The sequence below is a fragment of the Oncorhynchus kisutch genome, unplaced genomic scaffold (genome assembly GCF_002021735.2).
Source record: "Oncorhynchus kisutch isolate 150728-3 unplaced genomic scaffold, Okis_V2 scaffold3856, whole genome shotgun sequence".
NCBI lineage: Eukaryota > Metazoa > Chordata > Actinopteri > Salmoniformes > Salmonidae > Oncorhynchus > Oncorhynchus kisutch.
The window spans coordinates 1-67,142 of record NW_022265801.1 but is presented as its reverse complement, the minus strand read 5'-3'; the positions used below and the strand labels follow the sequence as shown (position 1 = coordinate 67,142).

Genomic DNA, 67,142 nt, shown 5'->3' with positions numbered 1-67,142 from the left:
CTCTCCTCTGCTCTCCTCTCATGTCTTCTCCTCTCCTCTGCTCTCCTCTCATGTCTTCCTCCTCCCTCTGCTCTCCTCTCTGTCTTCTCCCTCTCCTCTGCTCTCCTCTCATGTCTTCTCCTCTCCTCTGCTCTCCTCTCATGTCTTCTCCTCTCCTCTCCTCTCCTCTCCTGTATCTCTCCTCTCCTCTCCTCTCTTGTATCTCTCCTCTCCTCTCCTCTCTTGTATCTCTCCTCTCCTCTCTTGTATCTCCTCTCCTCTCTGTATTCTCCTCTCCTCCGCTTGGTATCTCCTCTCCTCTCTGGTATCTCCTCTCCTCTCCTCTCCTCTCCTCTCCTCTCCTCTCCTCTCCTCTCCTCTCTCTCCTCTCCTCTCCTCTCCTCTCCTCTCCTGTATCTCCTCTCCTCTCCTGTATCTCTCCTCTCCTCTCTTGTATCTCCTCTCCTCTCCTCTCCTGTATCTCTCCTCTCCTCTCTTGTATCTCCTCTGCTCTCCTCTCATGTCCTCTCCTCTCCTCTTCTCTCATGTCTTCTCCTCTCCTCTGCTCTCCTCTCATGTCTTCTCCTCTCCTCTGCTCTCCTCTCATGTCTTCTCCTCTCCTCTGCTCTCCTCTCATGTCTTCTCCTCTCCTCTGCTCTCCTCTCATGTCTTCTCCTCTCCTCTGCTCTCCTCTCATGTCTTCTCCTCTCCTCTCTTCCCCTCCTCCTCTCCTCTCTTCCCCTCCTCCTCTCCTCTCTTCCCCTCCTCTCCTCTCTTCCCCTCTCCTCTCCTCTCCTCTCCTCTCCTCTCCTCTCCTCTCCTCTCCTCTCCTCTCCTCTCCTCTCCTCTCCTCTCCTCCTCAATAACCAGTAGAGTAGTGCTTGTCAGTGTTGACAGAGGTGTTCTGTACCATAGAGAGGAAAGGGGCTGGCCACCCTGACATGACTCACCCACACCGTACCTTTGTGTTCATGTCCTGTTCTGCGTAAAGCCCTGTGTGTACAGACAGTCACATTACACACTCCACAGCCACATGAGAGCGTGGCTAAAAGGACAGCTTTTCAACACGACACATGGCCTTAGGGGAAGTGTTGAGTACGCAAGAGGAACGGCAGGGCGTATCACTATTAAAACACTGTCTTGGTGCGAGGATGTCTGTCTGTGGGGTCAGAAAATACAAGAGCTGCTGATTGTATGAGCTGTGTTTGGCTGTTGAACAACAGAAGACACTATAATACTGTATTACATTCTGCCTCCATAGAGACACTATAATACTGTATTACATTCTGCCTCCATAGAGACACTATAATACTGTATTACATTCTGCCTCCATAGAGACACTATACTACTGTATTACATTCTGCCTCCATAGAGACACTATAATACTGTATTACATTCTGCCTCCATAGAGACACTATACTACTGTATTACATTCTGCCTCCATAGAGACACTATAATACTACTGTATTACATTCTGCCTCCATAGAGACACTATAATACTGTATTACATTCTGCCTCCATAGAGACACTATAATACTGTATTACATTCTGCCTCCATAGAGACACTATAATACTGTATTACATTCTGCCTCCATAGAGACACTATAATACTGTATTACATTCTGCCTCCATAGAGACACTATAATACTGTATTACATTCTGCCTCCATAGAGACACTATACTACTGTATTACATTCTGCCTCCATAGAGACACTATAATACTGTATTACATTCTGCCTCCATAGAGACACTATACTACTGTATTACATTCTGCCTCCATAGAGACACTATAATACTACTGTATTACATTCTGCCTCCATAGAGACACTATAATACTGTATTACATTCTGCCTCCATAGAGACACTATAATACTGTATTACATTCTGCCTCCATAGAGACACTATAATACTGTATTACATTCTGCCTCCATAGAGACACTATACTACTGTATTACATTCTGCCTCCATAGAGACACTATACTACTGTATTACATTCTGCCTCCATAGAGACACTATAATACTGTATTACATTCTGCCTCCATAGAGACACTATAATACTGTATTACATTCTGCCTCCATAGAGACACTATAATACTGTATTACATTCTGCCTCCATAGAGACACTATACTACTGTATTACATTCTGCCTCCATAGAGACACTATAATACTGTATTACATTCTGCCTCCATAGAGACACTATACTACTGTATTACATTCTGCCTCCATAGAGACACTATACTACTGTATTACATTCTGCCTCCATAGAGACACTATAATACTGTATTACATTCTGCCTCCATAGAGACACTATACTACTGTATTACATTCTGCCTCCATAGAGACACTATACTACTGTATTACATTCTGCCTCCATAGAGAGACTATACTACTGTATTACATTCTGCCTCCATAGAGACACTATACTACTGTATTACATTCTGCCTCCATAGAGACACTATACTACTGTATTACATTCTGCCTCCATAGAGACACTATAATACTGTATTACATTCTGCCTCCATAGAGACACTATACTACTGTATTACATTCTGCCTCCATAGAGACACTATACTACTGTATTACATTCTGCCTCCATAGAGACACTATACTACTGTATTACATTCTGCCTCCATAGAGACACTATACTACTGTATTACATTCTGCCTCCATAGAGACACTATAATACTGTATTACATTCTGCCTCCATAGAGACACTATACTACTGTATTACATTCTGCCTCCATAGAGACACTATAATACTGTATTACATTCTGCCTCCATAGAGACACTATAATACTGTATTACATTCTGCCTCCATAGAGACACTATAATACTGTATTACATTCTGCCTCCATAGAGACACTATAATACTGTATTACATTCTGCCTCCATAGAGACACTATAATACTGTATTACATTCTGCCTCCATAGAGACACTATAATACTGTTGTATTACATTCTGCCTCCATAGAGACACTATAATACTGTATTACATTCTGCCTCCATAGAGACACTATACTACTGTATTACATTCTGCCTCCATAGAGACACTATACTACTGTATTACATTCTGCCTCCATAGAGACACTATACTACTGTATTACATTCTGCCTCCATAGAGACACTATAATACTGTATTACATTCTGCCTCCATAGAGACACTATAATACTGTATTACATTCTGCCTCCATAGAGACACTATAATACTGTATTACATTCTGCCTCCATAGAGACACTATAATACTGTATTACATTCTGCCTCCATAGAGATACTATAATACTGTATTACATTCTGCCTCCATAGAGACACTATAATACTACTGTATTACATTCTGCCTCCATAGAGACACTATACTACTGTATTACATTCTGCCTCCATAGAGACACTATACTACTGTATTACATTCTGCCTCCATAGAGACACTATACTACTGTATTACATTCTGCCTCCATAGAGACACTATACTACTGTATTACATTCTGCCTCCATAGAGACACTATAATACTGTATTACATTCTGCCTCCATAGAGACACTATAATACTGTATTACATTCTGCCTCCATAGAGACACTATAATACTGTATTACATTCTGCCTCCATAGAGACACTATAATACTGTATTACATTCTGCCTCCATAGAGACACTATAATACTGTATTACATTCTGCCTCCATAGAGACACTATAATACTGTATTACATTCTGCCTCCATAGAGACACTATAATACTGTATTACATTCTGCCTCCATAGAGACACTATACTACTGTATTACATTCTGCCTCCATAGAGACACTATACTACTGTTGTATTACATTCTGCCTCCATAGAGACACTATACTACTGTTGTATTACATTCTGCCTCCATAGAGACACTATAATACTGTATTACATTCTGCCTCCATAGAGACACTATACTACTGTTGTATTACATTCTGCCTCCATAGAGACACTATACTACTGTTGTATTACATTCTGCCTCCATAGAGACACTATACTACTGTTATTACATTCTGCCTCCATAGAGACACTATACTACTGTATTACATTCTGCCTCCATAGAGACACTATACTACTGTATTACATTCTGCCTCCATAGAGACACTATACTACTGTATTACATTCTGCCTCCATAGAGACACTATAATACTGTATTACATTCTGCCTCCATAGAGACACTATAATACTGTATTACATTCTGCCTCCATAGAGACACTATAATACTGTATTACATTCTGCCTCCATAGAGACACTATAATACTGTTGTATTACATTCTGCCTCCATAGAGACACTATAATACTGTATTACATTCTGCCTCCATAGAGACACTATAATACTGTTGTATTACATTCTGCCTCCATAGAGACACTATAATACTGTATTACATTCTGCCTCCATAGAGACACTATAATACTGTATTACATTCTGCCTCCATAGAGACACTATAATACTGTATTACATTCTGCCTCCATAGAGACACTATAATACTGTATTACATTCTGCCTCCATAGAGACACTATAATACTGTATTACATTCTGCCTCCATAGAGACACTATAATACTGTATTACATTCTGCCTCCATAGAGACACTATAATACTGTATTACATTCTGCCTCCATAGAGACACTATAATACTGTATTACATTCTGCCTCCATAGAGACACTATACTACTGTATTACATTCTGCCTCCATAGAGACACTATAATACTGTATTACATTCTGCCTCCATAGAGACACTATACTACTGTATTACATTCTGCCTCCATAGAGACACTATACTACTGTATTACATTCTGCCTCCATAGAGACACTATAATACTGTATTACATTCTGCCTCCATAGAGACACTATACTACTGTATTACATTCTGCCTCCATAGAGACACTATACTACTGTATTACATTCTGCCTCCATAGAGACACTATACTACTGTATTACATTCTGCCTCCATAGAGACACTATAATACTGTATTACATTCTGCCTCCATAGAGACACTATACTACTGTATTACATTCTGCCTCCATAGAGACACTATAATACTGTATTACATTCTGCCTCCATAGAGACACTATACTACTGTATTACATTCTGCCTCCATAGAGACACTATACTACTGTATTACATTCTGCCTCCATAGAGACACTATACTACTGTATTACATTCTGCCTCCATAGAGACACTATACTACTGTATTACATTCTGCCTCCATAGAGACACTATAATACTGTATTACATTCTGCCTCCATAGAGACACTATACTACTGTATTACATTCTGCCTCCATAGAGACACTATAATACTGTATTACATTCTGCCTCCATAGAGACACTATAATACTGTATTACATTCTGCCTCCATAGAGACACTATAATACTGTATTACATTCTGCCTCCATAGAGACACTATAATACTGTATTACATTCTGCCTCCATAGAGACACTATAATACTGTATTACATTCTGCCTCCATAGAGACACTATAATACTGTTGTATTACATTCTGCCTCCATAGAGACACTATAATACTGTATTAAATTGACATTCTGCCTCCATAGAGACACTATACTACTGTATTACAATTCTGGCCTCCATAGAGACACTATACGACTGTATGACATTCTGCCTCCATAGAGACACTATACTACTGTATTAATTCTGCCTCCATAGAGACACTATAATACTGTATTACATTCTGCCTCCATAGAGACAACGTATAATCTGTATTACATTCTGCCTCCATAGAGAACACTATAATACTGTATTACTGTATTACATTCTGCCTCCATAGAGACACTATAATACTGTATTACATTCTGCCTCCATAGAGATACTATAATACTGTATTACATTCTGCCTCCATAGAGACACTATAATACTACTGTATTACATTCTGCCTCCATAGAGACACTATACTACTGTATTACATTCTGCCTCCATAGAGACACTATACTACTGTATTACATTCTGCCTCCATAGAGACACTATACTACTGTATTACATTCTGCCTCCATAGAGACACTATACTACTGTATTACATTCTGCCTCCATAGAGACACTATAATACTGTATTACATTCTGCCTCCATAGAGACACTATAATACTGTATTACATTCTGCCTCCATAGAGACACTATAATACTGTATTACATTCTGCCTCCATAGAGACCACTATAATACTGTATTACATTCTGCCTCCATAGAGACACTATAATACTGTATTACATTCGCCTCCAGAGGACACTATAATACTGTATTACATTCTGCCTCCATAGAGACACTATAATACTGTATTACATTCTGCCTCCATAGAGACACTATACTACTGTATTACATTCTGCCTCCATAGAGACACTATACTACTGTGTATTACATTCTGCCTCCATAGAGACACTATACTACTGTTGTATTACATTCTGCCTCCATAGAGACACTATACTACTGTGGATTACATTCTGCCTCCATAGAGACACTATACTACTGTTGTATTACATTCTGCCTCCATAGAGACACTATACTACTTTGTATTACATTCTGCCTCCATAGAGACACTATACTACTGTTAGTACATTCTGCCTCCATAGAGACACTATACTACTAGTACTTACATTTCTTGCCTCCATAGAGACACTATACTACTGTATTACATTCTGCCTCCATAGAGACACTATACTACTGTATTACATTCTCCCTCCATAGAGACACTATACATACTGTATTACATTCTGCCTCCATAGAGACACTATTAATACTTGTATTACATTCTGCCTCCATAGAGACACGATAATACTGTTGTATTACATTCTGCCTCCATAGAGACACTATAACTTACTGTATTACATTCTGCTCCATAGAGACACTATAATACTGTATGTATTACATTCTGCCTCCATAGAGACACTATAATACTGTTGATTACATTCTGCCTCCATAGAGACACTATAATACTGTATTACATTCTGCCTCCATAGAGACACTATATACTGTATTACATTCTGCCTCCATTAGAGACACTATAATACTGTATTACATTCTGCCTCCATAGAGACACTATAATACTGTATACATTCTGCCTCCATAGAGACACTATAATACTGTATTACATTCTGCCTCCATAGAGACACTATAATACTGTATTACAATTCTGCCTCCATAGAGACACTATAATACTGTATTACATTCTGCCTCCATAGAGACACTATAATACTGTATTACATTCTGCCTCCATAGAGACACTATAATACTGTATTACATTCTGCCTCCATAGAGACACTATACTACTGTTGTATTACATTCTGCCTCCATAGAGACACTATACTACTGTTGTATTACATTCTGCCTCCATAGAGACACTATAATACTGTATTACATTCTGCCTCCATAGAGACACTATAATACTGTTGTATTACATTCTGCCTCCATAGAGACACTATAATACTGTTGTATTACATTCTGCTCCATAGAGACACTATAATACTGTTTGTATTACATTCTGCCTCCATAGAGACACTATACTACTGTTGTATTACATTCTGCCTCCATAGAGACACTATAATACTGTTGTATTACATTCTGCCTCCATAGAGACACTATAATACTGTATTACATTCTGCCTCCATAGAGACACTATAATACTGTTTGTATTACATTCTGCCTCCATAGAGACACTATAATACTGTTGTATTACATTCTGCCTCCATAGAGACACTATAATACTGTTGTATTACATTCTGCCTCCATAGAGACACTATAATACTGTTGTATTACATTCTGCCTCCATAGAGACACTATAATACTGTATTACATTCTGCCTCCATAGAGACACTATAATACTGTATTACATTCTGCCTCCATAGAGACACTATAATACTGTTGTATTACATTCTGCCTCCATAGAGACACTATACTACTGTTGTATTACATTCTGCCTCCATAGAGACACATAATACTGTATTACATTCTGCCTCCATAGAGACACTATACTACTGTTGTATTACATTCTGCCTCCATAGAGACACTATAATACTGTATTACATTCTGCCTCCATAGAGACACTATAATACTGTATTACATTCTGCCTCCATAGAGACACTATAATACTGTATTACATTCTGCCTCCATAGAGACACTATAATACTGTATTACATTCTGCCTCCATAGAGACACTATAATACTGTTGTATTACATTCTGCCTCCATAGAGACACTATAATACTGTATTACATTCTGCCTCCATAGAGACACTATAATACTGTTGTATTACATTCTGCCTCCATAGAGACACTATAATACTGTATTACATTCTGCCTCCATAGAGACACTATAATACTGTATTACATTCTGCCTCCATAGAGACACTATAATACTGTTGTATTACATTCTGCTCCATAGAGACACTATAATACTGTATTACATTCTGCCTCCATAGAGACACTATAATACTGTATTACATTCTGCCTCCATAGAGACACTATAATACTGTTGTATTACATTCTGCCTCCATAGAGACACTATAATACTGTATTACATTCTGCCTCCATAGAGACACTATAATACTGTTGTATTACATTCTGCCTCCATAGAGACACTATAATACTGTTGTATTACATTCTGCCTCCATAGAGACACTATAATACTGTTGTATTACATTCTGCCTCCATAGAGACACTATAATACTGTTGTATTACATTCTGCCTCCATAGAGACACTATAATACTGTATTACATTCTGCCTCCATAGAGACACTATACTACTGTTGTATTACATTCTGCCTCCATAGAGACACTATACTACTGTTGTATTACATTCTGCCTCCATAGAGACACTATAATACTGTATTACATTCTGCCTCCATAGAGACACTATAATACTGTATACATTCTGCCTCCATAGAGACACTATAATACTGTATTACATTCTGCCTCCATAGAGACACTATAATACTGTATTACATTCTGCCTCCATAGAGACACTATAATACTGTATTACATTCTGCCTCCATAGAGACACTATAATACTGTATTACATTCTGCCTCCATAGAGACACTATACTACTGTTGTATTACATTCTGCCTCCATAGAGACACTATAATACTGTTGTATTACATTCTGCCTCCATAGAGACACTATAATACTGTATTACATTCTGCCTCCATAGAGACACTATAATACTGTTGTATTACATTCTGCCTCCATAGAGACACTATAATACTGTTGTATTACATTCTGCCTCCATAGAGACACTATAATACTGTTGTATTACATTCTGCCTCCATAGAGACACTATACTACTGTATTACATTCTGCCTCCATAGAGACACTATACTACTGTATTACATTCTGCCTCCATAGAGACACTATAATACTGTATTACATTCTGCCTCCATAGAGACACTATACTACTGTATTACATTCTGCCTCCATAGAGACACTATAATACTGTTGTATTACATTCTGCCTCCATAGAGACACTATAATACTGTTGTATTACATTCTGCCTCCATAGAGACACTATAATACTGTATTACATTCTGCCTCCATAGAGACACTATAATACTGTTGTATTACATTCTGCCTCCATAGAGACACTATAATACTGTTGTATTACATTCTGCCTCCATAGAGACACTATAATACTGTATTACATTCTGCCTCCATAGAGACACTATAATACTGTATTACATTCTGCCTCCATAGAGACACTATAATACTGTATTACATTCTGCCTCCATAGAGACACTATAATACTGTATTACATTCTGCCTCCATAGAGACACTATAATACTGTATTACATTCTGCCTCCATAGAGACACTATAATACTGTATTACATTCTGCCTCCATAGAGACACTATAATACTGTATTACATTCTGCCTCCATAGAGACACTATAATACTGTATTACATTCTGCCTCCATAGAGACACTATAATACTGTATTACATTCTGCCTCCATAGAGACACTATACTACTGTTGTATTACATTCTGCCTCCATAGAGACACTATACTACTGTTGTATTACATTCTGCCTCCATAGAGACACTATAATACTGTATTACATTCTGCCTCCATAGAGACACTATAATACTGTTGTATTACATTCTGCCTCCATAGAGACACTATAATACTGTTGTATTACATTCTGCCTCCATAGAGACACTATAATACTGTTGTATTACATTCTGCCTCCATAGAGACACTATACTACTGTTGTATTACATTCTGCCTCCATAGAGACACTATAATACTGTTGTATTACATTCTGCCTCCATAGAGACACTATAATACTGTATTACATTCTGCCTCCATAGAGACACTATAATACTGTTGTATTACATTCTGCCTCCATAGAGACACTATAATACTGTTGTATTACATTCTGCCTCCATAGAGACACTATAATACTGTTGTATTACATTCTGCCTCCATAGAGACACTATAATACTGTTGTATTACATTCTGCCTCCATAGAGACACTATAATACTGTATTACATTCTGCCTCCATAGAGACACTATAATACTGTATTACATTCTGCCTCCATAGAGACACTATAATACTGTTGTATTACATTCTGCCTCCATAGAGACACTATACTACTGTTGTATTACATTCTGCCTCCATAGAGACACTATAATACTGTATTACATTCTGCCTCCATAGAGACACTATAATACTGTATTACATTCTGCCTCCATAGAGACACTATAATACTGTATTACATTCTGCCTCCATAGAGACACTATAATACTGTATTACATTCTGCCTCCATAGAGACACTATAATACTGTTGTATTACATTCTGCCTCCATAGAGACACTATAATACTGTATTACATTCTGCCTCCATAGAGACACTATAATACTGTTGTATTACATTCTGCCTCCATAGAGACACTATAATACTGTATTACATTCTGCCTCCATAGAGACACTATAATACTGTATTACATTCTGCCTCCATAGAGACACTATAATACTGTTGTATTACATTCTGCCTCCATAGAGACACTATAATACTGTATTACATTCTGCCTCCATAGAGACACTATAATACTGTTGTATTACATTCTGCCTCCATAGAGACACTATAATACTGTTGTATTACATTCTGCCTCCATAGAGACACTATAATACTGTTGTATTACATTCTGCCTCCATAGAGACACTATAATACTGTTGTATTACATTCTGCCTCCATAGAGACACTATATACTGTATTACATTCTGCCTCCATAGAGACACTATACTACCGTTGTATTACATTCTGCCTCCATAGAGACACTATACTACTGTTGTATTACATTCTGCCTCCATAGAGACACTATAATACTGTATTACATTCTGCCTCCATAGAGACACTATAATACTGTATTACATTCTGCCTCCATAGAGACACTATAATACTGTATTACATTCTGCCTCCATAGAGACACTATAATACTGTATTACATTCTGCCTCCATAGAGACACTATAATACTGTAGTACATTCTGCCTCCATAGAGACACTATAATACTGTATTACATTCTGCCTCCATAGAGACACTATAATACTGTTGTATTACATTCTGCCTCCATAGAGACACTATAATACTGTTGTATTACATTCTGCCTCCATAGAGACACTATAATACTGTATTACATTCTGCCTCCATAGAGACACTATAATACTGTATTACATTCTGCCTCCATAGAGACACTATAATACTGTTGTATTACATTCTGCCTCCATAGAGACACTATAATACTGTATTATATTCTGCCTCCATAGAGACACTATACTACTGTTGTATTACATTCTGCCTCCATAGAGACACTATACTACTGTTGTATTACATTCTGCCTCCATAGAGACACTATAATACTGTATTACATTCTGCCTCCATAGAGACACTATAATACTGTTGTATTACATTCTGCCTCCATAGAGACACTATAATACTGTATTACATTCTGCCTCCATAGAGACACTATAATACTGTATTACATTCTGCCTCCATAGAGACACTATAATACTGTTGTATTACATTCTGCCTCCATAGAGACACTATAATACTGTATTACATTCTGCCTCCATAGAGACACTATAATACTGTTGTATTACATTCTGCCTCCATAGAGACACTATAATACTGTATTACATTCTGCCTCCATAGAGACACTATAATACTGTATTACATTCTGCCTCCATAGAGACACTATAATACTGTTGTATTACATTCTGCCTCCATAGAGACACTATAATACTGTATTACATTCTGCCTCCATAGAGACACTATACTACCGTTGTATTACATTCTGCCTCCATAGAGACACTATAATACTGTATTACATTCTGCCTCCATAGAGACACTATAATACTGTTGTATTACATTCTGCCTCCATAGAGACACTATAATACTGTATTACATTCTGCCTCCATAGAGACACTATAATACTGTATTACATTCTGCCTCCATAGAGACACTATAATACTGTATTACATTCTGCCTCCATAGAGACACTATAATACTGTAGTACATTCTGCCTCCATAGAGACACTATAATACTGTAGTACATTCTGCCTCCATAGAGACACTATAATACTGTAGTACATTCTGCCTCCATAGAGACACTATAATACTGTATTACATTCTGCCTCCATAGAGACACTATAATACTGTATTACATTCTGCCTCCATAGAGACACTATAATACTGTAGTACATTCTGCCTCCATAGAGACACTATAATACTGTAGTACATTCTGCCTCCATAGAGACACTATAATACTGTAGTACATTCTGCCTCCATAGAGACACTATAATACTGTATTACATTCTGCCTCCATAGAGACACTATAATACTGTAGTACATTCTGCCTCCATAGAGACACTATAATACTGTTGTATTACATTCTGTCCTTAGAGCGCTGTGCTTCCTGAAGCTAGATATGTTTGCTGAAGCCAAGCAGGACTGTGACTCTGCCCTGAGGCTGGAGCCAGCCAATAAGAAGGCCTTCTACAGACGGGCCATGGCCAATAAAGGCCTCAAGGTAAAGGGACAGGCGTTCACACGACTAGTTTGTGGGTTTGGCCCAATCTGGGTTGACTACTTTTGTAGACAGGTATTGAAACGACTACCTGGTCTCTTCCTCATCCTCTTCCTCCACATATATAAATGTGTGTGTGTGTGTGTGTGTGTGTGTGTGTGTGTGTGTGTGTGTGTGTGTGTGTGCCCCCATCCCCAGGACTACCTGGCGTGCAGCTCTGACCTACAGGAGGTGCTACAGCAGGATCCCAACGTAGCTGAGGCTGAGAAGGAGCTGCAGGAGGTCACGCTGCTGCTCAGACAGAGTCTGGCCCGGGGATCACCTAGCAATCCCAGGAGGACTGTACCCATCACTGAGGTAGAATATACTACACGTTAATATATACACTATACTACACATTAATATATACACTATTCTACCATACCCATCACTGAGGTAGAATATACTACACATTAATATATACTACACATTAATATATACACTATACTACCATACCCATCACTGAGGTAGAATATACTACACATTAATATATACTACACATTAATATATACACTATACTACACATTAATATATACAATATACTACACAGTAATATATACACTATACTACACATTAATATATACACTATACTACACATTAATATATACAATATACTACACAGTAATATATACACTATACTACACATTAATATATACACTATTCTACCATACCCATCACTGAGGTAGAATATACTACACATTAATATATACACTATACAGGTAATGTAATAATGGGGAAGGACACGGCTAATGTAATAATGGGGAAGGACACGGCTAATGTAATAATGGGGAAGGACACGGCTAATGTAATAATAGGAAAGGACACGGCTAATGTAATAATGGGTAAGGGCACTAGATAATGTATTAATGGGGAAGGACACTAGATAATGTATTAATGGGGAAGGACACTAGATAATGTAATCATGGGAAAGACACTAGCTAATGTAATAATGGGGAAGGACACATCTAATGTAATAATGGGTAAGTACACAGCTAATGTAATAATGGGTAAGGACACTAGATCATGTAATAATGGGTAAGGACACTAGATAATGCAATAATGGGGAAGGACACTAGATCATGTAATCATGGGGAAGGACACTAGATAATGTAATTAGGGGCCACAAAGCGGTGTCTAGATGGTCACAAGCTGTCTTCCTGTCCTCCGTCAGGTTGAGGGGACTGAGGACGAAGACCAGCAGGCTGCAGAGCCAGACAGGACCAAAGTAGCAGAATCAGAGACAGCAGAAACATCAACAACATCCACGTCAACCCCAGGCCCAGCAGAGAACCACTGTGGAGGAGGAGGAAGAGGAGGAGAGGAGGAGGCAATAACCATCAACCTCCAGCCCTCGAACGCCTATGAGTTCAACCAGTCCCTGAACGCAGCGCGGGCCCAGTCCAACCTCCCAGCCTGTGCTGAGCTGCTGAGCCGTGTTCCCCCTGAGACTCTGCCCGTCTACCTCAGTAATCAGCTGGATGGGCACACAGTTAGCTTCATTATGCAGACCCTGGACACACAGCTCCTACAGAAGGACCCTAACCTCGTCTACCAGCACCTCAACCATCTACACACTGCTGACAGGTTCTCGGTATGATCTAGAAGCTTCACCTTGGCCGAACCATTCAAAACAAACCACAATGAACCAACGTCACGCTGCTCCTTGCCTTGTACAAGTCTGAACCAACGTCGCGCTGCTCCTTGCCTTGTACAAGTCTGAACCAACGTCGTGCTGCTCCTTGCCTTGTACAAGTCTGAACCAACGTCGCGCTGCTCCTTGCCTTGTACAAGTCTGAACCAACGTCGCGCTGCTCCTTGCCTTGTACAAGTCTGAACCAACGTCGCGCTGCTCCTTGCCTTGTACAAGTCTGAACCAACGTCGCGCTGCTCCTTGCCTTGTACAAGTCTGAACCAACGTCGCGCTGCTCCTTGCCTTGTACAAGTCTGAACCAACGTCGCGCTGCTCCTTGCCTTGTACAAGTCTGAACCAACGTCGCGCTGCTCCTTGCCTTGTACAAGTCTGAACCAACGTCGCGCTGCTCCTTGCCTTGTACAAGTCTGAACCAACGTCGCGCTGCTCCTTGCCTTGTACAAGTCTGAACCAACGTCGCGCTGCTCCTTGCCTTGTACAAGTCTGAACCAACGTCGCGCTGCTCCTTGCCTTGTACAAGTCTGAACCAACGTCGCGCTGCTCCTTGCCTTGTACAAGTCTGAACCAACGTCGCGCTGCTCCTTGCCTTTTACAAGTCTGAACCAACGTCGCGCTGCTCCTTGCCTTGTACAAGTCTGAACCAACGTCGCGCTGCTCCTTGCCTTGTACAAGTCTGAACCAACGTCGCGCTGCTCCTTGCCTTGTACAAGTCTGAACCAACGTCGCGCTGCTCCTTGCCTTGTACAAGTCTGAACCAACGTCGCGCTGCTCCTTGCCTTGTACAAGTCTGAACCAACGTCGCGCTGCTCCTTGCCTTGTACAAGTCTGAACCAACGTCGCGCTGCTCCTTGCCTTGTACAAGTCTGAACCAACGTCGCGCTGCTCCTTGCCTTGTACAAGTCTGAACCAACGTCGCGCTGCTCCTTGCCTTGTACAAGTCTTCACATGCAAATGTGATCTTGGTGAACGTCTGGAAAATGTCCTTTATAAGTCAAGTGCAGTGAGATGATGGTGCTTTGTGGTTCGTTTTGAATCCCGGTATTAATGTATTTTTCATTCTTGTTTGGTGTTTTGGATCTTTTTATTTAGCTAAACTAGACAGTCTGTTGTCAGGTTGTAGTACTGACCACTGTGTGTCTCTACTGACCACTGTGTGTCTCTACTGTTGTCAGGTTGTAGTACTGACCACTGTGTGTCTCTACTGACCACTGTGTGTCTCTACTGTTGTCAGGTTGTAGTACTGACCACTGTGTGTCTCTACTGACCACTGTGTGTCTCTACTGTTGTCAGGTTGTAGTACTGACCACTGTGTGTCTCTACTGACCACTGTGTGTCTCTACTGTTGTCAGGTTGTAGTACTGACCACTGTGTGTCTCTACTGACCACTGTGTGTCTCTACTGTTGTCAGGTTGTAGTACTGACCACTGTGTTGTTGTATTGTTTATTGATACCGATCAGGGAAACAGCTGTTTTAAAGGCCACTGTGTATCAACAGGTAGTCGTGATGACGTGTTAACCTTATATGCATATCCTAGCTTCTGGGCCTGAGTAGCAGGCAGTTTAATTTGGGCACGCATTTCATCCAAATTTCTCTGTGTGTTAACCTCTCGTCTCTGTGTGTTAACCTCTCGTCTCTGTGTGTTAACCTCTCGTCTCTGTGTGTTAACCTCTCGTCTCTGTGTGTTAACCTCTCGTCTCTGTGTGTTAACCTCTCGTCTCTGTGTGTTAACCTCTCGTCTCTGTGTGTTACCAGGTCGTCGTGATGCTGCTAAAGAGTGAACATGATCAGATGACTCGACTGTTTGACCGTCTGTCTGCTGTGGACAGTGATGCCTTCAGTAAGAACGATGTGCAGAACCTGGCCAACAAGTACATCTGACCTCTAACCTCTGACCCTGTCTGGCCTGCTGGAGCGCATCCCAAATAGGTCCCTATTACAGAGTGCACTATGGAGGGAATAAGGCACCATTTGGAAACATCACAGCCGACTTTAAATACGAGTCCAGACTGCAAATCACCTTGCGTCATAAATAACTACTCAATATTATTTTGTAGGTCAAGTCACAATTTACCCATGATACATCACGGTTTTGATGTTCTCAAACGTGACCCTTCACTCTGTCCTGCGTGAAGCTCCCAACATGACGTACTGGATCTATGCAACGCTGCACAACACGACTCAGAAGAACGTGCTCAGAACATTACGGACCCAAACCGACCCGTTTCTTTCTCTCTATGTAATATATCACATCTCTACCGACCTCTACTAGGTATTTCTCTCTCTCCAAAGACCTTTTTCCACCCTGATCTGTTTTAGCGTTAGTTGACCGACAGTATATATTGTGAACTATTTCGCTTTTAAAAAAACATTCATGCATAGGTCCAATGTTCCAAGATATCTGTCAGCGTTTCCCTGCTGGGTCCGTGTTCTGCGGGCCGGGTCCGTGTTCTGCGGGCCGGGTCCGTGTTCTGCGGGCCGGGTCCGTGTTCTGCGGGCCGGGTCCGTGTTCTGCGGGCCGGGTCCGTGTTCTGCGGGCCGGGTCCGTGTTCTGCGGGCCGGGTCCGTGTTCTGCGGGCCGGGTCCGTGTTCTGCGGGCCGGGTCCATTCTCCAGCCTGCAGAACCTTTTCAAATCAGATAACAACCATAACAATGTGTGACTACTTTCCCAGGCTGCTTTGACTGACCAATAGGATGGTTGATTGACCAATAGGATGGTTGACTGACCAATAGGATGGTTGATTGACCAATAGGATGGTTGATTGACCAATAGGATGGTTGACTGACCAATAGGATGGTTGATTGACCAATAGGATGGTTGACTGACCAATAGGATGGTTGATTGACCAATAGGATGGTTGACTGACCAATAGGATGGTTGATTGACCAATAGGATGGTTGATTGACCAATAGGATGGTTGATTGACCAATAGGATGGTTGACTGACCAATAGGATGGTTGACTGACCAATAGGATGGTTGACTGACCAATAGGATGGTTGACTGACCAATAGGATGGTTGACTGACCAATAGGATGGTTGATTGACCAATAGGATGGTTGACTGACCAATAGGATGGTTGACTGACCAATAGGATGGTTGATTGACCAATAGGATGGTTGATTGACCAATAGGATGGTTGATTGACCAATAGGATGGTTGATTGACCAATAGGATGGTTGATTGACCAATAGGATGGTTGATTGACCAATACGATGGTTGATTGACCAATAGGATGGTTGATTGACCAATAGGATGGTTGACTGACCAATAGGATGGTTGACTGACCAATAGGATGGTTGACTGACCAATAGGATGGTTGACTGACCAATAGGATGGTTGATTTGTTTCCCGGGTTTGAATATTTAAACCCGGGAATGGACAATGAATTCCAAGCTTGGAAGACATAACGACTTGAATTGACCGGGCTAGCGTTAGCCCCAGAGGCTATTGTTGTTGTACAGCTTTATCATGCTGATATTAAACTAGATTAATGCATAAATCACAATATTAACCAAGCGTATAAACGATCCAAACAGCACTATTTCCTCTGGGGTTCAAGGAGTATTTAAACTAGATTAATGCATGATGCATACATCACAATATTAACCAAGCGTATAAACGATCCAAACAGCACCATTTCCTCTGGGGTTCATGGAGTATTTTTCCTCTGGGGTTCAAGGAGTTTTTGACCATCCATTCTCTGTTTAGAAATACAATGCTAGTTTTGGGCCAGTCGTCTCAGTTCTGTGTATAACCCCCATTTGTATGAAAACAATGATGAAGCAACTAACAATGTGCGCAATACTAACAGGGAATTATACAGGACGGCAAGTCAAGGTAAATGCAAAGTAATTGTGTAAAAACATGTATCTTTTGAAGAAATTACCAGAAGTTATGAAAATGCCCCAGCATCAGTCAGCCAGCCAGTCAGCCAGCCAGCCAGCCAGTCAGTCAGCCAGCCAGCCAGTCAGTCAGCTAGCCAGCCAGCAGAGCACCCTTCCATCTGCAGTAGTCAGCAGTCTAATGCCCCAGTCAGCCAGCCAGCCAGCCAGTCAGTCAGCAGAGCACCCTTCCATCTGCAGTAGTCAGCAGTCTAATGCCCCAGTCAGCCAGCCAGCCAGTCAGCCAGCAGAGCACCCCTCCATCTGCAGTAGTCAGCAGTCTAATGCCCCAGCCAGCCAGCCAGCCAGTCAGTCAGCATGGCACCCTTCCATCTGGAGTAGTCAGCAGCCTAATGCCCCAGTCAGCCAGCCAGCCAGTCAGCCAGTCAGTCAGCAGATCACCCTTCCATCTGCAGTAGTCAGCAGCCTAATGCCCCAGCCAGCCAGTCAGCCAGCCAGCCAGTCAGTCAGTCAGCAGAGCACCCTTCCATCTACAGTAGTCAGCAGTCTAATGCCCCAGCCAGCCAGTCAGTCAGCCAGCCAGTCAGTCAGCAGAGCACCCTTCCATCTGCAGTGATCAGCAGCCTAATGCCCCAGTCAGCCAGCCAGCCAGCCAGCCAGTCAGCAGAGCACCCTTCCATCTGCAGTAGTCAGCAGTCTAATGCCCCAGCCAGCCAGTCAGCCAGCCAGTCAGTCAGCAGAGCACCCTTCCATCTACAGTAGTCAGCAGTCTAATGCCCCAGTCAGCCAGCCAGCCAGTCAGCCAGCCAGCCAGTCAGTCAGCAGAGCACCCTTCCATCTACAGTAGTCAGCAGTCTAATGCCCCAGTCAGCCAGCCAGCCAGTCAGCCAGCAGAGCACCCTTCCATCTACAGTAGTCAGCAGCCTAATGCCCCAGTCAGCCAGTCAGCCAGCCAGCCAGCCAGTCAGTCAGCAGAGCACCCTTCCATCTGCAGTAGTCAGCAGCCTAATGCCCCAGTCAGCCAGTCAGTCAGCCAGCCAGTCAGCCAGCCAGTCAGTCAGCAGAGCACCCTTCCATCTGCAGTAGTCAGCAGCCTAATGCCCCAGTCAGCCAGTCAGTCAGCCAGCCAGTCAGCAGAGCACCCTTCCATCTGCAGTAGTCAGCAGCCTAATGCCCCAGTCAGCCAGCCAGCCAGTCAGTCAGCAGAGCACCCTTCCATCTGCAGTAGTCAGCAGCCTAATGCCCCAGTCAGCCAGCCAGCCAGCCAGTCAGCAGAGCACCCTTCCATCTGCAGTAGTCAGCAGTCTAATGCCCCAGTCAGCCAGCCAGCCAGTCAGTCAGCAGAGCACCCTTCCATCTGCAGTAGTCAGCAGCCTAATGCCCCAGTCAGCCAGCCAGCCAGTCAGCCAGCAGAGCACCCCTCCATCTGCAGTAGTCAGCAGTCTAATGCCCCAGCCAGCCAGCCAGCCAGTCAGTCAGCATGGCACCCTTCCATCTGGAGTAGTCAGCAGCCTAATGCCCCAGTCAGCCAGCCAGCCAGTCAGCCAGTCAGTCAGCAGATCACCCTTCCATCTGCAGTAGTCAGCAGCCTAATGCCCCAGCCAGCCAGTCAGCCAGCCAGCCAGTCAGTCAGTCAGCAGAGCACCCTTCCATCTACAGTAGTCAGCAGTCTAATGCCCCAGCCAGCCAGTCAGTCAGCCAGCCAGTCAGTCAGCAGAGCACCCTTCCATCTGCAGTGATCAGCAGCCTAATGCCCCAGTCAGCCAGCCAGCCAGCCAGCCAGTCAGCAGAGCACCCTTCCATCTGCAGTAGTCAGCAGTCTAATGCCCCAGCCAGCCAGTCAGCCAGCCAGTCAGTCAGCAGAGCACCCTTCCATCTACAGTAGTCAGCAGTCTAATGCCCCAGTCAGCCAGCCAGCCAGTCAGCCAGCCAGCCAGTCAGTCAGCAGAGCACCCTTCCATCTACAGTAGTCAGCAGTCTAATGCCCCAGTCAGCCAGCCAGCCAGTCAGCCAGCAGAGCACCCTTCCATCTACAGTAGTCAGCAGCCTAATGCCCCAGTCAGCCAGTCAGCCAGCCAGCCAGCCAGCCAGCCAGCCAGCCAGTCAGTCAGCAGAGCACCCTTCCATCTGCAGTAGTCAGCAGCCTAATGCCCCAGTCAGCCAGTCAGTCAGCCAGTCAGTCAGCCAGCCAGTCAGCCAGCCAGTCAGTCAGCAGAGCACCCTTCCATCTGCAGTAGTCAGCAGCCTAATGCCCCAGTCAGCCAGTCAGTCAGCCAGCCAGTCAGCAGAGCACCCTTCCATCTGCAGTAGTCAGCAGCCTAATGCCCCAGTCAGCCAGCCAGCCAGTCAGTCAGCAGAGCACCCTTCCATCTGCAGTAGTCAGCAGCCTAATGCCCCAGTCAGCCAGCCAGCCAGCCAGTCAGCAGAGCACCCTTCCATCTGCAGTAGTCAGCAGTCTAATGCCCCAGTCAGCCAGCCAGCCAGTCAGTCAGCAGAGCACCCTTCCATCTGCAGTAGTCAGCAGCCTAATGCCCCAGTCAGCCAGTCAGTCAGCCAGCCAGTCAGTCAGCCAGCCAGTCAGTCAGCAGAGCACCCTTCCATCTACAGTAGTCAGCAGTCTAATGCTCACAGTGGAGAGACGAGAAGCAGCATCTTTGTGAGATGTGCCGTTGGAGTTCAGCTCATGGATCTACACTGTTCTGTTGTGAACCCATTTCAGATGTTCTGTTGTGAACCCATTTCAGATGTTCTGTTGTGAACCCATTTCAGATGTTCTGTTGTGAACCCATTTCAGATGTTCTGTTGTGAACCCATTTCAGATGTTATGTTGTGAACCCATTTCAGATGTTCTGTTGTGAACCCATTTCAGATGTTCTGTTGTGAACCCATTTCAGATGTTCTGTTCGTTGCAGAAGACAATAGTACATTTAAAAACATTTAAAATGACTTGTCAAAATGTTAGTGTGTTCTTCTTTCTTTCTTTGTCAACCTCAAGGTGATCTGAATGTACCAAATCAAATCAATCAAATTTATTTATATAGCCCTTCGTACATCAGCTGATATCTCAAAGTGCTGTACAGAAACCCAGCCTAAAACCCCAAACAGCAAGCAATGCAGGTGTAGAAGCACGGTGGCTAGGAAAAACTCCCTAGGAAGGCCAATACCTAGGAAGAAACCTAGAGAGGAACCAGGCTATGTGGGGTGGCCAGTCCTCTTCTGGCTGTGCCGGGTGGAGATTATAACAGAACATGGCCAAGATGTTCAAATGTTCATAAATGACCAGCATGGTCGAATAATAATAAGGCAGAACAGTTGAAACTGGAGCAGCAGCACAGTCAGGTGGAAGTTGAAACTGGAGCAGCAGCATGGCCAGGTGGACTGGGGACAGCAAGGAGTCATCATGTCAGGTAGTCCTGGGGCATGGTCCTAGGGCTCAGGTCAGTTGAAACTGGAACAGCAGCATGGCCAGGTGGACTGGGGACAGCAAGGAGTCATCATGTCAGTCGCTTGGTTTAACCATTCTATAGCAATATAGCTGCACGGTCAGCGGGCTAGCGGTTCAGTGAGGGAGTCGCTTGGTTTAATCATTCTATAGCAATAGCTGCATGGTCAGCGGGCTAGCGGTTCAGTGAGGGAGTCGCTTGGTTTAACCATTCTATAGCAATATAGCTGCATGGTCAGCGGGCTAGCGGTTCAGGGAGGGAGTCGCTTGGTTTAACCATTCTATAGCAATAGCTGCATGGTCAGCGGGCTAGCGGTTCAGTGAGGGAGTCGCTTGGTTTAACCATTCTATAGCAATATAGCTGCATGGTCAGCGGGCTAGCGGTTCAGTGAGGGAGTCGCTTGGTTTAACCATTCTATAGCAATAGCTGCATGGTCAGTGGGCTAGCGGTTCAGGGAGGGAGTCGCTTGGTTTAAGGGAGTCGCTTGGTTTAACCATTCTATAGCAATAGCTGCACGGTCAGCGGGCTAGCGGCTCAGTGAGGGAGTCGCTTGGTTTAACCATTCTATAGCAAAATAAAAAATATGTAAAAATGTGTTTTAAGTCAAAAATGTAAATGGTTCTTTTAACAATAAAACTGGGATAAATAGTTTATACAGGCGTATTTCTCTGATACTATACAAATCAATGATTGTGAATATATTAATGTTATGAAAAACTGAATAAAAGTGAAGACCAATTGTCCTCTTGATTCTTATTGTTACTAAAAACTGATATCTGCCTCAGAATGCTGTTCGTTGACTACAGCTCAGCGTTCAACACCATCGTGCCCTCTGAGCTCAACACCAAGCTAAGGATCCTGGGACTAAACACCTCCCTCTGCAACTGGATCCTGGACTTCCTGACGGGCCGCCCCCAGGTGGTGAGGGTAGGTAACAACATGTCTGCCACGCTGATTCTCAACACTGGGGCCCCTCAGGGGTGTGTGCTTAGTTCCCTCCTGTACTCCCTGTTCACCCACGACTGCAACACCATCATTAAGTTTGCTGACGACACAACAGTGGTAGGCCTGATCCCCGACAATGATGAGACAGCCTATAGGAGGTCAGAGACCTGGCAGTGTGGTGCCAGGACATCAACCTCTCCCTCAACGTGATCAAGACAAAAGAGCTGATCGTAGACTACAGGAAAAAGAGGGCCGAACACGCCCCATTCACATCGACGGGGCTGTAGTGGAGCGGGTCAAGAGTTAAGTTCCTTGGTGTCCACATCACCAACGAACTATCATGGTACAAACACAGCAAGACAGTCATGAAGAGGGCACGACAAAACCTATTTCCCCTCAGGAGATTGAAAAGATTTGGCATGGGTTCCCAGATCCTCAAATTCTCTCTGCTAACACAGGGCAAGCGGTACCGGAGCACCGAGTCTAGCACCGTCATGATGCCACCTTTCCAACAAGACTTCTGCCCTGCTAGAGCTTCCCCCCGGTCAACTGTAAGTGCTGTTATTGTGAAGTGGAAACATCTAGAAGCAACAACGTAAGCCACGCAAGCTCACAGAACTGGACCGCTGAGTGCTGAAGCGCGTCTGTCCTCGGTTGAAACACTCACAACCGAGTTCCAAACTGCCTCTGGAAGCAACGTCAGCACAAGAACTGTTGGTCGGGAGTTTCATGAAATGGGTTTCCATGGCCGAGCAGCCGCACACAAGCCTTCAGATCACCACGCCTAATACCAAGTGTCGGCTAGAGTGGTGTAAAGCTCGCCGCCATCCAGCACTCTGGATCAGTGGAAACGCATTATCTTGATTCGATGAATGACGCTTCACCATCTAGCAGTCTGTTGGACGAATCTGGGTTTGGCGGATGCCAGGAAAACACTACTTGCCCCAATGCATAGTGCTAACTGTAAAGTTTGGTGGAGGAGGAATAATGGTCTGGGGCTGTTTTTCCATGGTTCAGGCCCCTTAGTTCCAGTGAAGGGAAATCTTAACGCTACAGCATACACTGACATTCTAGATGATTCTGTGCTTCCAACTTTGTGGCAACAGTTTGGGGAAGGCCCTTTCCTGTTTCAGCATGACAATGCCCCCGTGCACAAAGCCAGGTCCATACACAAATGGTTTGCCGTGATCGGTGTGGAAGAACTTGACTGGCCTGAACAGAGCCCTGACCTCAACCCCATCGAACACCTTTGGGATGAACTGGAACGCCTACTGCGAGCCAGGCCTAATCACCCAACATCAGGGCCCGACCTCACTAATGCTCGTGGCTGAGTCCCCGCAGCAATGTTCCTACATCTAGTGGAAAGCTTTCCCAGAAGAGTGGAGGCTGTTATAGCAGCAATGTCCCAACATCTAGTGGAAAGCCTTCCCAGAAGAGTGGAGGCTGTTATAGCAGCAATGTCCCAACATCTAGTGGAAAGCCTTCCCAGAAGAGTGGAGGCTGTTATAGCAGCAATGTCCCAACATCTAGTGGAAAGCCTTCCCAGAAGAGTGGGCTGTTATAGCAGCAAAGGGGGAAAAACAGCTCCATATTAATGCCAATGATTTTGTAATGAGATGTTACATCCTTTTTGGACATGTAATTTGTGTTTTGGAAGGGCTGTGGTCTCAAGCCACCGCATCCTCGTTTGTCAGCCTTCCTTCCGTACCTGCGGTGAAAAATGGAAGAGCTACAAGGCTGTTTGTCCGACCAGGAGACATCCCGGGACACGGCTGTAACGTCTGAAAGGTCTCCCCTACAGACTAATGTGGCCCTCCTATAGAAAGGGGAGACTCTCACGAACACGATGGGTGTTCTCATCTGAAGGTAACCTGGTAACCTTTCAAAATTAAAAACCTGAAGGTAACCGTTAAAAATGATCATAGTAGTTTTATGCACCCCAAAAGGGGTTCAAATGTAGAACAAAATATATAGTTCCTGATCTTTCTTATATCTCAGACAGAGGACACCTCAAAACCTTATTCCTTAAGATAGTCAAACAAATAATTAATTGGCATTTCTCTGGGCTATAGCAGTAAAGGCCAAATGCAGTATTTTATTAAATAATTTAATTATATTTGTTTTGTGATACCTACAGGGGTAATAGAATTCTAAATGAAATAACGAAAATGATCCATGGTATGACCCTCTTAAAACAATTCCACATGTCCATCTCATTAAAACAATTCCACATGTCCATCTCATTAAAACAATTCCACATGACCATCCCATTAAAACAATTCCACATGTCCATCTCATTAAAACAATTCCACATGACCATCTCATTAAAACAATTCCACATGACCATCTCGTTAAAACAATTCCACATGACCATCTCATTAAAACAATTCCACATGTCCATCTCATTAAAACAATTCCACATGACCATCCCATTAAAACAATTCCACATGTCCATCTCATTAAAACAATTCCACATGACCATCTCATTAAAACAATTCCACATGTCCATCTCATTAAAACAATTCCACATGACCATCTCATTAAAACAATTCCACATGACCATCTCATTAAAACAATTCCACATGACCATCTCATTAAAACAATTCCACATGACCATCTCATTAAAACAATTCCACATGTCCATCTCATTAAAACAATTCCACATGACCATCTCGTTAAAACAATTCCACATGTCCGCTTAGTAGAACCTGCTGAAGACTCACATGCTCATTAAAACCAAGGTGGCATAGCAGTTCAGACGTCTTTTGTCCTCGTCTTGTCGTGTCCTGTATATATTTATATTTACAACTTTTTCACATACATTTTATTTTTATTTTCCATCAACTCATCTTCAAAACACTCTCCTGCAACCCGCCTCACCAATGTATATTTATAAAAAAGTATTATTTACCTCAGATCTGTAATCCTCCAAGAAGCTAGCCAGAAACTCCAAGAAGCTAGCCTGAAACTAGCCAGAAGCTAATCCAGAAGCTAGTTCAGAAGCTAGTTAGCTCCTTTACTGGCAAATCGTTAGTATTCAGCTAACCACGGTTTGTGGTCATCAGCTATCCTTTAGCTCGAAAATCTATCGCCAGTTCTGTACGGCGCAGCGCGGCTCGGAACGGAACATACCGGACCAATTTTTCTCTCCATGTCCCTGGATTTCGACTGCTCTCTGGACATTCATACCCGGATCTCACAGCTAGCTAGCTGCTATCCGTGTGACTATCGGCCTTCGTCGATTCCGGAGCAAACATCAATTATTCCGGAGCTAGCAAGCTCCGTCAATCACTCCTGAGTTCCATCAATCACACCTGGGCTGCAGTCACCTATCCGGACCCGTTTTACTGCTTTCGCGGAGCCCCACCGGGCCTTCACAACTGGACTGCCGACGTTATCTACCCGAAGGAGTTATTCGGCTGGCTCCTGAACGCCCATCTGCGGCCTGCTAACCGTTAGCTGTCTTACCGGCTGCTATCTGAATAGACAATCGGACAATTTTTTTTATATATATATTTTTTTATTTTTTATTATTATTATTATGTTTTCTTCTTGGGCCTCTATAACTATATCTATTGTTTTTATTTTTGTTGTTGTTGTGTGATTTGGATTAATCCCCTCTACCACACGGAACCCCACTAATCTACTGACGGAACGCAAGAGGTAGCTAACAACAGACCTCCATCCTATGCTAGCTTGCTACCGATGCCCTGGCTAGCTGTCTAAATCACCAACCAACCTCTCCACTCACCGGACCCTTTTGATCACTCGACTAAGCATGCCTCTCCTTAATGTCAATATGTCTTGTCCATTTCTGTTCTGGTTAGTGTTTATTGGCTTATTTCACTGTAGAGCCTCTAGTCCTGCTCACTATACCTTATCCAACCTATTAGTTCCACCACCCACACATGCAATGACATCTCCTGGTTTCAACGATGTTTCTAGAGACAATATCTCTCTCTTCATCACTCAATACCTAGGTTTACCTCCACTATATTCACATCCTACCATACATTTGTCTGTACATTATACCTTGATGCTATTTTATCGCCCCCAGAAACCTCCTTTTACTCTATGTTCCAGACGTTCTAGACGACCAATTCTCATAGCTTTTAGCCGTACCCTTATTCTACTCCTCCTATGTTCCTCTGGCGATGTAGAGGTGAATCCAGGCCCTGCAGTGCCTAGCTCCACTCCTATTCCCCAGGCGCTCTCTTTTGACGACTTCTGTAACCGTAATAGCCTTGGTTTCATGCATGTTAACATTAGAAGCCTCCTCCCTAAGTTTGTTCTATTCACTGCTTTAGCACACTCTGCCAACCCGGATGTTCTAGCTGTGTCTGAATCCTGGCTTAGGAAGACCACCAAAAACTCAGACATTTTAATTCCAAACTACAACATTTTCAGACAAGATAGAACTGCCAAAGGGGGCGGTGTTGCAATCTACTGCAAAGATAGCCTGCAGAGTTCTGTCCTACTATCCAGGTCTGTACCCAAACAATTTGAACTTCTACTTTTAAAAATCCACCTCTCTAAAAACAAGTCTCTCACTGTTGCCGCCTGCTATAGACCACCCTCTGCCCCCAGCTGTGCTCTGGACACCATATGTGAACTGATTGCCCCCCATCTATCTTCAGAGTTCGTGCTGCTAGGCGACCTAAACTGGAACATGCTTAACACCCCAGCCATCCTACAATCTAAACTTGATGCCCTCAATCTCACACAAATTATCAATGAACCTACCAGGTACCTCCCCAAAACCTTAAACACGGGCACCCTCATAGATATCATCCTAACCAACTTCCCCTCTAAATACACCTCTGCTGTCTTCAACCAAGATCTCAGCGATCACTGCCTCATTGCCTGCATCCGTAATGGGTCAGCGGTCAAACGACCGCCACTCATCACTGTAAAACGCTCCCTGAAACACTTCTGCGAGCAGGCCTTTCTAATCGACCTGGCCGGGGTATCCTGGAAGGATATTGATCTCATCCCGTCAGTAGAGGATGCCTGGATATTTTTTTTAAATGCCTTCCTAACCATCCTAAATAAACATGCCCCATTCAAGAAATTTAGAACCAGGAACAGATATAGCCCTTGGTTCTCCCCAGACCTGACTGCCCTTAACCAACACAAAAACATCCTATGGCGTTCTGCATTAGCATCGAACAGCCCCCGTGATATGCAGCTGTTCAGGGAAGCTAGAAATCATTATACACAGGCAGTTAGAAAAGCCAAGGCTAGCTTTTTCAAGCAGAAATTTGCTTCCTGCAACACTAACTCAAAAAAGTTCTGGGACACTGTAAAGTCCATGGAGAATAAGAACACCTCCTCCCAGCTGCCCACTGCACTGAAGATAGGAAACACTGTCACCACTGATAAATCCACCATAATTGAGAATTTCAATAAGCATTTTTCTACGGCTGGCCATGCTTTCCACCTGGCTACTCCTACCCCGGACAACAGCACTGCACCCCCAACAGCAACTCGCCCAAGCCTTCCCCATTTCTCCTTCTCCCAAATCCATTCAGCTGATGTTCTGAAAGAGCTGCAAAATCTGGACCCCTACAAATCAGCCGGGCTAGACAATCTGGACCCTTTCTTTCTAAAATTATCTGCCGAAATTGTTGCCACCCCTATTACTAGCCTGTTCAACCTCTCTTTCGTGTCGTCTGAGATTCCCAAAGATTGGAAAGCAGCTGCGGTCATCCCCCTCTTCAAAGGGGGGGACACTCTTGACCCAAACTGCTACAGACCTATATCTATCCTACCGTGCCTTTCTAAGGTCTTCGAAAGCCAAGTCAACAAACAGATTACCGACCATTTCGAATCTCACCATACCTTCTCTGCTATGCAATCTGGTTTCAGAGCTGGTCATGGGTGCACCTCAGCCACGCTCAAGATCCTAAACGATATCTTAACCGCCATCGATAAGAAACATTACTGTGCAGCCGTATTCATTGATCTGGCCAAGGCTTTCGACTCTGTCAATCACCATATCCTCATCGGCAGACTCGACAGCCTTGGTTTCTCAAATGATTGCCTCGCCTGGTTCACCAACTACTTCTCTGATAGAGTTCAGTGTGTCAAATCGGAGGGTCTGCTGTCCGGACCTCTGGCAGTCTCTATGGGGGTGCCACAGGGTTCAATTCTTGGACCGACTCTCTTCTCTGTATACATCAATGAGGTCGCTCTTGCTGCTGGTGAGTCCCTGATCCACCTCTACGCAGACGACACCATTCTGTATACTTCCGGCCCTTCTCTGGACACTGTGTTAACAACCCTCCAGGCAAGCTTCAATGCCATACAACTCTCCTTCCGTGGCCTCCAATTGCTCTTGAATGCAAGTAAAACTAAATGCATGCTCTTCAACCGATCGCTGCCTGCACCTACCCGCCTGTCCAACATCACTACTCTGGACGGCTCTGACTTAGAATACGTGGACAACTACAAATACTTAGGTGTCTGGTTAGATTGTAAACTCTCCTTCCAGACCCATATCAAACATCTCCAATCCAAAGTTAAATCTAGAATTGGCTTCCTATTTCGCAACAAAGCATCCTTCACTCATGCTGCCAAACATACCCTTGTAAAACTGACCATCCTACCAATCCTCGACTTTGGCGATGTCATTTACAAAATAGCCTCCAATACCCTACTCAACAAATTGGATGCAGTCTATCACAGTGCAATCCGTTTTATCACCAAAGCCCCATATACTACCCACCATTGCGACCTGTACGCTCTCGTTGGCTGGCCCTCGCTTCATACTCGTCGCCAAACCCACTGGCTCCATGTCATCTACAAGACACTGCTAGGTAAAGTCCCCCCTTATCTCAGCTCGCTGGTCACCATAGCATCTCCCACCTGTAGCACACGCTCCAGCAGGTATATCTCTCTAGTCACCCCCAAAACCAATTCTTTCTTTGGCCGCCTCTCCTTCCAGTTCTCTGCTGCCAATGACTGGAACGAACTACAAAAATCTCTGAAACTGGAAACACTTATCTCCCTCACTAGCTTTAAGCACCAACTGTCAGAGCAGCTCACAGATTACTGCACCTGTACATAGCCCACCTATAATTTAGCCCAAACAACTACCTCTTTCCCAACTGTATTTAATTTTAATTTATTTATTTATTTTGCTCCTTTGCACCCCATTATTTTTTTATTTCTACTTTGCACATTCTTCCATTGCAAAACTACCATTCCAGTATTTTACTTGCTATATTGTATTTACTTTGCCATCTTGGCCTTTTTTGCCTTTACCTCCCTTCTCACCTCATTTGCTCACATTGTATATAGACTTGTTTATACTGCATTATTGACTGTATGTTTGTTTTTACTCCATGTGTAACTCTGTGTCGTTTTATCTGTCGAACTGCTTTGCTTTATCTTGGCCAGGTCGCAATTGTAAATGAGAACTTGTTCTCAACTAGCCTACCTGGTTAAATAAAGGTGTTCTCAACTAGCCTACCTGGTTAAATAAAGGTAAAATAAAATAAAAAAATAAAATGCTGGTCTGTGATTCATTAAACTAGATGGGCAGTTTCATGTCTCTACACTGTATTTCAGTTTCCTTCTCCAAGCCTCTAGAACACAGAGTCAGTCATTCAGTCGATCAGTCTCCACATTGAGACACCACCATTAACAACAACCTTAGGGAGGAGACCGACCAGGAAAAGTTTAAGAGATATTTATTTCTTTAGATATGCATTTTACACACATTGTAAAAGGAAATTAGCAAACGAATATACAGATACCTTTAAATGGCATTCTAGCCTGGTCCCAGATCTGTGTGTGTCCTCTGTCCATCTCCTTTGGTCATTACCACTTCAAACACAGATCTGGGGACAGGATCATGTCATTCTGCACAAATTAGAAAATCTATCTGGCACTAGTGTTTAAAGTATAGGAAAGGAAATGGTCAGGGCAGAGAATTAAACCAACAGGAAATGGACAGTGCAGAGAATTAAACCAACAGGAAATGGTCAGGGCAGAGAATTAAACCAACAGGAAATGGTCAGGGCAGAGAATTAAACCAACAGGAAATGGACAGTGCAGAGAATGAATCAGGGAATAAACAGACAACGTGTGTGAGGGGAGGAGAGGCAGCAGCATTTAAATCAGTCCAGAGATGTCATCATTCAGCCACGTCTTCACAGACCGGCAGGAGACACGGAACAGACGCCATGCGGTCCTGATGGCACACTACTCTCTATATAGTACACTACCTGTGCACTGTGTCGGGGAACAGACGCCATGCGGCCCTGATGGCACACTACTCTCTAGATAGTACACTACCTGTGCACTGTGTCGGGGAACAGACTGTCATTTGGGACACAGACAGGAATAGAGGGGGGGGGGGGGGGGTCAACTGATGATATCCCTGTACATACACTCTGAGCATTGCAGTACATTTATGTAACCAGTCTGGTTAACAGCAGGAGACTCTGGCCTCCTGTTATTTGCGTAGCATTTGTAAAGCGTATTAGAAAACAAACAAACAAGCAGTCTGTATACATTCCTGTGTTTATGTTGACATGTTTAACCACGCGGTGTAGACATGCTGCACCAGGTGGAGTCTGGGGGATGACAAAACAGACGTCGTCAAGGGTTACCAGGAACAAGAGTTCTCAAGAGCCTGAGTGCTGTCTTTGGTAGGCAATTGAACAAGACGTGTAAAGTCTACCACAGTATTATGAAGCCCTACTCGTCTAGTATCTCTCCTGGTCAAGAGACCATCTGAAAGCTGTTGTTTTAGCTTTTGAAAGTCTAGAAGAGGTGGAGAGATGCAGACGATTAGAAAGAGGAAAAACAGCTTTTCCTTTTCAAAAAGGCACAATGAGTAATAACCAACGTATATAAACCCTGGATTGCTGATGTTATGTGTTGGCCATTGAGATGCTTTGAAGCCACCGGTCGGCCATTTTGGCTCTCCCCAGTAGGGGATGGATTACTGATGTTATGTATTGGCCATTGAGATGCTTTGAAGCCATCGGTCGGCCATATTGGCTCTCCCCAGTAGGGGATGGATTACTGATATGTGTTGGCCATTGAGATGCTTTGAAGCCACCGGTCGGCCATATTGGCTCTCTCCAGTAGGGGATGGATTACTGATGTTATGTATTGGCCATTGAGATGCTTTGAAGCCATCGGTCGGCCATATTGGCTCTCCCCAGTAGGGGATGGATTACTGATGTTATGTGTTGGCCATTGAGATGCTTTGAAGCCACCGGTCGGCCATATTGGCTCTCTCCAGTAGGGGATGGATTACTGATGTTATGTATTGGCCATTGAGATGCTTTGAAGCCACCGGTCAGCCATTTTGGCTCTCCCCAGTAGGGGATGGATTACTGATGTTATGTATTGGCCATTGAGATGCTTTGAAGCCATCGGTCGGCCATATTGGCTCTCCCCAGTAGGGGATGGATTACTGATGTTATGTGTTGGCCATTGAGATGCTTTGAAGCCACCGGTCGGCCATATTGGCTCTCTCCAGTAGGGGATGGATTACTGATGTTATGTATTGGCCATTGAGATGCTTTGAAGCCATCAGTCGGCCATATTGGCTCTCCCCAGTAGGGGATGGATTACTGATGTTATGTGTTGGCCATTGCGATGCTTTGGAGCCACCGGTCGGCCATATTGGCTCTCCCCAGTAGGGGATGGATTACTGATGTTATGTGTTGGCCATTGCGATGCTTTGGAGCCACCGGTCGGCCATATTGGCTCTCTCCAGTAGGGGATGGATTACTGATATGTGTTGGCCATTGAGATGCTTTGAAGCCACCGGTCGGCCATATTGGCTCTCTCCAGTAGGGGATGGATTACTGATGTTATGTATTGGCGGCCATTGAGATGCTTTGAAGCCACCGGTCGGCCATTTTGGCTCTCCCCAGTAGGGGATGGATTACTGATATGTATTGGCCATTGAGATGCTTTGAAGCCACCGGTCGGCCATTTTGGCTCTCCCCAGTAGGGGATGGATTACTGATATGTGTTGGCCATTGAGATGCTTTGAAGCCACCGGTCGGTCATATTGGCTCTCTCCAGTAGGGGATGGATTACTGATATGTATTGGCCATTGAGATGCTTTGAAGCCACCGGTCGGCCATTTTGGCTCTCCCCAGTAGGGGATGGATTACTGATATGTGTTGGCCATTGAGATGCTTTGAAGCCACCGGTCGGTCATATTGGCTCTCTCCAGTAGGGGATGGATTACTGATATGTATTGGCCATTGAGATGCTTTGAAGCCACCGGTCGGCCATTTTGGCTCTCTCCATTAGGAGCAGGCCTCCATAGGAATGAATGGAATTCTACAGTGTTTCAATCAAATGTTTCCAGGACAACATTACATGTATTTTGTTTTGTTTTTGTTTTAGTGGGGACAGGAACATTAATCTAAAAAGGAAAATGTTATATATTATTTTATTTGTACGTTTAGCTCACATTATATAATGTAAAAGTATTAAGGTGTCTGTAGTGGAATACATGTTGTTAAAACCAATTAATAAATACATTTCTTTAGCTTCCAAAACATTGTTTTATACAATGGAGGGGGGGAAGAGCCAAGATGGAGGCACGGTGGCTTCAACACAGCGCCCCCTGTCAGTCATCTAGTGTATATATAAATCATTGGTTATAACAGATATGAAAGTGATCTTATTATGTGTGAGGTGAAAGCTTCTTCAGCCTGAAAAAAAAAAATATTTTACTGATGGTTGAAAAATATTTGTTAAACAATTTCAAGGAAGTGGCTCTCTCATTGGTGGGTTGTGGCTATTATAATTAACCCTTCATCCATCTTTGGGATGTTTAAACCATGGCCTTCCAGAGACCCAGCTCTACTTCTACCTAGCAACAGTACTCTGCTCCAGTACTTTGTCCCTCTCAGCTAGCCGTAGATAGAATAGTTTGTCCCTCTCAGCTAGCCGTAGATAAACTACTACCAGGCTTTTAAATTCCTTCCAGCGGACTAGTATTGAATTATAATAAGTACAAATCATCACTTAACAGAAGTGGTTTAATTATAAACTCATTTTAAAACTGAAGAGAACACGAAGGATAGTATTGCCCGGTTCATATTAAAAGTTCAACTTGGCGTTTTGAGAGCTTGAAGGTTCCTGAACGTTGCGTCCTGATCCCCAGCTTGACTGACAGTCCGCCCTGGGGGTCAGTGACGGGTCTCTTTCACTCCTGCTTGTGAGGAGGGACAGCAGCCAGTCAGAACACTGTCACATGACAGGAAACAACAGCCTTCACCTTGCTGTTTCTCCACTGCTTCATTTCCACACTTCAGAAATGTCCATTTAAAGCTTTTGTCTTCTGGGGAAGAAAGAAAAATAATAATAATTCTGTGAAACCAAAAACTGGTGTTTTTAAGGTCAGATGTCAGTCTGAATACAGGAGGTCTGGAGCAGGCTGGAGGGACGGGCCTGCAGGTTGTCGTTGTTCTCCTGCAGCAGCTGTCCAACGGGAAGGGCTCCTCCTGTAATACAGTCACAATCTGCCTTCGTAGGACACACCTGGTTGATGTTTTCCTCTGCTATCAGACACAGAGGGGAGACGGACACCTCGGGACAGGGCGAGGAGACTGGGGAGTGAGGCTGGGAGAGGACACCTCGGGGTGAGGGTAACGCCTCCAGCCGGTCTCCCTCTACTTCAGGCAGAGGGCTGACTGTGGCGAAGCGGCTGTGGTAGTCAGACGAGGATCCATGGCTGCAGGACGTCTTCATGATCTCCAGGTCAGAGCCGCCGCTGAACTCTGATAAGTGGGAGGAGTGAGAGTCGGCTACGGAGGGCAGAGAGCCGCTGAGGGAGGGAGAGTCAAACTCTGAGGAGTTGGTGCTCTGCTGCTCAAGGAGACGAGCGTCCATATCCTCCCTCGTCTCCTGGATCTTACAGCCTCCTCCCTTCTTCAGCTTGCTTTTACTCTTCTTCCCCGAGGAGGAGGAGGACTTGGCGGTGCCATCCTGGCCCTCTGAGGGGCATCCAGAGTGGCAGGACCAGCCACAGCGCCCAGCGTCTCTCCCATCATCCATAGTGTGGTCGTGTAGTTGACCAGCAGACTTACCCGGCTCTATGTCCACCTGCACCTCCATACTGGTCCCGTCTCTACACAAAACACCACCAGACAGAAAGGAAGAGACAAGTGGAACACATGTCTACAGGAGAGAGACAAGTCCTCTGTGGAGATATCATTGGAATGTTAATGTTTCTAAAAGACACGGCCCTGACCTGTAGTTGAGAAGGGATCCAGCCATTGCTTTGGTGCTAGCGTTGTCACTGATTGTCCCCAAGCTGAAGGTGGCCGACTCTCCACTCAGACTACACCTCTCCTTCTGAACATCAGCCTGGACCTCCAACCTGGAGCAGGGGAGAGGGGGAGGAGAGAGGACAGGACCGGGGGGGGAGGAGAGAGGACAGGACCGGGGGGAGGAGAGAGGACAGGACCGGGGGGAGGAGAGAGGACAGGACCGGGGGAGGGATCAGACCTGGTTTATTTTTCCAGTCACAATACAAGGTGCATACAGCCAGATGGACGCTGACCCGTTGAGGTAGCCGACCCCAACGCTGACCTGGGACTGACCCTGTAAAACAACACCTATCATACTACTGACCCTGTAAAACAACACCTATCATACTACTGGGACTGACCCTGTAAAACAACACCTATCATACTACTATGACTGACCCTGTAAAACAACACCTATCATACTACTATGACTGACCCTGTAAAACAACACCTATCATACTACTATGACTGACCCTGTAAAACAACACCTATCATACTACTGGGACTGACCCTGTAAAACAACACCTATCATACTACTATGACTGACCCTGTACAACAATACCTATCATACTACTGGGACTGACCCTGTAAAACAACACCTATCATACTACTATGACTGACCCTGTACAACAATACCTATCACACTACTGACCCTGTAAAACAACACCTATCACACTACTGGGACTGACTCATGTGACTGTTTGTCTCTTGAAAAAAAAAAAAAAAGTTTTTATCTCAACGAGACTAACCTGGTTGAATAAAGGTTCAAACCAATCCAAAAGTACTGACCTGTTCAGGTAGTTGACCATGGCGCTGCCAGACAGAGATCCTGTGATGCTGGCCCCAGCCAGGGCCATGGTGGAGGCATTCTCACTCAGGTTGTCCCTCATGGCGCCCATCCGGTCCACGTGGCTCCCGCTGGCACTCAGACTGCCCGTCATGCCCCCCACGCTACCTTCTCCGATGCTGGGGTTGTTCCTGGTGTCCGCCACAGAGGTCGTGTCTGAGGAGACAGGGGAGAGAGCAGGAGTTCATCAGAGCCGCTCTATAAACTAAAAGACAAGGTCTTTCTCTTGTTGGTACTCTCCCTTCTCCGGCCTCGTCTTTTCTAGGTGGTCTGTAACAAGGTCTTTCATTGGTTGGTTCTCTCCCTTCTACGGCCTCGTCTTTTCTAGAAGGTCTGTAACAAGGTCTTTCTCCTGTTGGTTCTCTCCCTTCTACGGCCTCGTCTTTTCTAGAAGGTCTGTAAACAAGGTCTTTCTTCTGTTGGTTCTCTCCCTTCTACGGCCTCGTCTTTTCTAGAAGGTCTGTAAACAAGGTCTTTCTTCTGTTGGTTCTCTCCCTTCTACGGCCTCGTCTTTTCTAGAAGGTCTGTAGTCAAACCTCACCTTCTGAACATTCTCCTCCTCTAGGAGGGTCAGAGGTCATCAGAGTCCAGTCACAATGAGGCAGCTAACACAACTCATTCAGACTAAACACCAGGTTGCTCACAGTGTGTGTGTGTGTGTGTGTGTGTGTCTCTCTGTGTGTGTCTGTCTGTGTGTGTGTCTCTCTGTGTGTGTGTGTGTCTCTCTGTCTGTGTGTGTGTGTGTGTGTGTGTGTGTGTGTGTGTGTGTGTGTGTGTGTGTGTGTGTGTGTGTGTGTGTGTGTGTGTGTGTGTGTCTCTCTGTGTGTGTGTGTGTGTGTGTGTGTGTCTGTCTGTGTGTGTGAGAGAGACGTACCAGTAGCTTGCGCCCCGCTCCCTGCGGTCATCTGGTTCTCGTCATCAAACTCGATGCGGACCCCTTTCCCGTTACCAGTGGAGACCCCACAGCCCCCGCTGCGACACAGAGAGATGGGCACCACGCCATACACGTACGCCAGCATGATGGGCACGCCGATGCCTGGACACACACACACACACACACACAGAGAGACAGTTAACCACCTCACACCCTGGGGAGGGACCATGATGGGCACGCCGATGCCTGGACACACAGAGAGAGAGACAGTTAACCACCTCATACCCTGGGGAGGGACACCAGACAACCAGCAGAGACCACTGTGTCTCCTAAGAGCAGTCGGTCACTACTAGCTCATCTAAACAACCAGAGATCCCTGTGTTAACAGGGCCCCGGGGGGGAGACAGGCCCCGGGGGGGGGGGGGGGACTCCAGCCACATGCTGGTAGATGTTGGCATTGTCTGGTAGAATGTCTATTCTTCCCAGCCATATTGGCAGGTGGTCACACAGAGAATTTGGGATCTTTAATCAAATCCAAAGTGGAAAAGAAAAACGTCTGTGTTTTGTTTTAACATGACAGGGGACATGATGACAGACAGAGTACAGTATACTGACCACAGGGGACATGATGACAGACAGAGTACAGTATACTGACCACAGGGGACATGACAGACAGAGTACAGTATACTGACCACAGGGGACATGACAGAGTACAGTATACTGACCACAGGGGACATGACAGACAGTACAGTATACTGACCACAGGGGACATGATGACAGAGTACAGTATACTGACCACAGGGGACATGACAGACAGAGTACAGTATACTGACCACAGGGGACATGACAGACAGTACAGTATACTGACCACAGGGGACATGATGACAGACAGAGGACAGTATACTGACCGACAGAGACGGCTGCCACCACAGGAGACATGATGACAGACAGAGTGACTCCTCCTGCTATCACCAGGTTCCTCCTGTGAGGAGAGATGTCCTTCCCCTCATAGCGGTTATAGATCTAACAGACAGACAGACAGACGGGTTAGAGGTCAGAGGTTATAGGTCAGACAGAGTGACTCCTCCTGCTATCACCAGGTTCCTCCTGTGAGGAGAGATGTCCTTCCCCTCATAGCGGTTATAGATCTAACAGACAGACACAGACGGGTTAGAGGTCAGAGGTTATAGGTCAGACAGAGTGACTCCTGCTATCACCAGGTTCCTCCTGTGAGGAGAGATGTCCTTCCCCTCATAGCGGTTATAGATCTAACAGACAGACAGACGGACATACAGGGGTTAAAGGTCAGGGGTTATAGATCTGACAGACATACAGGGGTTATAGGTCAGGGGTTATAGATCTGACAGACATACAGGGGTTATAGGTCAGACAGACTGGGTTAGAGGTCAGAGGTTATAGATCTGACAGATGGAGGTTAAACGTCAGGGGTCATGGATCTGACAGATGGGGGTTACAGGTCAGGGGTCATGATCTGACAGATGGGGGTTAGAGGTCATGGATCTGACAGATGGAGGTTAAACGTCAGGGGTCATGGATCTGACAGATGGGGTTACAGGTCAGGGGTCATGATCTGACAGATGGAGGTTAGAGGTCATGGATCTGACAGATGGAGGTTAAACGTCAGGGGTCATGGATCTGACAGATGGGGGTTACAGGTCAGGGGTCATGATCTGGCAGATGGAGGTTACAGGTCAGGGGTCATGGATCTGACAGACAGGGTTAGGTCAGGGGTCACCGTACTGTGAGGAGAACCATGACTCTCGACTTACTGAAAACACATCACGAGTGATGCAATGGTTCCATCTATTGGCTATCTGTATTATTCTGTCTGTGTTCATATAAAACAACTGTATTATTCTGTGTTCATATAAAACAACTGTATTATTCTGTCTGTGTTCATTTAAAACAACTGTATTATTCTGTGTTCATATAAAACTGTATTATTCTGTCTGTGTTCATTTAAAACAACTGTATTATTCTGTCTGTGTTCATATAAAACAACTGTATTATTCTGTCTGTGTTCATATAACACAACTGTATTATTCTGTGTTCATATAACACAACTGTATTATTCTGTGTTCATATAAAACAACTGTATTATTCTGTGTTCATATAAAACAACTGTATTATTCTGTCTGTGTTCATTTAAAACAACTGTATTATTCTGTGTTCATATAAAACAACTGTATTATTCTGTGTTCATATAAAACAACTGTATTATTCTGTCTGTGTTCATATAACACAACTGTATTATTCTGTGTTCATATAAAACAACTGTATTATTCTGTGTTCATATAAAACAACTGTATTATTCTGTGTTCATATAACACAACTGTATTATTCTGTCTGTGTTCATATAAAACAACTGTATTATTCTGTCTGTGTTCATTTAAAACAACTGTATTATTCTGTCTGTGTTCATTTAAAACAACTGTATTATTCTGTCTGTGTTCATATAAAACAACTGTATTATTCTGTCTGTGTTCATATAAAACAACTGTATTATTCTGTCTGTGTTCATTTAAAACAACTGTATTATTCTGTCTGTGTTCATATAAAACAACTGTATTATTCTGTGTTCATATAAAACAACTGTATTATTCTGTCTGTGTTCATATAAAACTGTATTATTCTGTGTTCATTTAAAACAACTGTATTATTCTGTGTTCATTTAAAACAAGCCTGTGTAATCATTGACTCGTACACAGTAGTTGTTGGGAACAACGCTGCAGGTTAAGTTTTCCGGTACATTCCTCCACCTTTAGTCCACGAGCTTATTATCATCTTTCTGGTTGAACAGACGACTAGACTTCCACCTGATCATCCCGTTTACAGCACAGACCCATTACTGATGAACGGCTTCTCTGTTGTCTGGTCATCTGTCTGTCAACACGACGGCTGACGTCATCTGATGACCTCAGTCTGCCGTGTGTTTAGGGTCAGCTCACCTTCCTCCCCACGTACACAGGGATGCCTATGATCATGGCGGGGACGGCGATGCCAGCGATCAGAGCGATGCCCACCGGAGCGCCCACCAGCGTGCCCAGCTGCCACAGAATCTTCTTCTTCCTGCTCCACGGCTTCCTGCCCCAGAAGGTACATCCTGACGGGCTGGGGAGGACGGACAGAGATGATTACAACCCAACCCTGACGGGCTGACCAGGGGACAGAGATTATTACAACCCAATCCTGACAGGCTGGACAGAGATGATAACAACCCAACCCTGACAGGCTGACCAGGGGACAGAGATGATAACAACCCAACCCTGACAGGCTGGGGAGGACGGAGAGAGATGATTGCAACCCAACCCTGACAGGCTGACCAGGGGACAGAGATGATTACAACCCAACCCTGACAGGCTGACCAGGGGACAGACATGATTACAACCCAACCCTGACAGGCTGACCAGGGGACAGAGATGATAACAACCCAACCCTGACAGGCTGACCAAGAGACAGAGATGATTACAACCCATCCCTGACAGGCTGACCAGGTGACAGTCTAGGGCATATAGCCTAGCAGAACTCTGGCTATTCAGAGGCAGAATACTGTGGTTACTGTATAGATAGTGATGTACGACTCCCTGAGTGTTGACAGACTCCTCACCCCTCTGCCTCTCACCTCAGGTAGTGCAGGTCAGAGATCTCCTTCATGCAGAGCCAGCAGAACTCACAGCCGCACACGGCGCAGGTCATGTGGTTACAACTGCCGTCGTTCATCTTGATGATGTAAGCAGCGCAGCGCGGACAGGGCTTGATGTCATCGGCTACGGATGAAGGAATAGAAACGCCGTGTTTGTTGTTAAAACAGAGGACCACACCTCCCCTTAAATCCCAGACAGCATATACACCCTCTTCTTCGTCTAGAACATTCCCAACCTGCCAGAGGCAGTATTCCCGGTTCCCATCTGGCCACACAAGGAGCTCGGTGGGAGAGGGAAAGACTATGTCATCTATTTTAGGATAAGGCTGTAACGTAACAAAATGTGAAAACTTTCTGAATGAATGTATCCCAGTTGAAAACCTTTTGTTTGTTCTTCTCTGACATAGAAAACAAATAAATAAATATAAATATAATAAATATTATAAATATATATTAAATATAATATAAATTATAAATATATATTAAATATAATATAAATTATAAATATATATTAAATATAATATAAATATAATAACAAATATAATAATATCATATAAATATAATAACATAATATAATATAAATATAATATAAATATAATATAATAACATAATATAATATAAATATAATATAATATAATATAAATATAATATAATATAAATATAATATAATATAAATATAATATAATATAAATATAGTATAAATATAATAAAATATAATAACATAATATAAATATAATAATATAATATAAATATAATAACAAAATATAATATAATAATATAATATAAATATAATAACAAAATATAATATTATATAAATATAATAACATAATATAATAACATAATATAATATAAATATAATAATATATAAATATAATAACATAATATAATAACATAATATAATATAAATATAATAATATATAAATATAATAACATAATATAATAACATAATATAATATAAATATAATAATATATAAATATAATAACATAATATAATAACATAATATAATATAAATATAATAATATATAAATATAATAACATAATATAATAACATAATATAATATAAATATAATAATATATAAATATAATAACATAATATAATAACATAATATAATATAAATATAATAATATATAAATATAATAACATAATATAATATAAATATAATAATATATAAATATAATAACATAATATAATAACATAATATAATATAAATATAATAATATATAAATATAATAACATAATATAATAACATAATATAATATAAATATAATAATAATATAAAATCATTTCACCAGCGTCTTATTTCACAGGGCTTCATTCCATGTTTCCTTCCACAGGAGCCAGGAGAGATAAAAACGTCCTCTCACTGTCAACTACATTTATTTTCAGCAAACTTAACATGTGTAAATATTTGTATAGGCCCTTCTCCACAGATAGCTCAGTTTGGCTGTGCGGCCGGCCAGCTCTCTGTGCGGCCGGCCAGAGTCTTGGTGGTTCCAAACTTCTTCCATTTAAGAATGATGGAGTCCACTGTGTTCTTGGGGACCTTCAATGCTGTAGAAATATTTTGGTACCCTTCCCCAAGATCTGTGCCTCGACACAATCCTGTCTCGGAGCTCTACGGACAATTCCTTCGACCTCATGGCTTGGTTTTTGCTCTGACGTGAACTGTCAACTGTGGGGGACAGGTGAACTGTCAACTGTGGGGGACAGGTGAACTGTCAACTGTGGGACCTTTAATTAGGTATTTCTGTTTTTAATTTTTTATACATTTGCTAACATTTCTAAAAACCTGTTTTGCTTTGTCATGAAGTATTGTGTGTAGATTGACGAGGGGGGAAAAAAACGAATTTAATCCATTTTAGAGCACTTTCTGCCAGTCCTGTCTGGTCCAGCGACGGTGGGTTTGTGCCCATAGGCAACGTTGTTGCCGGTGATGTCTGGTGAGGACCTGCCTTACAACAGGCCTACAAGCCCTCAGTCCAGCCTCTCTCAGCCTATTGCGGACAGTCTGAGCACTGATGGAGGGATTGTATGTTCCTGGTGTAACTCGGGCAGTTGTTGCCATCCTGTACCTGTCCCGCAGGTGTGATGTTCGGAAGTACCGATCCTGTGCAGGTGCTGTTACACGTGGTCTGCCAATGCGAGGACGATCAGCTGTCCGCCCTGTCTCGCTGAAGCGCTGTCTTTGGCGTCTCACAGTACAGACATTGCAATGTATTGCCCTGGCCACATCTGCAGTCCTCATGCCTCCTTGCAGCAGGCCTAAGGCACGTTCATGTAGATGAGCAGGGACCCTGGGCACATCTGCAGTCCTCATGCCTCCTTGCAGCAGGCCTAAGGCACATTCATGTAGATGAGCAGGGGCCCTGGGCACATCTGCAGTCCTCATGCCTCCTTACAGCATGCCTAAGGCACGTTCATGTAGATGAGCAGGGGCCCTGGGCACATCTGCAGTCCTCATGCCGCCTTGCAGCCTAAGGCACGTTCATGTAGATGAGCAGGGACCCTGGCCACATCTGCAGTCCTCATGCCTCCTTGCAGCAGGCCTAAGGCACGTTCATGTAGATGAGAAGGGACCCTGGGCACATCTGCAGTCCTCATGCCTCCTTGCAGCAGGCCTAAGGCACGTTCATGTAGATGAGCAGGGACCCTGGGCACATCTGCAGTCCTCATGCCTCCTTGCAGCAGGCCTAAGGCACGTTCATGTAGATGAGAAGGGACCCTGGGCACATCTGCAGTCCTCATGCCTCCTTGCAGCAGGCCTAAGGCACGTTCATGTAGATGAGCAGGGACTCTGGGCATCTTTCTTCTGGTGTTTCTCTTCATGTAATGGCATGAAAAAAAATGCTGATTATGATCAATGACTTCAGAAGTAACAAGTTGCCCAGTACAGGAAATCCTGACTTGTACCCTCGTTTCTAGAAAGACCCAGAGATATCAGTGTCCAGAAGACACCTGCACCAGGTGAGTCAGGTCCCCTTGTAGAACCCTCCAGTGGTAGATCATCAGTGTCCAGAAGACACCTGCACCAGGTGAGTCAGGTCCCCTTGTAGAACCCTCCAGTGGTAGATCATCAGTGTCCAGAAGACACCTGCACCAGGTGAGTCAGGTCCCCTTGTAGAACCCTCCTAGTGGAAGATCATCAGTGTCCAGAAGACACCTGCACCAGGTGAGTCAGGTCCCCTTGTAGAACCCTCCAAGTGGGAAATCAGTGTCCAGAAGACACCTGCACCAGGTGAGTCAGGTCCCCTTGTAGAACCCTCCAAGTGGGAAATCAGTGTCCAGAAGACACCTGCACCAGGTGAGTCAGGTCCCCTTGTAGAACCCTCCAGTGGTAGATCATCAGTGTCCAGAAGACACCTGCACCAGGTGAGTCAGGTCCCCTTGTAGAACCCTCCAGTGGTAAATCAGTGTCCAGGTGACACCTGCACCAGGTGAGTCAGGTCCCCTTGTAGAACCCTCCAAGTGGGAAATCAGTGTCCAGAAGACACCTGCACCAGGTGAGTCAGGTCCCCTTGTAGAATCCTCCCAGTGGTAAATCATCAGTGTCCAGAAGACACCTGCACCAGGTGAGTCAGGTCCCCTTGTAGAACCCTCCTAGTGGTAAATCATCAGTGTCCAGAAGACACCTGCACCAGGTGAGTCAGGTCCCCTTGTAGAACCCTCCAGTGGTAGATCATCAGTGTCCAGAAGACACCTGCACCAGGTGAGTCAGGTCCCCTTGTAGAACCCTCCAGTGGTAGATCATCAGTGTCCAGAAGACACCTGCACCAGGTGAGTCAGGTCCCCTTGTAGAACCCTCCAGTGGCAGATCATCAGTGTCCAGAAGACACCTGCACCAGGTGAGTCAGGTCCCCTTGTAGAACCCTCCAGTGGTAGATCATCAGTGTCCAGAAGACACCTGCACCAGGTGAGTCAGGTCCCCTTGTAGAACCCTCCAGTGGTAGATCATCAGTGTCCAGAAGACACCTGCACCAGGTGAGTCAGGTCCCCTTGTAGAACCCTCCAGTGGTAGATCATCAGTGTCCAGAAGACACCTGCACCAGGTGAGTCAGGTCCCCTTGTAGAACCCTCCAGTGGTAGATCATCAGTGTCCAGAAGACACCTGCACCAGGTGAGTCAGGTCCCCTTGTAGAACCCTCCAGTGGTAGATCATCAGTGTCCAGAAGACACCTGCACCAGGTGAGTCAGGTCCCCTTGTAGAACCCTCCAGTGGTAGATCATCAGTGTCCAGAAGACACCTGCACCAGGTGAGTCAGGTCCCCTTGTAGAACCCTCCAGTGGTAGATCATCAGTGTCCAGAAGACACCTGCACCAGGTGAGTCAGGTCCCCTTGTAGAACCCTCCAGTGGTAGATCATCAGTGTCCAGAAGACACCTGCACCAGGTGAGTCAGGTCCCCTTGTAGAACCCTCCTAGTGGAAGATCATCAGTGTCCAGAAGACACCTGCACCAGGTGAGTCAGGTCCCCTTGTAGAACCCTCCAAGTGGGAAATCAGTGTCCAGAAGACACCTGCACCAGGTGAGTCAGGTCCCCTTGTAGAACCCTCCAGTGGTAGATCATCAGTGTCCAGAAGACACCTGCACCAGGTGAGTCAGGTCCCCTTGTAGAACCCTCCTAATGGAAGATCATCAGTGTCCAGAAGACACCTGCACCAGGTGAGTCAGGTCCCCTTGTAGAACCCTCCAAGTGGGAAATCAGTGTCCAGAAGACACCTGCACCAGGTGAGTCAGGTCCCCTTGTAGAACCCTCCAGTGGTAGATCATCAGTGTCCAGAAGACACCTGCACCAGGTGAGTCAGGTCCCCTTGTAGAACCCTCCAGTGGTAAATCAGTGTCCAGGTGACACCTGCACCAGGTGAGTCAGGTCCCCTTGTAGAACCCTCCAGTGGTAGATCATCAGTGTCCAGAAGACACCTGCACCAGGTGAGTCAGGTCCCCTTGTAGAACCCTCCAGTGGTAGATCATCAGTGTCCAGAAGACACCTGCACCAGGTGAGTCAGGTCCCCTTGTAGAACCCTCCAGTGGTAGATCATCAGTGTCCAGAAGACACCTGCACCAGGTGAGTCAGGTCCCCTTGTAGAACCCTCCAGTGGTAGATCATCAGTGTCCAGAAGACACCTGCACCAGGTGAGTCAGGTCCCCTTGTAGAACCCTCCAGTGGTAGATCATCAGTGTCCAGAAGACACCTGCACCAGGTGAGTCAGGTCCCCTTGTAGAACCCTCCTAGTGGAAGATCATCAGTGTCCAGAAGACACCTGCACCAGGTGAGTCAGGTCCCCTTGTAGAACCCTCCAAGTGGGAAATCAGTGTCCAGAAGACACCTGCACCAGGTGAGTCAGGTCCCCTTGTAGAACCCTCCAGTGGTAGATCATCAGTGTCCAGAAGACACCTGCACCAGGTGAGTCAGGTCCCCTTGTAGAACCCTCCTAGTGGAAGATCATCAGTGTCCAGAAGACACCTGCACCAGGTGAGTCAGATCCCCTTGTAGAACCCTCCAAGTGGGAAATCAGTGTCCAGAAGACACCTGCACCAGGTGAGTCAGGTCCCCTTGTAGAACCCTCCAGTGGTAGATCATCAGTGTCCAGAAGACACCTGCACCAGGTGAGTCAGGTCCCCTTGTAGAACCCTCCAGTGGTAAATCAGTGTCCAGGTGACACCTGCACCAGGTGAGTCAGGTCCCCTTGTAGAACCCTCCAAGTGGGAAATCAGTGTCCAGAAGACACCTGCACCAGGTGAGTCAGGTCCCCTTGTAGAACCCTCCAGTGGTAGATCATCAGTGTCCAGAAGACACCTGCACCAGGTGAGTCAGGTCCCCTTGTAGAATCCTCCCAGTGGTAAATCATCAGTGTCCAGAAGACACCTGCACCAGGTGAGTCAGGTCCCCTTGTAGAACCCTCCTAGTGGTAAATCATCAGTGTCCAGAAGACACCTGCACCAGGTGAGTCAGGTCCCCTTGTAGAACCCTCCAGTGGTAGATCAGTGTCCAGAAGACACCTGCACCAGGTGAGTCAGGTCCCCTTGTAGAACCCTCCAGTGGTAGATCATCAGTGTCCAGAAGACACCTGCACCAGGTGAGTCAGGTCCCCTTGTAGAACCCTCCAGTGGTAGATCATCAGTGTCCAGAAGACACCTGCACCAGGTGAGTCAGGTCCCCTTGTAGAACCCTCCAGTGGTAGATCATCAGTGTCCAGAAGACACCTGCACCAGGTGAGTCAGGTCCCCTTGTAGAACCCTCCAGTGGTAGATCATCAGTGTCCAGAAGACACCTGCACCAGGTGAGTCAGGTCCCCTTGTAGAACCCTCCTAGTGGAAGATCATCAGTGTCCAGAAGACACCTGCACCAGGTGAGTCAGGTCCCCTTGTAGAACCCTCCAAGTGGGAAATCAGTGTCCAGAAGACACCTGCACCAGGTGAGTCAGGTCCCCTTGTAGAACCCTCCAGTGGTAGATCATCAGTGTCCAGAAGACACCTGCACCAGGTGAGTCAGGTCCCCTTGTAGAACCCTCCAGTGGTAAATCAGTGTCCAGGTGACACCTGCACCAGGTGAGTCAGGTCCCCTTGTAGAACCCTCCAAGTGGGAAATCAGTGTCCAGAAGACACCTGCACCAGGTGAGTCAGGTCCCCTTGTAGAACCCTCCAGTGGTAGATCATCAGTGTCCAGAAGACACCTGCACCAGGTGAGTCAGGTCCCCTTGTAGAACCCTCCAGTGGTAGATCATCAGTGTCCAGAAGACACCTGCACCAGGTGAGTCAGGTCCCCTTGTAGAGCCCTCCAGTGGTAGATCATCAGTGTCCAGAAGACACCTGCACCAGGTGAGTCAGGTCCCCTTGTAGAACCCTCCAGTGGTAGATCATCAGTGTCCAGAAGACACCTGCACCAGGTGAGTCAGGTCCCCTTGTAGAACCCTCCAGTGGTAGATCATCAGTGTCCAGAAGACACCTGCACCAGGTGAGTCAGGTCCCCTTGTAGAACCCTCCAGTGGTAGATCATCAGTGTCCAGAAGACACCTGCACCAGGTGAGTCAGGTCCCCTTGTAGAACCCTCCTAGTGGAAGATCATCAGTGTCCAGAAGACACCTGCACCAGGTGAGTCAGGTCCCCTTGTAGAACCCTCCAAGTGGGAAATCAGTGTCCAGAAGACACCTGCACCAGGTGAGTCAGGTCCCCTTGTAGAACCCTCCAGTGGTAGATCATCAGTGTCCAGAAGACACCTGCACCAGGTGAGTCAGGTCCCCTTGTAGAACCCTCCTAATGGAAGATCATCAGTGTCCAGAAGACACCTGCACCAGGTGAGTCAGGTCCCCTTGTAGAACCCTCCAAGTGGGAAATCAGTGTCCAGAAGACACCTGCACCAGGTGAGTCAGGTCCCCTTGTAGAACCCTCCAGTGGTAGATCATCAGTGTCCAGAAGACACCTGCACCAGGTGAGTCAGGTCCCCTTGTAGAACCCTCCAGTGGTAAATCAGTGTCCAGGTGACACCTGCACCAGGTGAGTCAGGTCCCCTTGTAGAACCCTCCAAGTGGGAAATCAGTGTCCAGAAGACACCTGCACCAGGTGAGTCAGGTCCCCTTGTAGAACCCTCCAGTGGTAGATCATCAGTGTCCAGAAGACACCTGCACCAGGTGAGTCAGGTCCCCTTGTAGAATCCTCCCAGTGGTAAATCATCAGTGTCCAGAAGACACCTGCACCAGGTGAGTCAGGTCCCCTTGTAGAACCCTCCTAGTGGTAAATCATCAGTGTCCAGAAGACACCTGCACCAGGTGAGTCAGGTCCCCTTGTAGAACCCTCCAGTGGTAGATCATCAGTGTCCAGAAGACACCTGCACCAGGTGAGTCAGGTCCCCTTGTAGAACCCTCCAGTGGTAGATCAGTGTCCAGAAGACACCTGCACCAGGTGAGTCAGGTCCCCTTGTAGAACCCTCCAGTGGTAGATCATCAGTGTCCAGAAGACACCTGCACCAGGTGAGTCAGGTCCCCTTGTAGAACCCTCCAGTGGTAGATCATCAGTGTCCAGAAGACACCTGCACCAGGTGAGTCAGGTCCCCTTGTAGAACCCTCCAGTGGTAGATCATCAGTGTCCAGAAGACACCTGCACCAGGTGAGTCAGGTCCCCTTGTAGAACCCTCCAGTGGTAGATCATCAGTGTCCAGAAGACACCTGCACCAGGTGAGTCAGGTCCCCTTGTAGAACCCTCCTAGTGGAAGATCATCAGTGTCCAGAAGACACCTGCACCAGGTGAGTCAGGTCCCCTTGTAGAACCCTCCAAGTGGGAAATCAGTGTCCAGAAGACACCTGCACCAGGTGAGTCAGGTCCCCTTGTAGAACCCTCCAGTGGTAGATCATCAGTGTCCAGAAGACACCTGCACCAGGTGAGTCAGGTCCCCTTGTAGAGCCCTCCAGTGGTAGATCATCAGTGTCCAGAAGACACCTGCACCAGGTGAGTCAGGTCCCCATCCATTGACTGGTCCACAATGTTTACTCTATATTGTTCCAATCATTAGTTCCTAACAAGAAATCTGACGCCACCTGAAGCTTTAGGGGACTGTCATTGGAACGTTGTGTCCAAACCAAGAATCACCATCCAAGTCAACAGTGGAGTTTCATTCAAATAAATAAAGTCAGGGTTTAAGGCCTGGGTTTATTACGGCCTGGGTTTATTACGGCCTGGGTTTATTACGGCCTGGGTTTATTACGGCCTGGGTTTATTACGGCCTGGGTTTATTACGGCCTGGGTTTATTACGGCCTGGGTTTATTACGGCCTGGGTTTATTACGGCCTGGGTTTATTACGGCCTGGGTTTATTACGGCCTGGGTTTATTACGGCCTGGGTTTATTACGGCCTGGGTTTAAGGCCTGGGTTTAAGGCTTGCAGTAGTAATGTTGTTAGTGTACAGTTTGTGGTCGTCCATCCATTAACGTTCCTGTGAATTCATTAAATTAGTTTAGCACTTACGGACTGACTGGGCAGATGGTTCCCAGCCTGCAGGTCCAGCTTCCCCGGCCCCCTGTGTTCGCCCCTCGGGATCAGGAGGTCCAGCCTCCCCGGCCCCCTGTGTTCGCCCCTCGGGATCAGGAGGTCCAGCCACCCCGGCCCCCTGTGTTCGCCCCTCGGGATCAGGAGGTCCAGCCTCCCCGGCCCCCTGTGTTCGCCCCTCGGGATCAGGAGGTCCAGCCACCCCGGCCCCCTGTGTTCGCCCCTCGGGATCAGGAGGTCCAGCCACCCCGGCCCCCTGTGTTCGCCCCTCGGGATCAGGAGGTCCAGCTTCCCCGGCCCCCTGTGTTCGCCCCTCGGGATCAGGAGGTCCAGCTTCCCCGGCCCCCTGTGTTCGCCCCTCGGGATCAGGAGGTCCAGCTTCCCCGGCCCCCTGTGTTCGCCCCTCGGGATCAGGAGGTCCAGCTTCCCCGGAAATGTAGAAACCTCTCCCAGTCGGGATCTCTGGTAGGAGAGAGGTTCTGAAGTGGCGTTATGACTCAATCTGTGTGGGACTCGGCCGATCTGATAAACACCCTCTCAAAATGTTTGGTTGCTCTTCAGATGTTGCTTCAGCTGGGAGGACATCCACTTTATCGTCGACCCCCCTGAAATGTAACCTTCACGACTCCTGGGTCCTGGGCCTCTCTTCTCTCATCCTTTCAGTGGCCAGACTCCTGGGTCCCGGCCTCTCTTCTCTCATCCTTTCGGTGGACAGCAGCTCTGACACCAGCTCACAGCACAGCCCCTTGGCCAGCAGCTCTGACACCAGCTCACAGCACAGCCCCTTGGTGAGCAGCTCTGACACCAGCTCACAGCACAGCCCCTTGGTGAGCAGCTGACACCAGCTCACAGCACAGCCCCTTGGTGAGCAGCTCTGACACCAGCTCACAGCACAGCCTCTTCGTGAGCAGCTGACACCAGCTCACAGCACAGCCCCTTGATGAGCAGCTGACACCAGCAGCTCCCTCATCTTTTCTGCTGTGTCTTCGTTGTCCTCATCAGACAGGACTATTATAGATACTATACGTCTGGGTACAACCGGTTCGTTGGGTTCTATTTTGGGGTTGTTCAAATTTCTTCCACAATACTATCCATTCTTGGACCCCCCCCCGGGTCAATACCAATCACAGATTTCTTTAGTTTTCTGCTCCAAATCGATGTTCTAAGAGCATCTTCTCCAGGTCGTCATGGAGACCATTCACCTTCCTGTTTATTTGCTTGTCCATTGAACAACTTCCCATCGTTCACTATACCAGCAGCGTGGTTTTCACCGAAGAGAGTCTCCGCTTGGTTACTTTCCACCAGACCTTTAGCAGCAGACTGCTCGCGTACGGTTAAACATAGACGACTGGTTTTAAAGTCATTCAACTAACTTTAGGAAGTTTAAAACAATAGATTTACATACTTGTTTTCAAAGTTTTTTTATTTGGTCCAAAGCACTCTCTTAGACCTAAACCTCAACTGGAGTGTGTTTCTCTCTCTTAGACCTAAACCTCAACTGGAGTGTGTTTCTCTCTCTTAGACCTAAACCTCAACTGGAGTGTGTTTCTCTCTCTTAGACCTCAACCTCAACTGGAGTGTGTTTCTCTCTCTTAGACCTAAACTGGAGTGTGTTTCTCTCTCTTAGACCTAAACCTCAACTGGAGTGTGTTTCTCTCTCTTAGACCTCAACCTCAACTGGAGTGTGTTTCTCTCTCTTAGACCTCAACTGGAGTGTGTTTCTCTCTCTTAGACCTAAACCTCAACTGGAGTGTGTTTCTCTCTCTTAGACCTCAACCTCAACTGGAGTGTGTTTCTCTCTCTTAGACCTAAACCTCAACTGGAGTGTGTTTCTCTCTCTTAGACCTAAACCTCAACTGGAGTGTGTTTCTCTCTCTTAGACCTAAACCTCAACTGGAGTGTGTTTCTCTCTCTTAGACCTAAACCTCAACTGGAGTGTGTTTCTCTCTCCTAGACCTAAACTGGAGTGTGTTTCTCTCTCCTAGACCTCAACTGGAGTGTGTTTCTCTCTCCTAGACCTCAACTGGAGTGTGTTTCTCTCTCTTAGACCTAAACCTCAACTGGAGTGTGTTTCTCTCTCTTAGACCTCAACTGGAGTGTGTTTCTCTCTCTTAGACCTAAACCTCAACTGGAGTGTGTTTCTCTCTCTTAGACCTCAACCTCAACTGGAGTGTGTTTCTCTCTCTTAGACCTAAACTGGAGTGTGTTTCTCTCTCTTAGACCTAAACCTCAACTGGAGTGTGTTTCTCTCTCTTAGACCTCAACCTCAACTGGAGTGTGTTTCTCTCTCTTAGACCTCAACTGGAGTGTGTTTCTCTCTCTTAGACCTAAACCTCAACTGGAGTGTGTTTCTCTCTCTTAGACCTCAACCTCAACTGGAGTGTGTTTCTCTCTCTTAGACCTAAACCTCAACTGGAGTGTGTTTCTCTCTCTTAGACCTAAACCTCAACTGGAGTGTGTTTCTCTCTCTTAGACCTAAACCTCAACTGGAGTGTGTTTCTCTCTCCTAGACCTCAACTGGAGTGTGTTTCTCTCTCCTAGACCTCAACTGGAGTGTGTTTCTCTCTCCTAGACCTCAACTGGAGTGTGTTTCTCTCTCTTAGACCTCAACTGGAGTGTGTTTCTCTCTCTTAGACCTCAACTGGAGTGTGTTTCTCTCTCTCAGACCTAAACCTCAACTGGAGTGTGTTTCTCTCTCTTAGACCTCAACCTCAACTGGAGTGTGTTTCTCTCTCTTAGACCTAAACTGGAGTGTGTTTCGCTCTCTTAGACCTAAACCTCAACTGGAGTGTGTTTCTCTCTCTTAGACCTCAACCTCAACTGGAGTGTGTTTCTCTCTCTTAGACCTCAACTGGAGTGTGTTTCTCTCTCTTAGACCTAAACCTCAACTGGAGTGTGTTTCTCTCTCTTAGACCTAAACCTCAACTGGAGTGTGTTTCTCTCTCTTAGACCTAAACCTCAACTGGAGTGTGTTTCTCTCTCTTAGACCTAAACCTCAACTGGAGTGTGTTTCTCTCTCCTAGACCTCAACTGGAGTGTGTTTCTCTCTCCTAGACCTCAACTGGAGTGTGTTTCTCTCTCCTAGACCTCAACTGGAGTGTGTTTCTCTCTTAGACCTCAACTGGAGTGTGTTTCTCTCTCTTAGACCTCAACTGGAGTGTGTTTCTCTCTCTTAGACCTCAACTGGAGTGTGTTTCTCTCTCTTAGACCTCAACTGGAGTGTGTTTCTCTCTCTTAGACCTCAACTGGAGTGTGTTTCTCTCTCTTAGACCTCAACTGGAGTGTGTTTCTCTCTCTTAGACCTCAACTGGAGTGTGTTTCTCTCTCTTAGACCTCAACTGGAGTGTGTTTCTCTCTCTTAGACCTAAACCTCAACTAGAGTGTGTTTCTCTCTCTTAGACCTAAACCTCAACTGGAGTGTGTTTCTCGCTCTTAGACCTAAACCTCAATTGGAGTGTGTTTCTCTCTCTTAGACCTAAACCTCAACTGGAGTGTTTCTCTCTCTTAAACCTCAACTGGAGTGTGTTTCTCTTAGACCTAAACCTCAACTGGAGTGTGTTTCTCTCTCTTAAACCTAAACTGGAGTGCGTGTTGATCATCTTGTGCGCGCGTTGATCATCTTGTGCGCGCGTTTATCATCTTGTGTGTGTGTATGTGTTACCTGCAGCACCACTCTCCTGGCTGTAGCTAAGAGACGAGGAGCTGAAGGTGCGTAGCCTCAGGCTCTGGGCTCTCTGCTGCCGGGCGGCATCACACGTCTGGTTGGGGTGCCACAGCTGTTTACAGTGGTAACAGAACTCCGTGCCACACCCCTCACGCCCACACGTGATCTTAGGACAGCTGGCACAGCCAAAGGCAATGACTGCATACCTACAAAACCAGAGGGAGAAACAGGTCAGGGTTCTATCTTCCAGGACAGAAAGGGACAACGCTCTCTGTGCTCAATGTCCAGGAGTCTCTGCCTGAGTCGTCAGAACACCCCCTGTTTCTAGCGATGTTCATTCATTCAGCTTCCAAAAAATATAGCTTGTACTAATTCAGCCCAGACAGTTGTCCCCTGCCTGTCTGCCTCTCTCTCTCTCTTTCCCTGAGAACCCTCAGACAGGACCCTCAGACAGTGGTCCCCTGCCTGCCTCTCTCGCTCTCTCCAGGGTACTGCAGACTAGCTCAGTGCTGCCCCCCTCTCATTGAATAACTCTGGTTGAAGGCCGACCAGGGTACTGCAGGCTAGCTCAGTGCTGCCCCCCTCTCATTGAATAACTCTGGTTGAAGGCCGACCAGGGTACTGCAGGCTAGCTCAGTGCTGCCCCCTCTCATTGAATAACTCTGGTTGAAGGCCGACCAGGGTACTGCAGAACTAGAACTTCTGTGTGCAATTTTGAAAACAATCAATGCAAGGACATACATCTGGTGTATTAGAAGCAGTTATTGGCACCATGATTGTCTTTGAAATGTGTATTTATTCACACAAAAGATTGACCATGAAGATGGCCATTTTCTTCTTCACTATAATGGGGGGGATCCTGTTTTCTGCTAACAAAGTCTGCAGTACCACGGTCGACCTTCAACTGGAGTTATTAAATGAGAGGGGGCAGCACTGAGCTAGCCTGCAGTACCACGGTCGACCTTCAACTGGAGTTATTCAATGAGAGGGGGGCAGCACTGAGCTAGCCTGCAGTACCCTGGTCGACCTTCAACTGGAGTTATTAAATGAGAGGGGGCAGCACTGAGCTACCCTGCAGTACCCTGGTCGACCTTCAACTGGAGTTATTAAATGAGGGGGCAGCACTGAGCTAGCCTGCAGTACCACGGTCGACCTTCAACTGGAGTTATTCAATGAGAGGGGGCAGCACTGAGCTAGCCTGCAGTACCCTGGTCTTTCAACTGGAGTTATTCAATGAGAGGGGGGCAGCACTGAGCTAGCCTGCAGTACCCTGGTCGGCCTTCAACTGGAGTTATTCAATGAGAGGGAGGCAGCACTGAGCTAGCCTGCAGTACCACGGTCAGCCCTGAACTTTGTGGCTTCGATGAGAACGGATCAGTCGTTCTCACCTGTCCAGAAAGACAACAGCCTATCAGAAAGTCTCCAGGCTGGATCAGAGGCAGGTCATAACATTTAACACCCGTCAAATACGGGTCAGTTTAGCGATTGGCCGTTAAGACTGTCTGTTTCACCAGCCACGTTGACGGGGGGGTCAATTTGCAAGGCACTACGTATAAAAACAGACAACAAATAATGTATGAACACACGTGAGTCAGGTTAGAATGCTGTATCTTTGTCTCACTGTCTGTTTTCAAAGTGTTTCTGCCGTTTTGTTTCATAGATGCTGATTGCACATAGAAATACAGATCCTAGATCCCCACCTCACACAGCAACGCTGCCTGACAGGAGCTGTGAGCAATGATAGATTCATTTTATGGAGACGCTGCACACACACACAAGCCTTAAATGTTGGTCTAATTTACTGGAAAGTTTACAAGGTGAGACTTTGTCCTCGTGTTTCTTGGATATTTACTTTGTGTACACAAGCTCGGTTGTTTTTGCCATGTTAGTTTGAGTCTGCTGCTTCAACTGATTGTGAACGCGACGCCTCAGTCAGTTCCCTAATCTCTCTCTCACACACACACACACACACACACACACACACGCGCCTCGACCTCGAGCGGTTCCGTTACCTCTGGGCAACTGAACATGGTCTTCTTACTAATACATTATTGTTTTCTTGTTGTAAAGTTTGTTGTTTTTTGATGTAATTATGGGCAAACAAATATTTATTTATTTTTTAAAAAATGTGAGCGGCTGGTAGATTTTGTAAGTAGGATTCAACACTAAGAGCCAGACTGACTGCGTGGACTGTAACAAACAGCAGGAGGATTCAACACTAAGAGCCAGACTGACTGCGTGGACTGTAACAAACAGCAGGAGGATTCAACACTAAGAGCCAGACTGACTGCGTGGACTGTAACAAACAGCAGGAGGATTCAACACTAAGAGCCAGACTGACTGCGTGGACTGTAACAAACAGCAGTAGGATTCAACACTAAGAGCCAGACTGACTGCGTGGACTGTAACAAACAGCAGTAGGATTCAACACTAAGAGCCAGACTGACTGCGTGGACTGTAACAAACAGCAGGAGGATTCAACACTAAGAGCCAGACTGACTGCGTGGACTGTAACAAACAGCAGGAGGATTCAACACTAAGAGCCAGACTGACTGCGTGGACTGTAACAAACAGCAGTAGGATTCAACACTAAGAGGCAGACTGACTGCGTGGACTGTAACAAACAGCAGTAGGATTCAACACTAAGAGCCAGACTGACTGCGTGGACTGTAACAAACAGCAGTAGGATTCAACACTAAGAGCCAGACTGACTGCGTGGACTGTAACAAACAGCAGGAGGATTCAACACTAAGAGCCAGACTGACTGCGTGGACTGTAACAAACAGCAGAAGGATTCAACACTAAGAGCCAGACTGACTGCGTGGACTGTAACAAACAGCAGTAGGATTCAACACTAAGAGCCAGACTGACTGCGTGGACTGTAACAAACAGCAGTAGGATTCAACACTAAGAGCCAGACTGACTGCGTGGACTGTAACAAACAGCAGTAGGATTCAACACTAAGAGCCAGACTGACTGCGTGGACTGTAACAAACAGCAGTAGGATTCAACACTAAGAGCCAGACTGACTGCGTGGACTGTAACAAACAGCAGTAGGATTCAACACTAAGAGCCAGACTGACTGCGTGGACTGTAACAAACAGCAGTAGGATTCAACACTAAGAGCCAGACTGACTGCGTGGACTGTAACAAACAGCAGTAGGATTCAACACTAAGAGCCAGACTGACTGCGTGGACTGTAACAAACAGCAGGAGGATTCAACACTAAGAGCCAGACTGACTGCGTGGACTGTAACAAACAGCAGGAGGATTCAACACTAAGAGGCAGACTGACTGCGTGGACTGTAACAAACAGCAGGAGGATTCAACACTAAGAGCCAGACTGACTGCGTGGACTGTAACAAACAGCAGGAGGATTCAACACTAAGAGCCAGACTGACTGCGTGGACTGTAACAAACAGCAGGAGGATTCAACACTAAGAGCCAGACTGACTGCGTGGACTGTAACAAACAGCAGTAGGATTCAACACTAAGAGCCAGACTGACTGCGTGGACTGTAACAAACAGCAGTAGGATTCAACACTAAGAGCCAGACTGACTGCGTGGACTGTAACAAACAGCAGTAGGATTCAACACTAAGAGCCAGACTGACTGCGTGGACTGTAACAAACAGCAGTAGGATTCAACACTAAGAGCCAGACTGACTGCGTGGACTGTAACAAACAGCAGTAGGATTCAACACTAAGAGCCAGACTGACTGCGTGGACTGTAACAAACAGCAGTAGGATTCAACACTAAGAGCCAGACTGACTGCGTGGACTGTAACAAACAGCAGTAGGATTCAACACTAAGAGCCAGACTGACTGCGTGGACTGTAACAAACAGCAGTAGGATTCAACACTAAGAGCCAGACTGACTGCGTGGACTGTAACAAACAGCAGTAGGATTCAACACTAAGAGCCAGACTGACTGCGTGGACTGTAACAAACAGCAGGAGGATTCAACACTAAGAGCCAGACTGACTGCGTGGACTGTAACAAACAGCAGTAGGATTCAACACTAAGAGCCAGACTGACTGCGTGGACTGTAACAAACAGCAGTAGGATTCAACACTAAGAGCCAGACTGACTGCGTGGACTGTAACAAACAGCAGGAGGATTCAACACTAAGAGCCAGACTGACTGCGTGGACTGTAACAAACAGCAGGAGGATTAAACACTAAGAGCCAGACTGACTGCGTGGACTGTAACAAACAGCAGTAGGATTCAACACTAAGAGCCAGACTGACTGCGTGGACTGTAACAAACAGCAGTAGGATTCAACACTAAGAGCCAGACTGACTGCGTGGACTGTAACAAACAGCAGTAGGATTCAACACTAAGAGCCAGACTGACTGCGTGGACTGTAACAAACAGCAGTAGGATTCAACACTAAGAGCCAGACTGACTGCGTGGACTGTAACAAACAGCAGTAGGATTCAACACTAAGAGCCAGACTGACTGCGTGGACTGTAACAAACAGCAGTAGGATTCAACACTAAGAGCCAGACTGACTGCGTGGACTGTAACAAACAGCAGTAGGATTCAACACTAAGAGCCAGACTGACTGCGTGGACTGTAACAAACAGCAGTAGGATTCAACACTAAGAGCCAGACTGACTGCGTGGACTGTAACAAACAGCAGTAGGATTCAACACTAAGAGCCAGACTGACTGCGTGGACTGTAACAAACAGCAGGAGGATTCAACACTAAGAGCCAGACTGACTGCGTGGACTGTAACAAACAGCAGGAGGATTCAACACTAAGAGCCAGACTGACTGCGTGGACTGTAACAAACAGCAGTAGGATTCAACACTAAGAGCCAGACTGACTGCGTGGACTGTAACAAACAGCAGGAGGATTCAACACTAAGAGCCAGACTGACTGCGTGGACTGTAACAAACAGCAGAAGGATTCAACACTAAGAGCCAGACTGACTGCGTGGACTGTAACAAACAGCAGTAGGATTCAACACTAAGAGCCAGACTGACTGCGTGGACTGTAACAAACAGCAGTAGGATTCAACACTAAGAGCCAGACTGACTGCGTGGACTGTAACAAACAGCAGTAGGATTCAACACTAAGAGCCAGACTGACTGCGTGGACTGTAACAAACAGCAGTAGGATTCAACACTAAGAGCCAGACTGACTGCGTGGACTGTAACAAACAGCAGTAGGATTCAACACTAAGAGTCAGACTGACTGCGTGGACTGTAACAAACAGCAGTAGGATTCAACACTAAGAGCCAGACTGACTGCGTGGACTGTAACAAACAGCAGGAGGATTCAACACTAAGAGCCAGACTGACTGCGTGGACTGTAACAAACAGCAGGAGGATTCAACACTAAGAGGCAGACTGACTGCGTGGACTGTAACAAACAGCAGGAGGATTCAACACTAAGAGCCAGACTGACTGCGTGGACTGTAACAAACAGCAGGAGGATTCAACACTAAGAGCCAGACTGACTGCGTGGACTGTAACAAACAGCAGGAGGATTCAACACTAAGAGCCAGACTGACTGCGTGGACTGTAACAAACAGCAGTAGGATTCAACACTAAGAGCCAGACTGACTGCGTGGACTGTAACAAACAGCAGTAGGATTCAACACTAAGAGCCAGACTGACTGCGTGGACTGTAACAAACAGCAGTAGGATTCAACACTAAGAGCCAGACTGACTGCGTGGACTGTAACAAACAGCAGTAGGATTCAACACTAAGAGCCAGACTGACTGCGTGGACTGTAACAAACAGCAGTAGGATTCAACACTAAGAGCCAGACTGACTGCGTGGACTGTAACAAACAGCAGTAGGATTCAACACTAAGAGCCAGACTGACTGCGTGGACTGTAACAAACAGCAGGAGGATTCAACACTAAGAGCCAGACTGACTGCGTGGACTGTAACAAACAGCAGTAGGATTCAACACTAAGAGCCAGACTGACTGCGTGGACTGTAACAAACAGCAGTAGGATTCAACACTAAGAGCCAGACTGACTGCGTGGACTGTAACAAACAGCAGGAGGATTCAACACTAAGAGCCAGACTGACTGCGTGGACTGTAACAAACAGCAGGAGGATTCAACACTAAGAGCCAGACTGACTGCGTGGACTGTAACAAACAGCAGTAGGATTCAACACTAAGAGGCAGACTGACTGCGTGGACTGTAACAAACAGCAGTAGGATTCAACACTAAGAGCCAGACTGACTGCGTGGACTGTAACAAACAGCAGTAGGATTCAACACTAAGAGCCAGACTGACTGCGTGGACTGTAACAAACAGCAGTAGGATTCAACACTAAGAGCCAGACTGACTGCGTGGACTGTAACAAACAGCAGGAGGATTCAACACTAAGAGCCAGACTGACTGCGTGGACTGTAACAAACAGCAGTAGGATTCAACACTAAGAGCCAGACTGACTGCGTGGACTGTAACAAACAGCAGTAGGATTCAACACTAAGAGCCAGACTGACTGCGTGGACTGTAACAAACAGCAGTAGGATTCAACACTAAGAGCCAGACTGACTGCGTGGACTGTAACAAACAGCAGTAGGATTCAACACTAAGAGCCAGACTGACTGCGTGGACTGTAACAAACAGCAGTAGGATTCAACACTAAGAGCCAGACTGACTGCGTGGACTGTAACAAACAGCAGTAGGATTCAACACTAAGAGCCAGACTGACTGCGTGGACTGTAACAAACAGCAGTAGGATTCAACACTAAGAGCCAGATGAATGTCTGAGTAGCTCGAACAGCAGTAGGAGTCAACACTAAGAGCCAGATGAATGTCTGAGTAGCTCTAACAGCAGTAGGAGTCAACACTAAGAGCCAGATGAATGTCTGAGTAGCTCTAACAGCAGTAGGAGTCAACACTAAGAGCCAGACTGACTGCGTGGACTGTAACAAACAGCAGTAGGATTCAACACTAAGAGCCAGACTGACTGCGTGGACTGTAACAAACAGCAGTAGGATTCAACACTAAGAGCCAGACTGACTGCGTGGACTGTAACAAACAGCAGTAGGATTCAACACTAAGAGCCAGACTGACTGCGTGGACTGTAACAAACAGCAGGAGGATTCAACACTAAGAGCCAGACTGACTGCGTGGACTGTAACAAACAGCAGTAGGATTCAACACTAAGAGCCAGACTGACTGCGTGGACTGTAACAAACAGCAGTAGGATTCAACACTAAGAGCCAGACTGACTGCGTGGACTGTAACAAACAGCAGTAGGATTCAACACTAAGAGCCAGACTGACTGCGTGGACTGTAACAAACAGCAGTAGGATTCAACACTAAGAGCCAGACTGACTGCGTGGACTGTAACAAACAGCAGTAGGATTCAACACTAAGAGCCAGACTGACTGCGTGGACTGTAACAAACAGCAGTAGGATTCAACACTAAGAGCCAGACTGACTGCGTGGACTAACAAACAGCAGGAGGATTCAACACTAAGAGCCAGACTGACTGCGTGGACTGTAACAAACAGCAGTAGGATTCAACACTAAGAGCCAGACTGACTGCGTGGACTGTAACAAACAGCAGGAGGATTCAACACTAAGAGCCAGACTGACTGCGTGGACTGTAACAAACAGCAGGAGGATTCAACACTAAGAGCCAGATGAATGTCTGAGTAGCTCTAACAGCAGTAGGAGTCAACACTAAGAGCCAGATGAATGTCTGAGTAGCTCTAACAGCAGTAGGAGTCAACACTAAGAGCCAGATGAATGTCTGAGTAGCTCTAACAGCAGTAGGAGTCAACACTAAGAGCCAGATGAATGTCTGAGTAGCTCTAACAGCAGTAGGAGTCAACACTAAGAGCCAGATGAATGTCTGAGTAGCTCTAACAGCAGTAGGAGTCAACACTAAGAGCCAGATGAATGTCTGAGTAGCTCTAACAGCAGTAGGAGTCAACACTAAGAGCCAGATGAATGTCTGAGTAGCTCTAACAGCAGTAGGAGTCAACACTAAGAGCCAGATGAATGTCTGAGTAGCTCTAACAGCAGTAGGAGTCAACACTAAGAGCCAGATGAATGTCTGAGTAGCTCTAACAGGGAACAGGGAAGTTCCAAAGGAAATGTGGCTGCCAACAACTTAACAGCAGCAGTCTGAAAACAGCCAAGCAAGGAGGACTGAACGATAGAGACAGAGGAGAGAGACTGGAGGAACTATAGAGACAGAGGAGAGAGACTGGAGGAACGATAGAGACAGAGGAGAGAGACTGGAGGAACTAGAGAGACAGAGGAGAGAGACTGGAGGAACTAGAGAGACAGAGGAGAGAGACTGGAGGAACTAGAGAGACAGAGGAGAGAGACTGGAGGAACTAGAGAGACAGAGGAGAGAGACTGGAGGAACTAGAGAGACAGAGGGGAGAGACTGGGGGAACTAGAGAGACCAACGGCTATAAAGACAGAGGAGAGAGACTGGAGGAACTAGAGAGACAGAGGAGAGAGACTGGAGGAACTATAGAGACAGAGGAGAGAGACTGGGGGAACTATAGAGACAGAGGAGAGAGACTGGGGAAACTATAGAGACAGAGGAGAGAGACTGGGGAAACTATAGAGACAGAGGAGAGAGACTGGAGGAACTATAGAGACCAACGGCTATGAAGACAGAGGAGAGAGACTGGAGGAACTATAGAGACAGAGGAGAGAGACTGGAGGAACTATGAAGACAGAGGAGAGAGACTGGAGGAACTATAGAGACAGAGGAGAGAGACTGGAGGAACTATAGAGACAGAGGAGAGAGACTGGGGGAACTATAGAGACAGAGGAGAGAGACTGGGGAAACTATAGAGACAGAGGAGAGAGACTGGAGGAACTATAGAGACCAACGGCTATGAAGACAGAGGAGAGAGACTGGAGGAACTATAGAGACAGAGGAGAGAGACTGGAGGAACTAGAGAGACAGAGGAGAGAGACTGGAGGAACTAGAGAGACAGAGGAGAGAGACTGGAGGAACTAGAGAGACAGAGGAGAGAGACTGGAGGAACTATAGAGACAGAGGAACTATAGAGACAGAGGAGAGAGACTGGAGGAACTAGAGAGACAGGAGAGAGACTGGAGGAACTATAGAGACAGAGGAGAGAGACTGGAGGAACTATAGAGAGAGGAGAGAGACTGGAGGAACTAGAGAGACAGAGGAGAGAGACTGGAGGAACTATAGAGACAGAGGAGAGAGACTGGAGGAACTAGAGAGACAGAGGAGAGAGACTGGAGGAACTAGAGAGACAGAGGAGAGAGACTGGAGGAACTAGAGAGGACAGAGGAGAGAGACTGGAGGAACTAGAGAGACAGAGGAGAGAGACTGGAGGAACGATAGAGACAGAGGAGAGAGACTGGAGGAACGATAGAGACAGAGGAGAGAGACTGGAGGAACGATAGAGACAGAGGAGAGAGACTGGAGGAACTATAGAGACAGAGGAGAGAGACTGGAGGAACTAGAGAGACAGAGGAGAGAGACTGGAGGAAACTAGAGAGACAGACTGGAGGAACTAGAGAGACAGAGGAGAGAGACTGGGGGAACTATAGAGACAGAGGAGAGAGACTGGGGGAACTATAGAGACAGGAGAGAGACTGGGGGAACTATAGAGACAGAGGAGAGAGACTGAGGAACTATAGAGACAGAGGAGAGAGACTGGAGGAACTATAGAGACAGAGGAGAGAGACTGGAGGAACTATAGAGACAGAGGAGAGAGACTGGAGGAACTATAGAGACAGAGGAGAGAGACTGGAGGAACTATAGAGACAGAGGAGAGAGACTGGAGGAACTATAGAGACAGAGGAGAGAGACTGGAGGAACTATAGAGACAGAGGAGAGAGACTGGAGGAACTATAGAGACAGGAGAGAGACTGGGGGAACTAGAGAGACAGAGGAGAGAGACTGCAGGAACTATAGAGACAGGAGAGAGACTGGGGGAACTAGAGAGACAGAGGAGAGAGACTGGAGGAACTATAGAGACAGAGGAGAGAGACTGGAGGAACTATAGAGACAGGAGAGAGACTGGAGGAACTAGAGAGCCTGCAGCATCACACTAAAAAATGTAATATATAGGAGCCAGGCCAGCCTGCAGCATCACGCTGACGATGTAATATATAGGAGCCAGGCCAGCCTGCAGCATCACACTGATGTAATATATAGGAGCCGGGCCAGCCTGCAGCATCACGCTGACGATGTAATATATAGGAGCCGGGCCAGCCAGCAGCATCACACGGACGATGTAATATATAGGAGCCGGGCCAGCCTGCAGCATCACGCTGACGATGTAATATATAGGAGCCGGGCCAGCCTGCAGCATCACACTGACGATGTAATATACAGGAGCCAGGCCAGGCTGCAGCATCACACTGACGATGTAATATATAGGAGCCGGGCCAGCCTGCAGCATCACACTGACAATGTAATATATAGGAGCCGGGCCAGGCTGGAGCATCACGCTGACGATGTAATATATAGGAGCCGGGCCAGCCTGCAGCATCACGCTGACGATGTAATATATAGGAGCCGGGCCAGCCAGCAGCATCACACGGACGATGTAATATATAGGAGCCGGGCCAGCCTGCAGCATCACGCTGACGATGTAATATATAGGAGCCGGGCCAGCCTGCAGCATCACGCTGACGATGTAATATATAGGAGCCAGGCCAGCCTGCAGCATCACACTGACAATGTAATATATAGGAGCCGGGCCAGCCTGCAGCATCACGCACAATGATGTAATATATAGGAGCCAGCCTGCAGCATCCCGCTGACGATGTAATATATAGGAGCCAGGCCAGCCCGCAGCATCATGCCAACGATGTAATATATAGGCGCCAGGCCAGCCTGCAGCATTACGCTGACGATGTAATATATAGGAGCCGGGCCAACCTGCAGCATCACGTTGACGATGTAATATATAGGAGCCGGGCCAGCCTGCAGCATCACGTTGACGATGTAATATATAGGAGCCAGGCCAGCCTGCAGCATCACGCTGACAATGTAATATATAGGAGCCAGGCCAGCCCGCAGCATCATGCCAACGATGTAATATATAGGCGCCAGGCCAGCCTGCAGCATTACGCTGACGATGTAATATATAGGAGCCGGGCCAACCTGCAGCATCACGTTGACGATGTAATATATAGGAGCCGGGCCAGCCTGCAGCATCACGTTGACGATGTAATATATAGGAGCCAGGCCAGCCTGCAGCATCACGCTGACAATGTAATATATAGGAGCCGGGCCAGCCTGCAGCATCACGCTGACGATGTAATATATAGGAGCCAGGCCAGCCTGCAGCATCACACTGACAATGTAATATATAGGAGCCGGGCCAGCCTGCAGCATCACGCACAATGATGTAATATATAGGAGCCAGCCTGCAGCATCACGCTGACGATGTAATATATAGGAGCCAGGCCAGCCTGCAGCATTACGCTGACGATGTAATATATAGGAGCCGGGCCAACCTGCAGCATCACGTTGACGATGTAATATATAGGAGCCGGGCCAGCCTGCAGCATCACGTTGACGATGTAATATATAGGAGCCAGGCCAGCCTGCAGCATCACACTGATGTAATATATAGGAGCCAGGCCAGCCTGCAGCATCATGCTGACAATGTAATATATAGGAGCCGGGCCAGCCTGCAGCATCACATTGACGATGTAATATATAGGAGCCGGGCCAGCCTGCAGCATCACGTTGACAATGTAATATATAGGAGCCAGGCCAGCCTGCAGCATCACACTGATGTAATATATAGGAGCCGGGCCAGCCTGCAGCATCACACTGATGTAATATATAGGAGCCAGGCCAGCCTGCAGCATCACGCTGACAATGTAATATATAGGAGCCGGGCCAGCCTGCAGCATCACATTGACGATGTAATATATAGGAGCCAGGCCAGCCTGCAGGCATCACACTGACAATGTAATATATAGGAGCCGGGCCAGCCTGCAGCATCACGCACAATGATTGTATATATAGGAGCCAGCCTGCAGCATCACGCTGACGATGTAATATATAGGAGCCAGGCCAGCCTGCAGCATTACGCTGACGATGTAATATATAGGGGCCAGCCTGCAGCATCACGCTGACGATGTAATATATAGGAGCCGGGCCAGGCTGCAGCATCACGCTGACGATGTAATATATAGGACCCGGGTCAGCCTGCAGCATCACACTGACAATGTAATATATAGGAGCCGGGCCAGGCTGGAGCATCACGCTGACGAGCCGGGCCAGCCTGCAGCATCACGCTGATGTAATATTTAGGAGCCAGGCCAGCCTGCAGCATCACACTGATGTAATATATAGGAGCCGGGCCAGCCTGCAGCATCACGCTGACGATGTAATATATAGGAGCCAGGCCAGCCTGCACATCACGCTGACGATGTAATACATAGGGCGGTAGGTAGCTTAGCGGATAAGAGCGTTGGGCCAGTAACCAAAAGGTTGCTGGTTTGAATCAACGGGCAGGCTAGGTGAACCAAAAATATATCGATGTCCCTTGAGCAAGGCACTTCACCCTAATTGCTTCTGTACGCCGCTCTGGATAAGAGCATCTGATAAATGACAACAACAAAATGTCAAAATGTAAATGTGATGGATTTAGAGACAGTAGGCTAATAGATCTGCCCTCTCACACCACTGAGTGAGGCCTCGTCTCTACTTCCTCTCCTCTCCAGCAGGTCAATGACAGAGAGACAGCAGCCACGGCTCCAGCCGAAGTCCCATTCTTACTCAGTCAGCAGGTTTAGGGGGGAAATGTGTGTTTAAAAAGGCAGAACTGATGTTAATGGCTCATGTTAATAACATTATGACGCTTGTGACAGGGAGGGTTGAGGGAAGGAGGATTGAGTTCATAGGGGGTTTGGATCATAGGGAGGATTGAGTGTGGGTGGTTTGGTCCATAGGGAGGGTTGAGTGTGGGGGTTTGGTTCATAGGGAGACAGGGGGGTTGAGTGTGGGGGGTTTGGTCCATAGGGAGAGTTGAGTGTGGGGGGTTTGGTCCATAGGGAGACAGGGAGGGTTGGGTGTGGGGGGTTTGGTCCATAGGGAGACAGGGAGGGTTGAGTGTGGGGGTTTGGTCCATAGGGAGGGTTGAGTGTGGGGGGTTTGGTCCATAGGGAGACAGGGAGGCTTGAGTGTGGGGGTTGGTCCATAGGGAGAGTTGAGTGTGGGGGTTTAGTCCATAGGGAGACAGGGAGGCTTGAGTGTGGGGGGTTTGGTCATAGGGAGGGTTGAGTGTAGGGGGTTTGGTCCATAGGGAGACAGGGAAGGTTGAGTGTGTGGGTTTGGCCCATAGTGGAGCCATCTCTCTCCTGCTCCAGCCCTCTACTCTTGACTCACAGCCCCACCCAGCCCAGCTGGAACCATTGGCCCCCTCCCTCCCAGAGCTGGCTACTCCAACATGTGTGTGTTCTCCTCTCAGTCAGTCCCTCTACTCTTGACTCACAGCCCCACCCAGCCCAGCTGGAACCATTGGCCCCCTCCCTCCCAGAGCTGGCTACTCCAACATGTGTGTGTTCTCCTCTCAGTCCCTCTCCACAGGCTGGACTCTGGACTGACGTTCCCAAATCCCCTCTGACCAGCAGCGGGTTCAACTGCACGGTGTAACAGGCCAGTAGTACAGAACACAGCTCACTACAGAGCTGCACGGTGTAACAGGCCAGTAGTACAGAACAGTCTCACTACAGAGCTGCACGGTGTAACAGGCCAGTAGTACAGAACAGTCTCACTACAGAGGCACGGTTTGTTACAGAGCTGTGTAACAGCACAGTAGTACAGAACAGTCTCACTACAGAGCTGCAAACAGGTTGTAACAGCCAGTAGTACAGAACAGTCTCACTACAGAGTGCACGGTGTGTACAGGACAGTAGTACAGAACAGTCTCACTACAGAGCTG

The 67,142-nt window shown here is 46.1% G+C and overlaps 2 protein-coding genes across 2 annotated transcripts in view; one reads left to right on the top strand and one right to left on the bottom strand.

Annotated features, from left to right (window-relative positions):
• LOC109887007 (sperm-associated antigen 1) overlaps positions 1-22,401 on the top strand; it is an 83,488-nt gene extending 61,087 nt beyond the window's left edge. Inside the window, exons 16-19 of the mRNA XM_031821099.1 lie at positions 12,879-13,005; positions 13,201-13,359; positions 14,213-14,632; positions 16,446-22,401. Of these exons, the coding sequence (XP_031676959.1) occupies positions 12,879-13,005; positions 13,201-13,359; positions 14,213-14,632; positions 16,446-16,571 (832 nt within the window). The 3' untranslated portion in view covers positions 16,572-22,401. The remainder of the gene's footprint in view (positions 1-12,878; positions 13,006-13,200; positions 13,360-14,212; positions 14,633-16,445) is intronic.
• Positions 22,402-30,600: 8,199 nt separating this feature from the next.
• LOC116372029 (E3 ubiquitin-protein ligase RNF19A-like) lies at positions 30,601-65,061 on the bottom strand. The gene is made up of 11 exons (XM_031821098.1): positions 64,702-65,061; positions 64,121-64,570; positions 63,330-63,944; positions 53,243-53,516; positions 40,584-40,728; positions 39,910-40,072; positions 37,849-37,963; positions 36,941-37,102; positions 36,009-36,222; positions 35,162-35,290; positions 30,601-35,038 (listed from the first exon to the last, which is right to left on the bottom strand). The coding sequence occupies exons 1-11, from the start codon at positions 65,059-65,061 to the stop codon at positions 34,309-34,311; spliced, it is 3,357 nt and encodes a 1,118-aa protein (XP_031676958.1). The 3' UTR covers positions 30,601-34,308.
• Positions 65,062-67,142: the final 2,081 nt, after the last annotated feature.

Excerpts from the sequence above, each read along its gene's own strand:
- LOC116372029 (XM_031821098.1), bottom strand. The coding sequence starts at position 65,061 with ATGCTGCAGGCTGGCCTGGCTCCTATATATTACATCAGTGTGATGCTG. Across the intron at positions 40,073-40,583 it reads TCTGACCTGCACTACCTGAG|CCCGTCAGGATGTACCTTCT; the intron begins GTGAGAGGCAGA and ends CGTCCTCCCCAG. Across the intron at positions 37,103-37,848 it reads GGTGGCAGCCGTCTCTGTCG|GCATCGGCGTGCCCATCATG; the intron begins GTCAGTATACTG and ends GTGTGTGTCCAG.